The sequence below is a fragment of the Pistacia vera genome, unplaced genomic scaffold, assembly GCF_008641045.1.
Source record: "Pistacia vera cultivar Batoury unplaced genomic scaffold, PisVer_v2 Contig744, whole genome shotgun sequence".
NCBI lineage: Eukaryota > Viridiplantae > Streptophyta > Magnoliopsida > Sapindales > Anacardiaceae > Pistacia > Pistacia vera.
Window position 1 is genome coordinate 150,121 of NW_022196606.1, and position 72,089 is coordinate 222,209.

Genomic DNA, 72,089 nt, shown 5'->3' on the forward strand with positions numbered 1-72,089 from the left:
CCGGAGTATTACGAGATTGGCCGATACATAGGCAGGAGGGAGAGTCTTGAGGGGGGAATGGAGTTCATCAACCTTCAGGGCATCTCATCATCTATTTCCGAAACAACATGTGGTCTGTGACGATTCAGGTTGATTGGGTCATCAGTTGGGGATAAAACATGAGGATGTTTGATTCTAGAATATCCTGTCCGAGTCTAAATTCACTTTCAAATGATTCATCAGGTGAAGGTTAACAGTGGCTTCTTCAGATGCTGATTCTGCTTCTGATTGCGATTTGGAAGGTTGATATAGAATCCTCAGAAAGCGACGCGCTAAGCGGCAAGACGTTTCCTTCTTCTGCATGGTCTCGCAAAAAAGATGTTCAATAAAATTGGAGGGAGACGGGGTTTTTTTCGAAAGAGTCAGGTTTTGCAGAAGGTTGGGGCGGTCTTCGCATCATCATTATTTGGCATTGGAGCCTTATCTCTAGATAAAGACGGCTAAGAAGGCTTAGGAATGGAGGAATCTAAAAAAAAAAAAAGTAAAACAATAGTGACTGGAAGAGAAATAATCAGGAATATGCAGGGGGCGGATGGGATCCTTGGTTTAGCAGAATCACTATTTCTCGTCTCTTTTTGTTGCTCGTGTTCCAGCTTGATGCTCTTTCATCAGCGTTCTTTACGGAGGGCTTGGGCATCTAATTGTTCAGTGTTGCCGAAAAAAGCTGAACAGCACCAGAAGGTATATGAGGTGAGACTAACGGTTGGCCTAATTTTGGAAAGGAAAAAGAGGTGGGGTGGTCAACCCCCCCATGCTGTTGTGGAATCAAAAGCGGTTTGGTACAATTGACATTTCAGGGAAAGTCTGTGTTGTCTATTTTTGTTCTTAAGATATTCCTGGCGGAAGGTGTCGCATTTGGGTTTTTAATGACTTCATTTCTGGCTTTCCGGTGTCTTTGAAAAACTGATTTGAATAGCCTACTGAGTAGGTTCTACTGAACGCAATGGCATTAAGGAAGCGCTCCTGATGGGAGCTGCTCACTTGCCGGTTTATGGAGGAGATGATCAATTTGCTTTTGTAGGCCAAGGGAATATCACAGGTTTTGTTCTGGGTGACTGAGAGTCCCCTGATGAGCTACTAGAAAAATCGCATTTTTTTGTTTTTGTGGTCAAGTCTAGTCATGGTTTTGTTTTGGGGGCCGCTAAAGCATTATTCAGTTTGCGCATTGCGAACTGCTTACCTCCGCTTGGAGAGTATTGGTAGCTGTGGCCATCATGCAGGTGATGTATAAGTTGGAAGGAAACCACTTTTGGTTGTTGGATGGGGGTGGCATTTATTTTCTGAAATGGAAGGACACTCTATGTCAAAATTGGAATGTTGTCGCTGTCTTTGTGGGGCTCAGGGATTGGATCATCATGTACGGACTGTAACAGTGGATATATGAGGCCAAGTAGGTGGAATGGGTTAGTTTACGTGTCTTTGCAATCTCACCGCAAGACTCGGTTGATAACATGGTAAAGGTTGTTTGAAGAACGGTGATTTGTAAGTTTTAGATATTTTTAAGGATGATTTAGGTTGGGTTTCGTAGGGATGTCCCATGAGGGATACTGAATGGTAATCTTTTCTGCTGTGTGGAGAATATTTGACATAATATGTCAAATTACCAGATTGTTGACCAAGAAGACCAACTTCCGGATCATGTTCTTCAAAGCAGTGGAATGAAGATTGTCTGACGCTTGCAGGGGCGACCTTATTCTTCTTTTGCTATGTTGTGGAAATCGTTTCGTTTGAAGATAATGCTCATGCGATTTCCGGCAAATAGTGATGCAATCAACGGCATTGTTGAGCTATTGGGTCAGTGCATGATCAAATGGAGTGTGAGCTGCAGTGACTGATGCATTTGATGGTTATAGTCAGAGGAAGGGCACCAAGATTGTTTTTGAAAAAGGAATGAATCGAAAGTCACAGGTTCCGGGGCGTATTGTGGTTAGTGGGTCTGACTAGGAGTAATATGAATTGAGCTTTTTTCGAAAACTCAAAGGTGGAGCACTGGTGAGTTGCTGGAGACGTACCATGCTGATATTTGTTGGTTCCGCGTGCACCTGTTGTCATTCCTGGTAGATTCTGTAAAACACCTCGAAGAGTCTGCTTTTTGTGATTAAGAGACTCTAGTAACTTAGTCAGCTCGGGACGCTAGAGTCAGGTAATCATTTAATCAATCAATCAGTCTGGATAATTGGCCTGTTGCAATATTGATGGCTATTGGGCTCAGTATTCTCGAGAGTCAAGCAGTGAGAATAATGCATCATGTATTCGTATAGAGATAGGCGAGATCAAGAGTTCTTGGTGCAAAAAGAAAAAAAAAACCCCCCCTCTTTGGATTCGCGGGAAAAAAAAGCGAGCAACTATTGCTAATGCGAAAGTAGCTTGGGCATACTTCCATGGATTTAACTCTATCCCTGCTACTGGCACCATTACTGAATCTGTTAATTGAACTTTAAGAGGCCTTTAGAGGGCACTGAAGCATGCAGAGTGATACATATTGAAATTGGAAACAGTAGTCGAGATGAGCTGTCCCAAAGTCAGGCATTCAAAGTTGTCTGTGCTTTGTCCCTTGCGTATACAAGCATGTTGATATTGGACGAAATCTGGCTGTCCAATAGGGCAATTCGACTGAGGTACTGCGGAAGTCTTTTCTGCGCATGATAAGAGAGAGTGCGAGGCCGGTATAGCTGCCAAAGTGGCCTATGAGGAGTATCCTATCACGGATCCATTGAGTACTGGCTGTTCATTAGAGGGATTTCAAAGTAACATATTTGTTTCTCTTCGGATGTGGCCTGGAATTTGACAGCTTGTCAAATGGTCCTAGTTTGGCACATACTCTTTGACTGGCTTTCCTGGTATAGGACCGTACTAAGTAGTTTTAAAGGTTTAGACCAGAAGAAACGTAGATTCGGGGCTAAGGCGGTGTAAGGTTTAGCAAGGGGGGAATAGTGTCTGATTTTTGATTTTCTGGATATTAAGATAGCTATGCATTACAAGACTGTCTCTTTAGAAGTAAGATCTAGGCATCAACTATATTTATGGGAGCAGTAAATGTAGATAAAGCTGAAGAGGATTCCATGGACGTAAGTTCAACCTCTTGGATGTGTAATATCACCTCAAACGGTAAAGATAGCACAAGACCCGAAAATTACATAAAAACACAAGTGAATAAACAGTGAAACAAAACATAACATATGAAATAGAGAAAGTTAACATAACCAAAACTTAAAGGAGCCAATATCCGAGGGGAGGTAATCCTCCGCACACGCAGAAATTGGAACCAATAAGTAACTTAAAGAAACCAATGTCCGAGGGGAGGTAATCCTCCGCACCTTTAGATTTTAAAAAAATAAGAAATATTATACATAGACTCATAAAAAACTTGCTATTAATATATATATTTCACACATATATATCATATTAAAAGTTTAAAACTCTCTCCATTATTTTCTACGTGCATTTGTATTTATCTGTATTTTATGATTTTATCCTTAAAATTCTTTAGTTTCTCATTTTCTCTTCCACATTCTCTATGTTATTCATTTTTTAAACTTTTGAAGACTGAAATTGTTGAAGCTTTCACTCATTAAGGTGCCACAATTAGCTTCGTTTTCTGTTTTCTCATTTTATGTATGTATATTGCTCATTTCATTTTAGTTTATTTTAGAGTTGAATCATGCTTATTTTTTTTTTTTTTGAGGATTTTTATTCCGATTTGATGGGAAAATGCATGGATCTTGTGAATTTGTTTTGTGTTTAATTTCCCAAATTAAACCTTAACTATATTTTTCTGAACGTTATTCTTTACCCTTCACCCACTACTTTCCTACATTTCAAATATCACTGTTTAGTTGATCAAAATTATTAAAGAAGTTTGAGTTATTATCTATGTTTATACTAATAAAATTTCCCTTTTTTTTGTTAATTTACATTAAAAGTCAAGACAACATTGATTTAATTTAAGTTTTGATTGTCTTTCGGTTAGACTATGTCTAATCAAAGTCATGAAAATTTATATTATAATATTTGAAAGCAAAAACAAAAAAAAAAAAAAAATTAAAAGACAAAAAAATAGGAGAAATGAGAAATTTGTGTAAAACATTTTTGGTAGATTGTGATTGTTATAAACTCTTTTAATTATATTGGATTTAAGTGGATCGTTAGATTCCCTTAATCTTTTGCTTTCTTTAATTAAAGAGGTTTTTCCATGTAANAATAAGTTCAATTAAAAACTTCTACAAGAAAAGAAAATTGAAAAGTTGCAGTAAAAAAAAGACACTACCATGAATACATTGTTTCTAAAGACACTCCAAAAATCTTGGTAATGAGAAATCAATATTCCAAAAAACTGCATTAAGAATTTAGGAACAAGTGTCTACTTAGTGTGTCCGTCTTTCTAAAGCCATACTTAAAGTAATTCACAAAAAAAGGACCTCCTACCCTGTTCAGTAGGGCTCACTCCCACAGGACAATGACAATGGCTGAAGCAGGGGCGGTCACATTTAAAAAAAAAAAAAAAAATTCTTTATATAGGTTTATAAAAAATTTTATATATATATAGAGCCTATCTTTAGATTTTAAAAAAATAAGAAATATTATACATAGACTCATAAAAAACTTGCTATTAATATATATATTTCACACATATATCATATTAAAAGTTTAAAACTCTCTCCACTATTTTCTACGTGTTATTGTATTTATCTGTATTTTATGATTTTATCCCTAAAATTCTTTATTTTCTCATTCTCTCTTTCACTTTCTCTATATTATTCGTTTTTAAAACTTTTAAAGACTGATGTTGAAGCTTTCACTCATTAAGGTGCCACAATTAGCTTCATTTTCTATTTTCTCATTTTAGGTATGTGTATTACTCATTTCATTTTAGTTTGTTTTAGGGTTGAATCATGCTTATTTTTATTTTTATTTTTTTGAGGATTTTTATTCTAATTTGATGGAAAAATGCATGGATCTTGTAAATTTGTTTTGTATTTAGTTTCCCAAATTAAACTTTAACTATATTTTTCTGAACGTTATTCTTCACCTACCACTTTCCTACATTTCAAATATCACCGTTTAACCGATCAAAATTATTAAAGAAGTTCGAGTTATTATCTATATTTATACTAATAAAATTTCCCTTTTTTTTATTAATTTATATTAAAAGTCAAGACAACATTGATTTAATTTAAGTTTTGATTGTCTTTCACTTAGATTATGTCTAATCAAAGTCATGAAAATTTATATTATAATCTTTGAAAGCAAAAACAAAAAAACAAAAAAAAAATTAAAAGACAAAAAAATAGGAGAAATGAGAAATTTGTGTAGAACATTTTTGGTAGATTGTGATTGTTGTAAACTCTTTTAATTATATTGGATTTAAGTGGATCGTTAGATTCCCTTAGTCTTTTGCTCTCTTTAATTGAAGAGGTTTTTCCATGTAAAATTTTTTTTGTGTTTCCTCGTGAATTGAATGTTATTTTCAACATAATTTGCTTAAGGTTTTGCCCTCATAGATTTATTCAAGTGGTAAAGTATTGTATTATTGCATTATTTTATTTTAGATTATTGATATTATATTATTATTTTTTACTTAAGGTTTGATGATTTTTTTTTAATTTTCAGTAGTTATTTGACAAATAATGGCGGAGCCACGGAGGCTCCCCCTAGACAAAAATCCTAAATCCACCACTGGGCTGAAGTATACTGTTAATTTCAAGCCAACTACTGAAGTTAATGCAAGAGTCATATATAAAACTATTGCAAAAAATTTCAAATTCGAGTTATGGGAGCTTCCTAAATTGTTACACGATGAACTTCATGGCAATCGACAACAGGAATAAGGCCAAGTCTGAATCAGAATAAGTAAAAAGATCAATTGCATCTTTGTAATGTAGCATATGAGAAAACTTGAGAGAGAAATACATTACATTAGGCATATATAATATGTCCCTCCCCTTACAAGAATGTTGCAAATATTACACAATCATCAGAGTTCAAAAGTATATATGTATATAACTGGAAAATGATACAAGCAAAATTTGCCTATCGAAACCAAAAATGGGAAANTAAACTAGGTCTAGCCCATTAGCCCACAGTAGTCCATAAATAGGAATCAAAATCCTATTCTGTTTCCTCTTCTACCAGGATCCTAAATCTTACTCAAAACGGTAAGCCTAATCCGATAAAGGCAAGAGATCATATTTCTTTCCTGATTGGGGTTATCTCCCAGAGTAAGACTCAGAGTCCTACTAGGGTTCCAACCCCTTGGATTCACTATATAAGTATAGGCAAATCCTCTCATTATTCATTCAGAAATCATCTGCAGCACCTAGCTCTCAAAGTTCTTGTTTCCAAGAACCACTACCCTCACTAAATACCCTTCAACCTCGCTAACTTGGACATTGGAGTGTTTACGGCAAAAACCACACTGGTGTTTATCTAGCCTTCATGTTCTCTTTGCTTCTCTGTGCAAGTTCATTAGGTTTTTAGTGCCTCTACTCTCATAGGATTTGTCCCTTCCAAATCGACAGTAGATTTTACCATCTACAATTGATCTATCTTGTCACCGCTAGATTAAAAAAGATGAATGATTTACAAAGAGTGTCAAAAAATTAAATTAAAATTTTAAATCATGGTATCCTAACCTTTAATGTTTATTTAAAGTATAAAATCATAATTATAATTTATTTATTTCAATTAATATATCTCCCATTCAAGTCTCTTATAATTAATTACTATATAAATATCATAATTATTGATATAAATAATGCAAATATTAAAATAAATTCAAAGGAAGAAAATGCTATAGAGTATTTTATAATTTAAAAATGAATGTTAAATTAGTTTTAAAGTTTTTAAATACTTTTTAAATATAAATATTTTTATTAAATAAATAAAAATGAATGTTAGTGTATCAGTATCCAAATTAGTATGAATAAAAATCTTGTCAACTACTATTTACTTATTTTTATTTATGAACGTAATAACAATAAAATTATAAGTAAATAAAAAACAGTCCCTAAGGTTCTCATTGTGAAATCCTTCTAAGAACGTTTTGTTTTCTGAGCTTCCTTGTTTAACTGTTTTTTGTCAGGTTAACAATCCAATTATATAATAATGTCAGTATGATACATATCATTTTTATTTGATTGTCTTATTTCATCTCAATTTTGATATTCAAAAACCAAAAAACTAACAAGCCATAATTCAAGTAGCCTAATATAACTCCAATGAATTATTGGGCTTGGATTCTTTTTTACGGCCATAAACCTTCGTCCTAGAGAAAGAAAATAAAGGACATAATAGACGACTCTTCTTCTTCTTAAACCCTAAACAAACATCACAAAACAAATCTAACCTCTTCTTTAACCACCGTCCTCATCTTAGAAGTCATTTACCACCCAAAATCTCTTTAAATAATTTGCAAGTTATTTAACTTTAATTAGATTACAACTCTTTGAATCTTCTATAACGAATCTAGCCTCTCTTTCTGCGTTGATTTATTTTTTGGGTTTGAAAGATTGCATCTTTCTACTAGGTTCATCGGAAAGATAGTATAAATTGTCTTAATTACATAAATCAAATTCTAACTAATGTTTATCATTTTAATAGATCAAATTCTTTATGTGTGGTATTATATAGTCTGTCTTAATTTACATCAATCAAATCTAACAACTTATCATTTGAATGGATCAAATTCTTATAACACACCACACACACACACACACCAGAGTAAAATCTCTCTCATAGTGGTACTCTATATAGGAATAACTTCCATATAGTCATAAAAATTCTATATCGACTTGAGATAGTTATAAATAGATAAAACTCCACATTGTAACAAGTTATAATTTTCTAATTCTGTCTTAAAAGAGTTGCCTCGTTATAGTAATAATCTTCTGTATATTGCAAATATTATATAATATATATATATATAATATATATATTACATTAAAGGTTTAAAATAAAATAAAATTATTATCTAAAGTTGTTTAGACATTTTTTAGCTTGTGGGCACGTAATACTAGAGGTGGGAAAGGCCCGGGCCTAGTTGGTCCTGGTTTCTGTCCTGGGCCTAGGCCCTCAAGATCAGGCCCAAATAATCCGGACGGTCCAGGGCCCATGAGATTTCTAGGGTGCAGATCGGTCCCTAGGACTAGTCATGGGCCCATAGGATTGGTCTTATGGGCCTAGACAATTTTTTGTAAAAAAAATATTTAACCACCCCATATTTATTGTTTATTCATATTAAATAGGGGTTTTGGATATTTATAAGGGTTAAAAGGAAATGGGGAGGGGGTTTGAGCCTGGGCTTGGGAATGTTGGGCATGGTTCAATCCTAGGACAGTTTTTGGGTCAGGGCCTAATTCCCACCTCTAGTAATAACTTGTTAGCATAGCGCTTTCTTGTTGAAGTCAAAATATTTCTAAATTCTTAAGCATGTTTAGAGCTTCTAGCTTGAAACTTTTTGTATTATGTATTATCATCCTCAAGATTATTTCATTTCTTTCTTGTCTATTTAGCAATGATTTTTCCTTCAGTTAAAGTATACATGACTTTTGCTCATTCGGATGGTTGGGAAGACATAAATACCCATCGATTAGTGTAATGAAGTTGTCGAATTCAATCACTTAGTTTGTTAATGACTCTTTGAATCTTTTCATCCATTTCGTTTGTAACTTGCAATTCATCGACATCGAGGAACCTCATTTTGCAATGCTTAAAACAATTAGCAATGTTTGTGACCTCACATCAATTTACCATGCAACAACTGCCTTATAATTCCATCAATGAGACTTATCTATAGGTTCTAGACAAGATCTTCTATCTGTTTCAAAAGAGGACAATTGAAGTGCTGAATTGAAATTATAATATACTACATAAACATGAATTGAAATCCTAATATTGTATTATTAAAACAAGAATATAAAATAAGAAATCAAACGATAATTTTCGTAACTACACCCTATTAAGTTATAACCTCCTCATAATAAAAAAATTAGTTGATCTCACCATATGACTATAGAGAGGTTTTACTGTATATGAAAAATAAAATAAAAAGTTAGTAGAGACATTAGTTAAATAAAAAAAAAAAAGAGTTTCCAATAATTTGTAGAAGATAAAGGACGAGACTTAAATGAAATTTTTTATTTATTAAAATAACTAACAATTATATTTGTCTATAACACGTACAAAATAAATAAATAAAGCCTATTTTAGACTTTCATTTAAAGCCCCAAATTCTGAGTAGCCGGCACGGCACCGATGGAAAATCATTATTTTACACTTTAAATCAAATCTCTCTTCATTGGTCTATGATTCTAAAATTTATTACAATTTCAAAACATTTGTAATAGAAAATTAGAAACTTATCAAACAACGGTCCAGCTTGTCAGGTCCATCCTGATATCTAGGAGGTGTTGGTTCCGGTATCCTACATTTTTTGAAAGAACCGAAACCGACGGTTTCTTGAAATTTGGAACCAGAACCGAAACCCGTAATAATGATTCCTGTTCCGTTCTGGGTACCCTGTAAAATTATTGGAACCCCCCAAAAGTTTTTAAAATGGAAAAAAAACCCTTAAAAACTTACAATACCCCCCCCCCTCCCCACCACCACCACCACCACCACCACCACCCCCACACCACCACCAGGAACTTGTTAACAAAATAAAATTACCAAATTATAAATTATAAATATAAATGTATCACATTACTTTTTTACAAAAGTTTTTTTAACCCCCTACTCTTTAATTTTATTTTATATTAGTCTCGGTTCCGGTTCCGGTTCCAGTTCCTAACTATAAGAATCAGAAACCGCATAGTAACAGTTTCAAAAATTTGGAATCGAAACCTACCTGTTGATGGTTGGTTTGTGTAAGAACCAGAACCAAACCCCAGATACCCATCGGTTCTGGTTCCAATCGATCTTTTGAACAGCCCTACTGATACCATGCTCGAAGGAACTTATAATCTTCGCTAAATGTAAGCTTGGATTTTTATAAGGTGCAGCAGTATGTACTTACAAGCCTGTCAATCTTCTCATTTGAGCAAGCTATTGCTTGCTCCATTTATTAGTTTTGCACCTTTCTTCTAAAAAAAATTTGAAAACCAAAATAAGTTCAATTAAAAACTTCTACAAGAAAAGAAAATTGAAAAGTTGCAGTAAAAAAAAAGACACTACCATGATACATTGTTTCTAAAGACACTCCAAAAATCTTGGTAATGAGAAATCAATATTCCAAAAAACTGCATTAAGAATTTAGGAACAAAGTGTCTACTTAGGGTGTCCGTCTTTTAAAGCCAATTAAAGTAATTCACAAAAAAAGGAACTCCTACCCGTTCAGTATAGCTTACTCCCACCAGGACAATGACAATGGCTGAAGCAGGAGCGGACGGGCTGGGCCTACCCTCACATTTAAAAAAAAAAAAAAAATTCCCACATGCATAAACTCCATGATTTTCTGACAACATCTCTAAGGTTTAGTAACCTTGTGGTATCAGAGCCATCCACTTATTGGTTCAATTTCGCATGTGCGGAGGATTACCTCCCTCGGACATTGGTTTCTTAAGTTATATTGGTTCCAATTTCTGCGTGTGCGGAGGATTACCTCCCCTCGGATATTGGCTCCTTTAAGTTTTGGTTATGTTAACTTTCTCATTTCATATGTTATGTTTTGTTTCACTGTTTATTAACTTGGTTTATATGTAATTTTCGGGTCTTGTGCTATTTACCGTTTGAGGTGATATTACACATCCAAGAGGTGAACTTACGTCCATGGAATCCTCTTCAGCTTTATCTACATTTACTGCTCCATAAATACTAGTTTACTAGATCTTTCTAAAGTAGACAGTCTGTATGAAATCTTATATCCAGAAAATCAAAAAAATCCAAGACACTATTCCCCCCATTGTAAATCCTACACCGCCTTTTCCAAGTCTACGTCTCTTCTTCTAAAACCTTAAAACTCTTGTACGTCCTTCCAGAAAGCCAGTCAAAGAGTATGTCCAGACTAGGACATTGACAAGTGTCAAATTCCAGCATCATCCCAAGAACAATATGTACTTTAGAAATCCCTCAAGAATCCATTACTCAATGGATCCGTGAAGGATACTCTCATGTGCACTTTGGCGCTATCCGGCTCGCTCTCTTTATCATGGCAGAAAAGGACTTCGGTCTCAGTTCGAATTGCTTTATGGACACCAGATTGTCCAATTCAACATGCTTGTATCGGGACAGCACAGACAACTTTGAATGCTGGGACAGTCATCATGACACGTTTCCCAATTTCAATATGTCTCTCTCTGATGTTCATTGCTCTAAGGCTCTTAAAGTTCAATACAAGATTGTTGGTGCAGATTTAAATCCAGGAAGTATTGCAGCTACTTTGCATTATCAAATGGTTTGGCGAATCCAAGACCATGCTCTTGATCTCGCTAACTACGACTACTGATGCACTACTTCCACTGTTGACTCTCAGAATCCTCTCACACATCAATATTCCCAAGCAAATTTCCAGAGTGATTTGATTAAATTGTACCCGACTCTTGGGTGCGAGTTACGAGTCTCTTAACAAAAAAAGAGACTCCGGTGGTTTCTACAGAATCTACCATGCATGACAACAGTGACGGAACAACAAACTATTAGATTTAGTCTCCAGCAAACTCCAGTGCTCCACCTTTGAGTTTTCGACAAATCTAATTCATGATTACTCCAGTCAGACCCACTACCACAGTACGGGAACCTGGACTTTCGATTCATCTTTTCAACAATCTGGTGCTCCTGTCTACCATCAATATGATCCAGTCACTGGTCACATCCATTTGATCTTGACTGCCAATGCTCAAAAGCGTGATGATCCTATTTGGGAAATCGATGAGCATTATCTTCCAAGACGAAACTATCAACAAGAAAAAAGAGAAAGCTCGCTGCAGTCAGACAGATCTTCATTCCCGCTGAAGAACATGATTCGGAAGTTGGTCTTCTTGGTCAACCATCTGGTAAATTTGACTATTATGTCAATATTCTCCACCAGCCAGAAAAGATTCACCATTCAGAATCCCACATGGAACATCTCCGAAACCTCAACCTAAATCACCTTTAAACTATCCAAACTTACAAAATCACCTTACTCAAAAGCCTTTTCCATGTTATCAACAGTCTCTGCGGTGGATTGCCAAAGAACATAAACCAACCCAGTCACCCTTGCTCATATTCCACCTGTTCAGTCCGTCATGATGATCCAATCCCTGAGCCCACAAGACAGGACAAACATCCAATTATGACATAGATTTCCTTCCCTTCAAGGAAACTGCATCAACAACCAAAAGTGGTCTTCCAAAGTTATACAACCTGATGGACCACGCCCCAACTCTCCCAAGCTGAAGCAGTTCTCAATTGGCAAACTGAAAATGCTTTAGCCCAAAACAAAACCATGACTAGACTTGAACAAAAACTGGATTTAGTGCTCATCAGGTGGACTCTCAGTCTCAGAACCAAACTCTGCTGATTTCTCGGCTACAAAAGCAAATTGATCATCTCCAAAACCGGATTGATCAGCTCCATCAGGAGTTAATGCATATTGTCAGTAGCTTCTCATGGCTATTCAGCTCAGTTTTTTCAGAAGGAAGCAGAAATGAAGTCATTAAAAACCCAAATGGCATCGCTTCAGCAGGAATAATCTTAAGCAAAAACTCAGACAACCACAGACTTTCCCTGAAATGTCATGGTACCAAACCCTTTTGATTCCACAACGCATGGCCACAAACCTCTTTTTCCCCTTCCCAAAAATTAGCAACATTTAGTCTCACCTCATATCCCTTCTGGTGCTGTTCAAGCTTTTGGCAACACTGAACAATTATATGCCAAGCTCCGTAAAGAACGTGATGAAAAGATCAAGCTGGAACGAGAACAAAAGAAGAGAGAAAAGTATTCTGCTAAACCACGGATCCATCCGCTGATATTCCTGACTCTTCTCTTCCAGTCACTCAGATCCTCCATCTCCTAAGCCTCAGCGTTCTTTATCTAAGGATAAGGCTCCAATTCACTAATGATGATGGAAGACCGCCACCTTCTACAAATCCTGACTCTTCCGAAAATCCCGTCTCCTCCAATTTTATGAGCTCTTTTTGCGAGACATGACAGAAGGCAACGTCTTGCCGCTTCGGGTCTTCTGAGGATTCTCTATCAACCTTCCAAACAGAATCAGAATCAGAAGCCATATCCTTCACCTAATGAATCATTTGAAAGTGAATTTGACTCTGACAGTGATACTTCTGATCAACATCCTCATGTTATCCCAATGATGACCCATCAAACTGAATCGTCCAGACCACCTGTTGTTTCTGAAATCGATGATGAGATGCCTGAAGGTGATGACTCCATTCCAGACTCTCGCCTATGTATCGACAATCTCGTAATCCGCTGAACGTGACTTATACACTTCAGCAAAGCTCCACACTTTACTGTCGATGATCTTCCTCCAAACAAATGGAGAGCTCGAATGTATGAATTTCAGGCCTGGTACAAGCTGAAATGCTAAAACCTAATGCCAAGTCTCTACTGTATTACGCAGTTTACAGCTACAGATTGGAGGCATTCTCCGTGATTGGGGGATAAGTCTTCAGGAGTATAGACAAAATTTGTTCATCCAAATGCCAGATATCAACCAAGCCCTGATCTCCTGTATGATGAGTTCTGTGGATATACCTCATCTTTATGAGAACCAAGTCAGAGAAGAAATATTTAAGATGCGATGCGTTCTCTCAAAAAGAAAGATCTTGACAGGCATTATAAAGAGATGGTAAAAAGGTATCATATACTTAGGGGTATGGATGATCCTAATATGAAGCAAGCCTTTTTGGCATCAATTCCTGAATCCCTAAGTCATGAAGCAACCAAGCTTATGCAGTCCCAGAACAAACACTTGGCTCTACTTCTCTTGGTGAAATTTACCAGTTTGTATTCTTGCTCGGAAAAGCTCTGCTCTCAAAAACAATTTTTTGATGATTATATGAAGCGTTCTAAACAGTTGACAAAGGTTTGTCAACGACCAGACTTGCAGATCAGTGCAAATCAGACCGCTCATGTCTTGTCCTACCAAGAAGAAGTTCATCTACACGCATCAAGTTTACTCCACCTAATGCTCCGGGTCGACGCAAGTTTCGACGTTTCAAGAACCGCAAGTTTCTTCGCAAAAGGAAACGCAAAGGCAAACGATCTAATCTGGTGTTATTTATGCAACGCGCCCGGGTCATTTTGCCAAAAATTGTCCAAACAAGTCTAAGCAGTCAGTCAAAATGATTGCAAACAACTTTCTTAGCTCACAGATATCGATTTTTCTGATGATGATGTTGAAAGTTGGTTTTCAATGGATGACGAACCCACCTGGATTTATGGAGATAGCAATCACGAGCCTGCTGAAGCTCTTCTTCCTGCACAGTATCTGGCTGTTGGTCGGGTACCACCATTCGGGATAAGATGAATTGTCAGGATTGAGCATTGATGGAACGTATGCATGTCTGTTTGGCTTGTGAGCAATTTCTCAGTGTAGTCTGGAGGAAAGAATTCCCACGGAGCATCACGTGAAAGGATGGCATAGTGCATTGGAATGATCGATTTTTTTCAAAAAGGATTTTTGAATGATTAGTCTCAATAGGATGATCAAACTATTATGGACAAGATCGTATGGATAAGACCGATGAAAAGTGGCTTGATGGTGAGAAAAATATATGCCATCAGATCGGATAGAGTGATGTCTGTGAAAAAACATTATAGACCATGCCATTTTGGTAGAACATAGGACCTTTGTATCGGGCAAGGTGTGAGCAAACATAGATTTCCATTTGTCGAGGGTTTTGAACCATCGGAGAAAAGTCATCAAAGAGTGCAATTCAGGGTTGAGGTTGACTGGTATTGGGAAATTATTTCAACATATGATGGATCGGGAATTGATAGCAATGGGTATTGATGAACAATATACCAAAAGAACCATATAATTCTGCTGGAAATATGATATCAAGACCTGGGGTAAACAAAAGATTTTTGAAAAAGGGTAATCTGGATGGACCCCTAACATATCATACATGGATTGACCACATTTTTCAATGCATTGAAGTTGGTAAGAAAACATAAGAGTGGTATCATTTTCATCAATGGTACGAGTTTCGAACAAGGTCATCAATTCAGGAGGTACATCGGGAGGACGGTTTGGTGAAGAGGATGATGAACAGGAACTAGACTGGGTTAATGGTTGGAACATAAAACATGGAAGAGGTTTGGATCTAGGGTTAGGAAACCAACTTGTTTAGTTTTAGGTCTGGATAAATAATCTGCAATGGTGTTGGTGTGACCTTGATATGCTGGACGGTGAAGGAATATTTACTGAACCATTTGCCAGCGAAGTAACTGTTGATGTGGAACCTTTTTCTGTGGAAACGTAGCATTTGATCAAAAGACTTCATAATCCGTTTCAACGAAGAAATGAGTCCAAACAAGGTGGAATTCAAACCTTTCAATGGCATTTTTGATGCTAATACTTCCTGAAAGTAGAATGATAATGCTGCTGGTGTGGTTTGAATTGTCCACTTTGGTATCCGCACCGATGTCGTACCTGTCGTCATCTTGTTCAAAAGTACTGCACCCCATGAGTGTCACTAGCATCCGTCTGAAGAATGCGTTTCCCCGAAGAAGGAATCTTCAATGGCTGTGTATGGAAGGATGAGCGCTTGAGACTCTTGACTGCATTTGTCTGCTTTTCGGACCATTCGGAGGATTCTTCTAAGCATTTGGGAAGTGGAGTAGTGAAACGAGAAATGTTGGGGATGAAACGCGAATGTAATTGGACACATTCCAAGAATTGTTGTATTTCTTTCTGGTTGTGAGAACATCTGGGAATTTTGCAATTCATTAGCAATATGAGTGTGAGATCATACTTGCGTCAGCAATCACCATACCGAGAAAATCAATCTTGTTTGCCCCAATTGCATTTCTTCTCAGAGGCATGATACCATAGGTGTGGATGATATCAGCAAAGTCACGAAGAAGACTATTGAGATTCCTCGTCTTTTGAAAAGAGAAGGATATCATCGATATAAATGAGACATGTATGCAGAAGGGGAGCAAAAATCTTCGTCCGGCTTTCTGGAACAGGGAAGGAGCGACTTTTAGTCCAAAAGGCATGATGTCCACTGGTAGTGGTGATTGGGTATACAGAAAACAGTCTATGAAGATCATAGGATGATTCCAAGTTGCCAAAGCCAGCTTTGAGATCAAATTTTGAAAACTCTTTGCATTATGGAGATTTGCAAAAAGAACTGTCTGGAAGGCAGAGGAAATTTATCATCACAAAGGAAGAAATTCAAGGGCTGATAATTGATGACCAGTCTGAGTTTTCCTGGCCTGTTCTGCCGTTTATGACATAAAAAGCTTCACATGCCCATTGAGAGTCTGTGGGTTCAAGCAATCCTTGAGATAAAAGCTGAGTACATTCTTGTTGGGCGAGACTGAGATGTTCTGGTGACATGCCGGAATGACTAGCTTTTGGGATTGATATCTTCGCTCTTGATGAATGGAAGCGGATAAAGAAATCTGAATTCTTCAATAGGATGAGCACATTTAGTGAGAAAATCAGCATGCGAATCTGCGCAGAACGAGAAATAAGCGGTTCTTGATCTGCTCAATAGGATTGCCTTCAATCTGGAAAAATTGGCTGTGTGGTCCAGGATTGGAAAAACATCTGTAACGAACACCATCAGGGAGGATTCTAAGTTTATTGAGTTTAGAATAAACATCAAAACCCTAGACCATGTCTTTGCCAGGTAGATCGGAACCAAGAACTTTATGAAAAGTGAAACATCCTGGGAAAATTTGGATTTTAATGGGTTTGCTAATCAGAGAGTAATGAAGGTCTCACTATGCAGTGTTGAATATTCCTGATGAGGTTTCCACGAGAGGCGTGGAAGGATCTTAGGGTGATAATGTACGAGTAGCATCAGTATCAAAGAATGCAATGACTGAAACAGGATTTGAGTATTTAGTAGGAGATCTGAACTTGTGTAGTATGTGACATGAGAAGGCTAATGATGGAAGGGATGTGGTGCTTGTTGGATATGGTAGAAATAGTGACAATCATCTGAATCAGAGTACTCAGTACAGTGGCTGCAAACTGGAAAATGGTGTCTGAGGTGGGTTCGTCATCCATTGAAAACCAACTTTCAACACATCATCAGAAAATTGATATTGTGAGCTGAGAAAGTTGTTGCATCATTTGACTGATGCTTAGGCTTGTTTGGACAATTTGGCAAAATGACTGGGCGGTTTGCATAAAATAACACGATTAGACCGTTTGCCTTAGTTTCCTTTTGCGAAGAAACTTGCGGTTCTTGAAACGTCGAAACTTGCGTCGACCCGGAGCATTAGGTGGAGAAAACTTGATGCGTCTAGAATGAAACTTCTTCTTGGTAGGACAAGAAATGAGCGATCTGATAGCACTTGATCTGCAAGTCTGGTCGTTGACAAACTTTGTCAACTTTAGAACGCTTATATAATCATCAAAAAATTGTTTTGAGAGCAGAGCTTTCCAGAGCAAGAATAACAAACTGGTAAATTTCACCAGAGAAGTAGAGCCAAGTGGTTGTTCTGGGACTGCAAGCTTGGTTGCTTCATGACTTAGGGATTAGGAATGATGCCAAAAAGGCTGCTTCATATTAGGATCATCCATACCCCTAAGTATAGATACCTTTTTACCATCTCTTTATAATGCCTGTCAAGATTTCTTTTTGACGAGAACAGCATCGCATCTTAAAATATTTCTCTGACTTGGTTCTCATAAAGATGAGGTATCCACAGAACTCATCATACAGGAGATACAGGGCTTGGTTGATATCTGGCATTTGGAGAGAACAAATTTTGTCTATAATCCTGAAGACTTATCCACCAATCACGGAGAATGCCCTCAAATCTAGCTGTAAAATGTGTAAGTACAGTAGAGACTTGGGCATTAGGTTTTAGCATTTCAGCTTGTAACCAGGCCTGAAATTTATACATTCGAGCTCTCCATTTGTGTGGAGGAAAGTCATCGACAGTAAACGTGTGGAGCTTGCTGAAGCTGTATAAGAGTCACGTTCAGCCGGAGTATGACGAGATGGCGATACAAGGCGGAGGGGAGTCTGGAATGGAGTCATCACCTCAGGCATCTCATCACGATTTCGAAACAACAGGTGGTCTGGACGATTCAGGTGATGGGTCATCAGTTGGGGATAAACATGAGGATGTGATCAGAAGTATCACTGTCAGAGTCAAATTCACTTTCAATGATTCATCAGGTGAAGGTATAGTGGCTTCTGATTCTGATTCTGATCTATTTGGAAGGTTGATATAGAATCCTCAGAAGACCCGAAGCGGCACAGACGTTGCCTTTCTGCCATGTCTCGCAAAAAAGAGCTCAACAAATGGAGGAGACGGGATTTTCGAAAGAGTCAGGTTTGCAGAAGGGTGGCGGTCTTCCATCATCATTATGTGCATTGGAGCCTTACTTAGATAAAGAACGCTAAGGCTTAGGAGATGGGGGATTGAGTGACTGGAAGAAAAGAGTCAGGAATATCAGCGGATGGGATCCGTGGTTTAGCAGAATACTTTTCTCTCTTCTTTGTTCTGTTCAGCTTGATCTTTTCATCACGTTCTTTACGGAGCTTGGCATATAATTGTTCAGTGTTGCACAAGCTTGACAGCACCAGAAGGGATATGAGGTGAGACTAACGGTTGGCTAATTTTTGGGAAAGGGGAAAAAGAGGGTTGTGGCCATGCTGTTGGAATCAAAAGGGTTTGGTACCAATGACATTTCAGGGAAAGTCTGTGGTTGTCTGAGTTTTTGCTAAGATATTCCTGTGACGATGCCATTTGGTGTTTTAATGACTTCATTTCTGCTTCCTTCTGAAGAAACTGAGTTGAATAGCCATGAGAGCTACTGACAATATGCATAACTCCTGATGGAGCTGATCAATCCGGTTTTGGAGATGATCAATTTGCTTTTGTAGCCGAGAAATCAGCCGGTTTGGTTCTGGGACTGAGTCACTGATGAGCTACTAAATCCAGTTTTTGTTCAAGTTAGTCATGGTTTGTTTTGGGCTAAAGCATTTTCAGTTTGCCAATTGAGAACTGCTTCAGCTTGGGAGAGTTTGGGCGTGGATCCATCAGGTTGTATAACTTTGGAAGGAACCACTTTTGGTTGTTGAGTGGCAGTTCTTGAAGGGAAGGAAAATCTATGTCCTAATTGGAATGTTGTCTGTCTTTGTGGGTGGGATTGGATCATCATGACGGACTGAACAGGTGGAATATGAGCAAGGGGTGAATGGGTTGGTTTGTTCTTTGGCAATCCACCGCAGAGACTGTTGATAACATGGTAAAGGTTGTTTGAAGTAAGGTGATTTGTAAGTTTGTAGTTTTAAAGGTGATTTAGGTTGAGGTTTCGGAGGGATGTCCCATGAGGGATTACTGGATGTGAATCTTTTCTGGTGGTGGAGAATATTTGACATAATAGTCAAATTTACCAGATGGTTGACCAAGAAGACCAACTTGGATCATGTTCTTCAAAGCGGGATGAAGATCGTCTGACTGCAGCGAGCTTTCTTCTTTTCTTGTTGAAATAGTTTCGTCTTGGAAGATAATGCTCATCGATTCCCAATAGGATCATCACGGCATTTTGAGCATGGCAGTCAAGATCAAATGGAGTGGACCAGTGACTGGATCAATTGATGGTAGACAGGAGCACCAGATTGTTGAAAAGAATGAATCGAAAGTCCAGGTTCCGTATTGTGGTAGGGGTCTGACGGAGTAATTATGAATTGAGTTTGTCGAAAACTCAAAGGTGGAGCACTGGGGGTGCTGGAGACTTAAATCTGATATTGTTGTTCCGTCACTGTGTCATGCATGGTAGATTCTGTAGAAACCACGGAGTCTCTTTTTTGTTAAGAGACTCGTAACTGCACCCAAGAGTCAGGTAACAATTTAATCAAATCATCTCTGGAAATTTGCCTGGGAATATGATGCAGTGAGGAGTATTCTGAGAGTCAACAGTGAGAAGTAATGCATCAGTAGTCGTAGGGATAGCGAGATCAAGAGCATGGTCTGGATTCGCAAACCATTTGATAATGCAAAGTAGCTGCAATACTTCCTGGATTTAAATCTGCACCAACAATTGTAATTGAACTTTAAGAGCCTTAGAGCAATGAACATCAGAGAGAGACATATGAAATTGGGAAACAGTGTCATGAGACTGTCCCAGCATTCAAAGTTGTCTGTGCTGTCCCGATACAAGGTTGATATTGGACAAATCTGGTGTCCAATAAAGCAATTCGAACTGAGACCGGAAGTCCTTTTCTGCCATGATAAGAGAGAGCGAGCCGGATAGCGCCAAAGTGCACATGAGAGTATCCTTCACGGATCCATTGAGTAATGGATTCTTGAGGGATTTCTAAAGTAACATATTGTTCTTCGGATGTGGCTGGAATTTGACACTTGTCAAATGTACTAGTTTGCACATACTCTTTGACTGGCTTTCTGGAGGACGTAGAGTTTTAAAGGTTTTAGACAAAGAAGACGTAGACTGGAAAAGGCGGTGTAAGGATTTAAATGGGGGGAATGTGTCTTGGATTTTTTGATTTTCTGGGATATAAGATATTTCATACAGAGTCTACTTTAGAAGAAGATCTAGATAAACTAGTATTTATGGGAGCAGTAAATGTAGATAAAGCTGAAGAGGATTCCATGGACGTAAGTTCAACCTTGGTGTGTAAATCACTCAAACGGTAAAGATGCACAAGACCGAAAATTACATAGAAAACACAAGTGAATAAACAGTGAAAACAAAACAACATATGAAATAGAGAAAGTTAACATAACAAAACTTAGAGGAGCCAATATCGAGGGGAGGTAATCCTCCGCACACGCAGAAATGGAACCAATAAGTCATTAAAGAAACCAATGTCCGAGGGGAGGTAATCCTCCGACCTTTAGATTTTAAAAAATAAGAAATATTATACATAGATCATAAAAAATTGCTATTAATATATATTTCACACATATAATCATATTAAAAGTTTAAAACTCTCTCCATTATTTCTACGTGCATTGTATTATCTGTATTTTATGATTTTATCCTTAAAATTCTTTAGTTCTCATTTTCTCTTCCACATTTTATGTTATTCATTTTTTAAACTTTTGAAGACTGAAATTGTTGAAGCTTTCACTCATTAAGGTGCCACAATTAGCTTCGTTTTCTGTTTTCTATTATGTATGTATATATCATTCATTTTAGTTTATTTTAGAGTTGAATCATGCTTATTTTTTTTTTTTTGAGGATTTTATCGATTGATGGGAATGCATGGATCTGTGAATTTGTTTGTGTTTATTTCCCAAATTAAACCTTAACTATATTTTTTGAACGTTATTCTTTACCCTTCACCCACTACTTTCCACATTTCAAATATCACTGTTTAGTTGTCAAAATATTTAAGAAGTTTGAGTTATTATCTATGTTTATACTAATAAAAATTTCCCTTTTTTTGTTAATTACATTAAAAGTCAAGACAACATTGATTTAATTAAGTTTGATTGTCTTTCGGGTAGACTATGTCTAATCAAAGTCATGAAAATATTATATTATAATATTTGAAAGCAAAAACAAAAAAAAAAAAAAAATTAAAAGACAAAAAAATAGGAGAAATGAGAAATGGTGTAAAACATTTTGGTAGATTGTGATTGTTATAAACTCTTTTAATTATATGGATTTAAGTGATCGTTAGATTCCCTTAACTTTTGCTTTCTTTAATTAAAGAGGTTTTTCCATGTAAAATTTTTTTTATGCTTTCTCGTGAATTGAATGTTATTTTCAACATAATTTGTTAAGGTTTTGCCGTCATAGATTTATCAAGTGGTAAAGTATTGTGTTATTGCATTTATTTAGATTATTGATATTATATTATTTTTTTTACTTAAGGTTTGATTTTTTTTTTTTTTAAATTTTCAATAGTTGTTGACAATAATGGCGGAGCCACGGAGGCTCCCCCTAGACAAAATCCTAAATCCACCACTGGGCTGAAGTATACTGTTAATTTCAAGCCAACTACTGAAGTTAATGCAAGAGTCATATATAAAACTATTGCAAAAAATTTCAAATTCGAGGTATGGGAGCTTCCTAAATTGTTACACGATGAACTTCATGGCAATCGACAACAGGAATAAGGCCAAGTTGAATCAGAATAAGTAAAAGATCAATTGCATCTTTGTAAGTAGCATATGAGAAAACTTGAGAGAGAAAACTCACATTAGGCATATATAATATCCCTCCCCTTACGAGAATGTTGCAAATATTACACATACATCAGAGTCCAAAGTATGTAGTATATAACTGGAAAATGATACAAGCAAAATTTGCCTATCGAAACCAAAAATGGGAAAGGATAAAAAAAAAAAACTAGAAAAAAAAAAAAAAGAGCGAGAAAATTCAATCTACATTGAATCATTGCTCTAAAACTAAAATACGGCAAGCCATAAAAACCCAATATTCAAGGACTGATAATCTTATGACACAAAACACCCTCTCTTGTGATATTCTCAAGTAAAACTGAAACCACAAAATGCTGGAACCATTTGCAGGTCCAGTGGCAAAGCAATATCCAGTCATCACCTAAAGTAGAACTTGTCTTGGGCTGCTTTGCAAATTAGATAACCCGCAGATTTATAATGTCAAGAAGTGAAGTCTTAATTCAAAAAAAAAAAAAAAAAAAAAAAAAAAAAAAAAAAAACTAATAGATTTGTAGATTTCATGATTAGGATGACAATTTTCTTCCCACCCCCTCCAGGAAAGAAAAAGAATGATATTAAGAAAAGTAGCCCTCTTGCAGAAAAGAACATAGGAACTCAACTAGCAAGGGTCAGACTTTTATCATGACATTATGAAATAAATGGAATTCTAATAGAATTTACACACATATAATCAGCAAGAATTGATGAAAGACAAGCACAAGGTAAAGAAATAAGGCAGCCGGTCAGATTTCTGTTAAAAAAACATAAAAGAAAAGTCAGAAAAAATTAAGAAGCCAAATGTCTTCAACCTGACAGAGCTATATAACTGATTTAGCATATATGTCTCCCTTTACAAATCACACAAGGTGTTATGCCGGGGAACATAGGGCTAACGTGGCGCCCGGTTAAGTGCGAAAGGTCAGACCTCAGGAAGAGTCTACTGCCATTCTGGCGCACCTGCGTCGTGTGATCATGGTTGCACCCCACAGCTTACTTCCGTCAGAATAATGGGTGCACGTCAGGCCAGCAAGGAGTTGTGATGATCCCGCATGTCCAATCCTTGCAGCAAATCACGTGAATTACTCTAAAAGAAGGATTTGCACGGATCATCCCACCAACTTGCAGATTCAGTGTTCATTACCTCAAGGCATCCCACTATAAAATGGGAGCTCCTCTCATTAAGGGGATTCGCACATTTTTACTCTTGACAAAACTCTCTCTCTCTCTCTAGAAAAGACAATCTTTGATACCTTGTATCATCAGTGTAAAGTTAGTCGTCTTAAGCGACCTGACCATTATCATTAATAAAAACATCAGTGGATGTAGGATTTGCTTCCTTAGCATCCGAACCACTTTAAAACTCCTTTCTCACTGCATTTAGTGTCATTTTCCTTTCCATTCACGTGTGTCTTTTGGGCCAACTTAACATTTCACACGTGCGTTTCGTTGGTGTCAAAATCACGCATCAACACAAGTTATTAAACTTTTTAATAAGAAGCCCAAGGTAAGCATCAAAAATTGCAAAATTGAATAATCAAGCTTATTGGGCACATTAGGCTTTCTCAGGACATCCATTGAAGTTCTTCTTCAGGATATGCAGATATTTGAGCCATCACATTGACAGCAAATTAAATGTTGAGCCAAACAACACGAACTCAAAAGGGATTCATCAGAAAGACTCCGCCGCAAGGAATGATCAAACAAAATCCTCAAAACATCCATTTACCTATACAAAATAAAATATAATATCAAGATATACACAAGATAATACAAAAGAACTATCACCTATAATATATTAAAATGGCAAACTAGCAAAGTGCTACTTATATCAAAATTATAAACTAAGCCAAGTATAGTCAAATTAGTGTTCAGGTTCTACCAGGATTTTTAACCATTTTCTCCTCCTTATAAACCAACACACTGTAAAAGTACTGCATAGGCTAGTGGGAGAACCAGTGCATAAGAACCTTTTATAACTCCGGCACTTGCTAGAACTTTTTGAAGGAATACAATTAGCAGTTGGAACTTCATTACGTAAACCTCCATAATCTTAGCCTCTTGTCTAAAGGCTGTGGTGGTTCTATCCCTGATGAAAGCATATATTGCTAAAATAAAACCACCTGCCGACAATAATAACAATAATGAGTATTAAGTAAAACAAAAAGAGACATGGATTTTCCTATATTGTATTGCTGCTGTGTAATGAAAACAACACAAACACTCAACATTTGGTAAGATAACTAAAATCTTGATTATGGTTAGTTAGTGTAGAATTATATATATAGAATAAGTATTTTAGTTCTGTAAGCGTTTGATTTATTATAACATTATGTAAATGATAAAACAAAAATCTTATGAAAAATGAATCACATCTTATTTATAAGATACGAAATTGAAATAAAAAATAACATACAAAATAAGTGTTTACTGTTAGTACTATTGGGGGTAATCACTTAAGTGATCATATACAAGATATAATCAATACGTGCACAGATGCACGATTGCTTCAGCGATTTACTTTCTCGCTTAAGCAATTTATGCTTTTACCCTTGGTTGCTTAAGCGATCAAGTCCGAGGCAGAATCAACATCTGCACTTTTACCCACGATCGCTTAAGCGATTTATGGTCTCGCTTAAGCGATTCTTCACTTTTACCCTTGGTCTCTTAAGCGATCAAGTCCAAGGCAGAATCAATATCTGCCCAGTTGCACGATCGCTTAAGCGAATTACAGTCTCGCTTAAGTGATTCTTCACTTTGACCCTTGGTCGCTTAAGTGATTATTCACTTTTACCCTTGGTCGCTTAAGTGATTCTAGATCGCTTAAGCGATTAAGTCTGATGCAGAATCAATATCTGCCCAAATGCACGATCGCTTAAACAATTTATGTTATCGCTTAAGCGATTCTTCACTTTTACCCTTGGTCGCTTAAGCGATCAAGTCCAGGGCAGAATCAAGATCTGCCCAGGTGCACGATCGCTTAAGCGATTTATGTTTGCTTAAGCGATTCTTCGCTTTTACCCTTGGTCGCTTAATCGATACAAAATCGCTTTAGCGATCAAGTCTATGACAGCATAAACATCTGTCCAGATGCACGCTTAAGCAATTAATTTTCTCACTTAAGCGATCCTTTATGAAAAACCCTTTGTTGCTTAAGCAATATATGTAGTCGCTTATATATCGCTTAAGCGATCATGGGCAATACATATTTTTTCCATTTTTTCTCCTGAATTTTGACAAACTAAAATCACCAACACATATTAATTCCATACTTTCTCCTAAATTTGACAACCTAATTGCATCAACACATCAAGGCCATGTAACAAGAATACTAAATATAAAGGATGATTTATTCAAGGTAACAATAGAGTTTAAAACATAAAAAATTGAAAACAACAACTCTTCAACAGTTGACCTTGGCAACTCTCTCGATTTCATCCTTCTTCGAACCTAATTTTCTGGATCTGCATGTGATTGATTCTGGCAATTGCTTCTCTTGTGGCCAGGTTGCTTGCAAATTGAGCACTTGTTCATCCTCCATGGAACCTCAGAGGCTAATGGAATACACTTAACTCTTTTTCTCCCATTTTCTTTCTTCTTGAATGGCAGATGGATGATAATGTCAGCCACCTCTGGTGGCACCACCCACTGCTCTTCTGGAGGAACTGGATATATCATTTCTGAATAAGCCAGCATGTAGTGATTTGCCATATAGAAAGGGGAGCAAAGTTCCATGTAAATTCTTGAACCATAATCTGGCTTCCGTTGGTGTTTCAGTGCTGCTAGTGCATGAGGACAAGGTAAACGTTGAATGTTAAGCACTTTACAGCTACAAGTTTTACTAACAAGGTTAACTAGGGCATCCGGACTATAGCCGTGTGAGGTGAACTCTTGAGCATTAAGAGAATAGGCAAACAGTGCATTTGACAATTCCATATGCTCTCGCAATAATTTTTCAGCTGACGGAACAAGGGTTGTAGTAAAATTATCTGATGTCGTACGACCCTCATGGAACCACCATAATAATGTCCTCTGGATTGCATCAAAAAGGGCAACTATTGGAAACTCTCTTTCTATTAACACCTTCAAATTTATGGACTCGACTATGTTTGTGGTTATGACATCAAACTTTTTTCTAGGAAAGTAAGCTCTACTCCATAGCTCGAAACCAACATCATGCTCAAGATACTTAGCAATTCTATCATCCTTGATTCGGATTTGCTGGAAGTGCTCCTCGAACTCATCAACTCGATAAGCTTTTGCTACCATGTAGAATGTCTGAAAGAGGCCAGGACGCTTAAACTTTTGTTTTATGTTCTCACCAAGGTGCCTCATACAGAATCTGTGATGTGCTTGAGGGTAAATAGTAAGAATCCCCTTCTTTATAGAGTTGTGCCTATCAGATATTAGGCACAACTCATACTGTCAGGCACTATCGCACGTAATTGCTGAAAAAACCAAGTCCACGACTTGTCATTCTCAAAGTCAACCACACACCATGCAACGGGATATGTGTGATTCTCATTGTCTTGTGCAGTGGCCACCAACAATGTACCTTCATACTTTCCCGTCAAAAAGCAACCATCAACAGCCAACACCTTTCTCATGTTTACAAAACCTCTTATAGCAGAACTGTAAGCAACAAAAAAATATTTAAACATCATATTCTTCTCCCACTTCAAAGTCGTCTTGCTACCTTGATTTGTCAACTCAAGCATATAACGGTACGCTTCTAATACTGCGTACCCGTGCTCCGGCGTGCCCTTTACAAAATCTTGTGCATGTTGTCTCCCTTTCCAGCATTTCCAGTAACTAACAGCACATCCTAACCCTGTGCGCACAAGTCTCTGAATGTCTTTAGGAGATAGACCTTTCACTTCAACAAACTGACTTTTGACAAATTGTCCAATAACATCAGCGGAGGCTTGTCGATGCTCACCTAAAATATGTCCCAAACCACATGTGTGCTCACAGGTATATGTGCTAAGAATAAATTTTTCGGACTCCGCCAACCTTCTACAATAAACCCGCCACTTGCACTTTCGGTCACGACATGCAACCGTCACAACTGATGAATTATACTTTTTGGTGATTAACTTAAAATTACCTCTCACGACAACAAGTTTTAGCTTCCTCACCACTTCCTCTTTGTTGTCAAATAAATACCCTATATGCAACTCTGATCCATCCGTAAAAATATGAGTTGATTCAGTACTACCTGCAATTGCCCCCTCTAAACCTGCATAAAGGACCATATTGTTCTCTTCCTCACAAACTACACCTTTTGCATAATCTGTATTTAAAGGAACCTCTATATTTGCGGGAACATGTACGGGGTCCTCCTTCCCAACCTTTTCATTCTGTCACACATGACCAACCTCTTCTACAATGTCCCCCTCACCACTTAAATCACTGCCTACTCTTGATTTTTCAACTAACAAATCAATGCCCTCATAGTTCAAATTAAAACCAGTCAAATCTCTGCCAACTTCCTCGTTATCCCTTTCCTTTGAACCAACTTCCAACTGCTTATCTACAAAAGAAACCCTTAAAATCAGCCTCGAACCATTATCGGCTACATCAATCATATATAACTTTACACCTTCATCCGACTTTCATATAGCAAGAGGTATCTTATAATGTTCAGGAACTCTGCTTAAAACATACTTAACAACTATATCACTATATGAGCAACTCAAAATCACCTCTTCTAATTATTTCATCAATCAACTCATCAAAACTAACCTTTGTGCTCACAGCAATTGGTATAACTTCTTTGCTTTTCCCAATCCACTTCCAACAACTTCATTCCTCCACCCACTCATCAAAATATTCAACACCCAAAACAACTTGTCCCATGTCTAATAATAGCCAAGTACCTATAATGTAAGAAAAAAAAAAAAGTATTATCAACTGATGTATTAAGGGTTGAAAGATTTTAAAAAGCATCTGCAGAGTCGCTTGAGCGATCTGGTGTATCGCTTAAGCAATCCGGTATAAATAAGTCTGATTGCTTAAGCGATCTTATGCTATTTATCTGATCGCTTATGTGACGCTTAAGCGATATACTGGATCGCTTAAGTGATCCGATATAAATAAGTCTGATCGCTTAAGCAATCTTATGCTATTTATCTGATCGCTTATGCGATATGTTGCCATACACTAGACTTAAAGCAGATCGCTTAAGCGATCTTCTGCCATATATCTGATCGCTTAAGCGATCTACGAACTGCTGCATTATACTAGACATACCAGATCACTTAAGCGATCCATCATATCCATAACACATTTTCAGTCATCTCCACTTGTAATCGGTGCTACCACCCCCAGCTACCCACAATGCAAGAAAATATTCAACAAATTTCACTCTTTTCAACTTCCATTACATCAAACACAACCCAACAACCTAAACAACTAAATCAAAATCATAACCCAAACCCAATTCACATTGATGTAAGACATGCCAATTTATTTTCTATTCTAGTATCATCACATCTAACAAATCCTAGTTTGTTTTCAACAGTTTGAATCCCTAACCACATGATTTTTGCCTCTGAATTTATCATTTTTCTCTGTCATAAAGAAAAACATCTTTATTCATTAGATATGATTGTGTGTCAAATACGACTACTTGTGAAAATAAAATGTGGGCAATTTGAGCCTTACTCGAGCCAGCTCGAGCTGGTGGTGCTCGGTCCAAGTCAAGTCACTGATCAAACTCGGTCCACATTAGCTGCTTGAGGCTCGGCTGGCTCGACTGTTTACGATAAAACGCAAGTCACAAAAACACTACACCCCAACATTTAATTCTAACTTAATAAGTTTGACTATGATCGCCATCACTTGACAGCGACTAGTGGGTACATAACCTGATCAAAATAACTCAATCTAGACATTGTAACATATCCGAATACCTTGACTCGTGTCGAGCCAACCTAAAAAAAGCATATAGTACAAACTCACGTGGGGACAATGTTGTATTTTTTTTTTATTTAATTCATATCAATTTATCAATACTACCATAAATATAGAATTCAAAATTTATGCGATTAACACCTTATCTGCGCCATAGAATCATGTCTAACTTTATCAATTGCTAAAAGATTTTAAAATAGAACATCACATAAATAAAAAATATACTATCCACTTAAAAATGATCGTATACAAAAACATATACTCAAATACTGACCCTATACCAATACAATTTACACGTGCCCAGTTAAAGGATAGCTCGAAAGTAAGAACCCTAGGACAATACCCCCAACAAAAAACACCCCTCAATATGGGTTACTACCTAGATAAAAACAAATAATTTCACTTCAGATTGCAGTTTCAGGCTGACATGGTAAGCTAGATGGATGTCTAGGGGCACATACGTATAATCAGGGGCAAGAACCTCGAGGGGGATAGAAACCCCACACTCGTCAAGCCATCTGCCTGTAGGCGGCAAGACATTCAGGCTCCGCCTCACGCGGCTCCCACCTATACTCTAACACAACCCCAACAACACAAGAATTACAAGCAACCAAAGTAGAGTGACCATCCACCCACCGGCGAAAAGGCCGGGGCAGCCCAAGGCAGACTCTCTACGGCTCCTAAGTACGCAGGCAGACGGACCAGCGTACAATAAGCCCTTACCTGGTTTCGCCCACCTACGACCATATAGAAATTAACACAGTTACCTGCATAACCAAAAACACAAAACACCCAAAATAATAACCTCAATACAGAGTCCGACTAACCCCAGTAAGACATAGAGCAGAGAAAAGAATAAAGCCTTAGGAAGAGAGAAGCATCTGGAAGGATACAATAGTACAAAATTGGTAGTACTAAATGTAACCATTCATGATATAGAAATATGTAGGAAATATGAATAAGACGATGAACTCCTCTTAATCCTATCACGTGTTCACAGTTTTTTCCCTTCTTCTCTGCCTCTTTCTCTCTTTTTGCCTCCCTTTGCCCCTTCCTCCTGTTTACCTCTCATTCTCTTGCCCGCTTTTGTTGTTCCCTTATTTTTTCTTCTCCTTTTTTTTTTAATATTCTTAATTTTTATTTTTTTCTCCCTTCTCTCTTTTTCCTATTCTTCCTCATTTTTTATCACTTGTCGTCCCTCTCCCTCTCTCCTCTTCTTTCCACTTTCCTTCTTTTCATTTATGTTCTCTTTTTTCTCTCTAATTCTTTTTCTTCTATCACTTTATTCAGGCCCACACGACTAGCATAATACTACGTCCACCTATTCCTCATATGTTACTTTTAACTAACATTTATAGGCTAACGATCTGAGAAAAGTGTGGCTCATGTATGAAGTGGGGGAGAGGACCGTTGTGAACTGGGTCACAAGTGTGACGTGAGTTTGACAAGGGGAGAGTGGAGAAAGCAATATTGTGTAGGTCAATGCAGTGGTGTATACCCGCAAGCCGAGACGAGAAACACAATGGGTTGACGGTGTATTGCAAGAGAGGCCGAAGATTGAAATCTATTTGTCTTACGATGCCCAATTCTCCAGCTCACAAAAGAAAAAAGACCAGACTTAGAAAACAGAGTAAAGCTCGGAGTTGCTGTGTACGCGCTGCATACGCGCCCGCGTAGTTAGTGTTGTTTTTGTCCTTTCTCATCTCGATTATTTTCTTATGTCTTCTAACTAGTTTCTTGTAATAACATCTATATTTGTTATCGTATGTCTTAGTTCATCTCACTTCTCCTATCATTTGATGTCAACTTCCGTAGGACCGCGCACCAGGCACACCCCCACCGATATCGAAAAACATCCTCTAGTAGTTGCATACTCTTAGGGACTTCCCAGATACTGAAAATTCTACTGATGTGGGGGAGGCGACGCTGCAATATACCTAGCACTAAAGGCCGCATGTTGAACACTTATATTTTTCGATGCTTTCTAAGGGCCTCCTAGTATCCTCGGCGTATTTGCCAAATATTATATATAATATTGATATAATCCATAGGGGTGCTAGTAGGTTACATAAAGTTTCACATAAATAAACTTAGTTGGAGCGGTAAAGTTGTTTAACAGTTTTTAGCTTGTGGCACTATATCCTAGAGTGGGAAAGGCCGCGTGGGGCTAGTTGTCCTGTCTATCCTTTGGCCTACCCTCAAGATTCACGCCCAATCGCTCATGCCCGCCAGGGCCCATGCTTTCTTATGTGCAGAGCGTCCCTATGACTAGTCAGTGGCCCCTATTATTGGTCGTTAATGGGCGCTAACCATTTGGATGTTTGTGCGAACGAGAAATATTTTTTGTTAACCCCCTATTTAGGTTATGGTCATAGTAAAGAGGGGTTGTTGGATCTGTTGATATATGGTTCAAAAGAAGATGGGGTGGGAGGTGGGTGGTTTGAGCCTGGCGTTGGTGGGTTTGTGGGCATGGGTTCAATCGCTAGGGACCAGTGGGTTTTTGGGTCGAGGGCGCTATTGGGCGCCCCTCAGTAATGGGGAACTGTGTTCGCAGGAGACGGCGGGCTTGTTGTGGAGGGCAAAGATTGGCGTAAATTCTTAAGCAGTTGTAGTAGCTTCGTTGCGGGCGGGAAAACAGAATTTTGGTATTGTCGGGTGGATTCGTCTCCGCAAGATTATTTCCTTTCGTTTCTTTGTCTAATTACAAGGGATGTGTTTTCCGGCATATAAGGGGTAGACATGACTGTTGGCTCTAGTGCGGGATTGGTTAAGTGAGAGACACGAAATGACCCAGGGCATTAGGTAAGAAGGTCGAATTCAAGCACTGATGTTGAAACTCTGGAGTTCGGTCATCATGGCGGGTGTAACTTGAAGGCAGCGCATCGAGGAACCGCATGTTGCAATGCTTCATAAAGCAAATTAGCAACTTGTTTGTTCTACCTCACATCAATTACCGATGCAAGCAACTCCGTGGGCGCTTTATAATTCCATGGCGATGGAACTTGTCTCGTTAATGTTTCTAAACAGATCTTCTATCTGTTTCAGAGACAAGTTGTAAGGATGTCTGAAGTGGATGGCATTATGGAATAGCTACTAAACCAGGGTGGAATGTTAAATCCGTAATATTGGTAGTATTAAAACAATAAGAATAGAAGAATAAGAAATCAAAACGAATTTTCGGACCTACACCTCGATTACAGAGTGAGGAGCAAGTAACGCGTCAAAAACAACATACACATACAAAAACAATTTGGATGTGGATTTTGATCTGCACCAGTATGACTGAATAGAAATGGTTGGGTGAGCGAGGTCATCGAAAAAACAGAGTTAGATGGAGACATATGGGTTAAATTGACTAAAAAAAAGAGTGTCCAATACATTGTAAAATAAAGAGACGTAGACTTAAATGAAATTTTTTATTTATTAAAAATACCAACATTAACTTTCGTATACACTACAAAAATAAATACATAAAGGCCTATTTTAGTACTTTCATTAAAGCCCCAAATCCTGGGCCGGCAGGGCCGATGGAAAATCATTATTTAACCTTTAATTCAATCTCTCTTCATTGAATCATGATTCAAATTTATTACATCAAAACATTTTGAATAAAATGAAAACTTATCAAACCAACGTCCACTGTCGTTCGATCCCTGATATCTAGGAGTGTTTGGTTCCGGTATCCTACATTTTGAAAGAACCGAACCGACGGTTCCTTGAAATTTAACCCGAACCGAAACCTGTATATGATTCCTGTCCGTTCTGGGTACCTGTAAAATATGAACCCCCCAAAGTTTTAAAATGGCAAAAAAACCCATAAAAACTTACAATACCCCCCCCCCCCTCCCACCACCACCACCACCACCACCACCACCACCACCACCCACCCCAGAACTGTGTACAAGAAATAAAATTACAATTATAAAATAAATATAATGTATTCCACTTACTTTTTCTACAAAGTTTTTTATTACCCCCTACTCTTTATTTTATTTTAATTAGTCTCGGTTCCCGGTTTCCGGTCCAGTTCTAACTATAAAATCAGAACCGCACTAGTAACAGTTTCAAAAATTGGAATCGAAACCTACCTTTTGATGGTTGGTTTTGTTTAAGAACGAGAACCAAACCCCAGAACCCATCGGTCTGGTTCCAATCGATTCTTGAACAGCCCACTGATACCATGCTCGAAGGGAACTTATATAACTTCGCTAAATGTAAGCTTGGATTTTTTAATAAGGTTGCAGCAGTATGTTACTTACAACCTTGTCAATCTTCTCATTTATTTTGAGCAAGCTATTGCTTGCTCCAGTTTATTGTTTTGCACCTTTCTTCTATAAAAAATTGAAAACCAAAATAATTTCAATTAAAAAAACTTCTACAAGAAAGAAAATTGAAAAGTTGCATTAAAAAAGACACTACCATGAATACATTGTTTCTAAAACACTACCAAAAATCTTGGTAATGAGAAATCAATCTTCCAAAAAACTATTAGAATTAGGAACAAGTCTCACTTAGTGTGTCCGTTCTTTCTAAGCCATACTTAAAGTTTTCACAAAAAAAAGGACCTCCTACCCTGTTCAGTATAGCTTACCTCCCACAGGACATTGACAAGGCTGAAGCAGGAGCGGACGGGGCTGGGCCTACCCTCACATTTAAAAAAAAAAAAAAAATTCCCCACTGCATAAACTCCTGATTTTCTGACAACATCTCTAGAGTTCAGTAACCCTTGTGGTATCAGAGCCATCCACTTATTGGTTCCAATTTCTGCTGTGCGAGGATTACCTCCCCTCGGACATGGTTTCTTAAGTTACTTATGGGTTACCAATTTTCTGCTGTGCGGGGATTACCTCCCCTCGTATATTGGCTCCTTTAAGTTTTGTTTATGTTAACTTCTCTATTTCATTGTTTGTTTGGTTTTCATGTTTATTACCTTGTGGTTTATATACTTTTTCCGGTCTTGTGCTATTCTTACGTTGAGGGAATATTCACATCCAAGAGGTGAACTTACGTCCATGGAATCCTCTTCAGCTTATCTACATTTACTGCTCCTAAATACTAGTTTATCTAGATCTTCTTCTAAGTAGACAGTCTGTATGAAATATATCTTATATCCCGAAAATCAAAAAATCCAAGCCACTATTCCCCCATGAAATCTTACACCGCCTGTTTCCAAGTCTCGCGTCTTCTCTTGTCTAAACTTTAAAACTCTTGTACGTCCTTCCAGAAAGCCAGTCAAGAGTATGTCCAGACTAGTACATTGTACAATTGTCAAATTCCACCAATCCCAAGAACAAGATGTTACTTTAGAATCCCTCAAGTCCTTACTCAATGGATCCTGAAGGATACTCTCATGTGCACTGGGTTTCGCTATCCGCTCGCTCTCTCTTATCATGGCAGAAAAGGACTTCCGTCTCAGTTCGAATTGCTTTATTGGACACCAATTTTTCAATAACACATGCTTGTATCGGGACAGCACAGACATACTTTGAATGCTGTGGACATTCATCAGACACGTTTTCCCAATTTCCATATGTCTCTCCTGATGTCATTGCTCTAAGGCTCTTAAAGTTCAATTACAGATTGTTGGGGTGCAGATTTAAATCCAGGAATTATTGCACTACTTTGCATTATCAATGGTGTTGGCGATCCAAGACCATGCTCTTGATCTCGCTATCCCTAGACGACTCGATGCCTCATCTCACTGTTGACTCTCAGAAATACCTCACTACATCAATATTCCCAAGCAAATTTCCAGAGATGATTTGATTAAATTGTTACCGCACTCTTGTGACGAGTTACGAGCTCTTAACAAAAAGAGACTCCGTGTGGTTTCTACAGAATCTACCATGCATATACAACAGTGACAACAACAACTATTAGATTTAAGTCTCCAGCAACTCCAGTGCGCCACCTTTGAGTTTTCCGACAAACTCAATTCATGATTATCCAGTCACCCCCTACCCCGTACGGAACCTGGGACGTTTCGATTCATTCTTTTCACAATCTGGTGCTCCTGTCTACCCATCAATATGATCCAGTCACTGGTCACACACCCATTGAATCTTGACTGCCAATGCTCAAAATGCCGTGGCAGTATCCTAGTTTGGGAAATCGAATGAGCATTAGACTTCCGAAGACGAACTACATTCAACAGAAAAAGAAGAAAGCTCGCTGCAGTCAACAGATCTTCATCCCGCTTTGAAGACATGATTCGGAAGTTGGTCTTCTTGGTCAACCATCTGGTAAATTTACTATTATGTCAAATATTCTCCACCAGCAAAGATTCACCATTCAGTAATCCCACATGGAACATCCCTCGCAACCTCAACCTAAATCACCTTTAAAACTATCCAAACTTACAAAATCACCTTACTTCAAACAGCCTTTACCATGTCTCACAGTCTCTCGGTGGATTGCCAAAGAACATAACCCCCAGTCAACCCCTTGCTCATATTCCACCTGTTCAGTCCGTCATGATGATCCAATCCCCTGAGCCCCACAAACAGGACAAAACCCTTCAATTATGACATAGATTTTCCTTCCCTTCAAGAACCGCCACTCAACACCAAAGTGGTTCCTTCCAAAGGTTATACCAACCTGATGGATCCACGCCCAAACTCTCCAAGCTGAGCAGTTCTAAATTGGCAAACTGAAATGCTTAGCCCCAACAAAAACCATGACTAGACTTGACAAAAAACTGGATTAGTAGCTCATCAGTGGACTCTCAGTCTCAGACCAAACTCTGCTGATTCTCGGCTACAAAAGCAAATTGATCATCTCCAAAACCGGATTGTCACTCCATCAGGAGTTAATGCATATTGTCAGTAGCTCTCATGCTATTCAGCTCAGTTTTTTTCAGAAGGAAGCAGAAATAGTCATTAAAAACCCAAATGGCATCGCTTCAGCAGGAATAATCTTAGCAAAAACTCAGACACACAGCTCTTTCCCTGAATGTCATTGGTACCAAACCCTTTTGATTCCACAACCGCATGGCCACAAACCCTCTTTTTCCCCTTTCCCAAAATTAGCCAACATTTTAGTCTCACCTCATATCCCTTGGTGCGTTCAGCTTTGGCAACACTGAACAATTATATGCCAAGCTCCGTAAGAACTGATGAATCTCAAGCTTGAACGAGAACAAAAGAGAGGAAAGTATTCTGCTAAACCACGGATCCCTCCGCGATATTCCTGACTCTTTCTCTTCCAGTCACTCAGATGCTCCACTCCTAAGTCCTCAGCGTTCTTTACTAAGGATAAGGCTCCATTCACATAATGATATGGAACGACCGCCAACCTCTACAAATCCGTGACTCTTCCGAAAATCCCGTCTCCTCCAATTTTTATGAGCTCTTTTTTGCGAGACATGCAGAAAGGCAACGTCTTGCCGCTTGGTCTTTCTGAGGATTCTCTATCAACCTTCCAAACAGAATCAGAATCAGATCCACTATACCTTCACCTAAGGAATCACTTTGAGTGATTTGACTCGAACAGTGATACTTCTGATCACATCCTCCATGTTATCCCCAACTATGACCCATCAACCTGAATCGTCCAGACCACCTGTTGTTTTCTGAAATCGATGATGAGTGCCTAAGGTGTGGACATCCATTCCAGACTCCCGCCTATGTCACGACAATCTCGTCATACTCCGCTGAACGTGACTCTTATACAACTTCAGCAAAAGCTCCACACTTTTTTTTACTGCTGTCGATTATCTTCCTCCACACAAATGGGAGCTCGAATGTATGAATTTCAGGCCTGGTTACAAGCTGAAATGCTAAAACCCTAATGCCCAAGTCTCCTACTGTACTTACGCATTTACACTAGATTTGGAGGCATTCTCCGGATTGGTGGATAAGTCTTCAGGATAGAGAACAAAATTTGTTCATCCAAATGCCAGATATCCCCAAGCCCGTATCTCCTGTATGATGAGTTCTGTGGATTACCTCATCTTTATGAGAACCAAGTCAGAGAAGAATATTTTAAGATGCGATGGTTCTCTCAAAAGAAAGATCTTGACGCATTATAAAAGTGGTAAAAAGGTATCATATACTTAGGGGTATGGATATCCTAATATGAAGCAAGCCTTTTTGTGCATCAATTTCCTGAACTCCCTAAGTCATGAAGCAACCAAGCTTATGCATCCCAAACAAACAACTTGGCTCTACTCTCTTGGTGAAATTTACCAGTTTGTTTTCTTGCTCTGGAAAAGCTCTGCTCTCAAAAACAATTTTTTGATGATTATATGAAGCGTTCTAAACGTTGACAAAGTTTTGTCAACGACCAACTTGCAGATCAATGCAAATCAGACCGCGTCATGTTCTTGTCCTACCAAGAAGAGTTTCATCTACACCATCATTTTACTCCACCTAATGCCCGGTCGACGCAATTTCGACGTTTCAAGAACCGCAAGTTTCTTCGCAAAGGAACGCAAAGGCAAACGATCTAATCGGTGTTATTTTATGCAACCGCCCGGTCATTTTGCCAAAATTGTCCAACAAGTCTAAGCATCAGTCAAAATGATGCAACAACTTTCTTAGCTCACAGATCTCGATTTTTCTGATGATGATGTTGAAAGTTGGTTTTCAATGGATGACGAACCCACCTGGATTTATGAGATAGCAATCACGAGCCTGCTGAAGCTCTTCTTCCTGCACAGTATCTGGCTGTGAGTCTGGGTACCACCATTCGGGATAGATGAATTGTCATCGATTGAGCATTGATGGAACGTATGCATGTCTGTTTGGCTTGGAGCAATTTCTCAGTGTAGTCTGGAGGAAAAATTCCCACGGAGCATCATCGTGAAGGTGGCCATAGTCATCTGGAATGATCTGTTTTTTTCAAAAAGGATTTTTGAATTGATCTAGTCTCACTAGGATGATCAAACATATATGGACAAGATCGTATGGATAAGACCGATGAAAAGTGGCTTGATGGGAGAAAAATATATGCCATCGATCGGATTAGTGATGTCTGTGAAAAACATTATAGACCAGCCATTTGGTAGACATAGACTTGTATCGGCAATTGGTGACAACATAGATTTCCATTTGTCGAGGTTTTTGAACCATCGAGAAAAGTCATCAAAGAGTGCAATTCAGGGTTGAGGTTGACTGGTATTGGGAATTATTTCAACATATGATGGATCGGAATTGAATGCATGTGGTGTTTGATTATATAACCAAAGAACCATTAATAATTCTGCTGGAAAATATGATATCAAGACCTGGAGGTAAACAAAGGATTTTTGAAAAGGGTAATCTGGATGGACCCCTAACATATCATACATGGATTGACCACATTTTTCAATGCATTGAAGTTGGTAAGAAAACATAAGATGGTATCATTTTCATCAATGGTACGAGTTCGAACAAGGTCATCAAATTCAGAGGTACATCGAGGACGGTTTGGTGAAGAGGATGATGAACGGAACTAGACTGGGTGTATGGTTGGAATAACAACATGGAAGAGGTTTGATCTAGGGTTTAGGAAACCAACTTGTTTAGTTTTAGTCTGGATAATAATCTGCAATGGTGTTGGTGTGACCCTTTGATATGCTGGACGGTGAAGAGATTTACTGAACCATTCTGGCCCAGCGAAGTAACTGTTGATTGTGGAACTTTTTTCTTGTGGAAACGTAGCTTTGATCAAAAGTCATTAATCCGTTTCATAACGAAAAATGATGTCCACAAGTGGAATTCAAACCTTTCAATGGCATTTTTGACTGCTAATACTTCCTTGAAAGTAGAAGATAATGCTGCTGGTGTGGTTGAATTGTCCACTTTGGTATCCGCACAGATGTCGTACCTTGTGTCCTCTTGTTCCAAAGTACTGCACCCCAATGAGTGTCACTAGCTCCTCTGAAGAATGCGTTTCCCGAGAAGAGGAATCTTCAATGCTGTGTATGGAAGGAGACGCTTGAGACTCTTGACTTGCTTTTGTCTGCTTTTTCGGACCATTCTGGAGGATTCTTCTTAAGCATTTGGGAAAGTGGAGTAGTGAAACGAGAATGTTGGGGTGAAACACGTAATGAATTGGCAATTCCCAAGAATTTTTGTATTTCTTTCTTGTTGTGAGAACATCTGGGAATTTTTGCAATTCATTAGCATATGAGGCTGGAGATCATACTTTGCCGTCAGCAATCCCATACCGAGTAAATCAATCTTTGTTTGCCCTGCCAATGCATTTTCTTCCTCAGAGAGCATGATAAACCATAGGTGTGGATGATATCAGCAAAGTCACGAGAAGACGTATATGAGATTCCTCTCTTTTGAAAAGAGAAGGATTCATCCGATATAAATGAAACATTTATGCAGAAGGGGATCAAAAATCTTCGTCCTGGCTTTCTGGAACAGGAAGGAGCGACTTTTTAGTCCAAAAGGCATGACTGTCCACTGTAGTGGGTTGATTGGGTATACAGAAAACAGTCTTATGACGATCATCAGATGAATTCCAAGTTGCCAAAAGCCACTTTGAGAGCAAATTTTGAAACACATCTTGTGCATTATGGAGATTTGCAAAAAGAACTTGTCTGGAGGCGAGAAATTTATCATCAAAAGGAAGAAATTCAAGGGCTGATAATGATGACCAGTCCTGGTTTCCTCTGCCTGTTTCTGCCCTTTTATTGACATAAAAAGCTTCACATGCCCATGAGAGTCTGTGGGTTCAAGCATCCTTGAGATAACTGAGTACATTCTTGTTGGGCGAGACTGAGATGTTCTGGTGACATGCCGGAATGCTACGTTTATGGGATTGATATCTTCCTCTTGATGAATGGAAGACGGATAAAGAATCTGAATTCTTCGCCATAATGGATGACACATTTGTGAGAAAATCAGCATGCGAAATCTGCGCAAGAACGAGAATAAGCTGGTTCTTGATCTGCTCAATCAGATTGGCCTTCAATCTGGAAAAATTAGCTGTGTGGTCCAGGATTGGAAAAACATCTGTAACGAACACCATCAGAGGATTCTAGTTTATTGATTTGAATAAACATCAAACCTAGAACCATGTCTTTGCCAGGGAGATCGGAACCACAGAACTTTATGAAAAGTGAAACATCCTGGAAAATTTGGATTTTAATGGGTTTGCTAATCAGATGATAATGAGGTCTCACTATTAGCAGTGTAGATATTTCTGATGAGGTTTCCACTGAGAGGCTGGAGGATCTTAGGTGAGAATAATAGTACGAGTAGCATCAGTATCAAAGAATTCAATGACTGAAACAGGATGTGAGTATTAGTAGGGAAGATCTGAACTTTTGCTGTAGATATGTGACATGAGAAGGCTAATGATGGAAGGGATGTTGTGGTGCTTGTTGGATTTGGTGAAATAGTGACAATCATCTGAATCAAGTACTCCGTATCAGTGGCTGCAAACTGAAAATGGTGTCTGAGTGGGTTCGTCGTCCATTGAAAACCAACTTCAACACATCATCAGAAAATTTGATATCTGTGGCTGAGAAAGTTTTGCATCATTTTGACTGACTGCTTAGCTTGTTTGGAACTTTTTGGCAAAATGACCTGGGCGGTTTTGCATAAATAACACCGATTAGAACCGTTTGCCTTTACGTTTCCTTTTGCGAAGAACTTGCTTTCTTGAAACGGTCGAAACTTCGTCGACCCGGAGCATTAGGTGGAAAACTGATGCGTCTAGATGAAACTTCTTCTTGGTAGGACAAGAAACTGACGATCTGATATGCACATTGATCTGCAGTCTGGTCGTTGACAAACCTTTGTCAACTGTTTAGAACGCTTCATATATCATCAAAAATTGTTTTTGAGAGCAGAGCTTTCCAGAGCAGAATAACAAACTGGTAAATTCACCAAGAGAAGTAGAGCCATTTGTTTTTTTCTGGGACTGCATAAGCTTGGTTGCTTCATGACTTATGGGATTCAGGAATTGATGCCAAAAGGGCTGCTTCATATTAGGATCATCCATACCCCAGTATATGAACCTTTTTCCACTCTTTATAATGCCTGTCAATCTTTCTTTTTGGAGAGACAGCATCGCATCTTAAATATTCTTCTCTGACTTGGTTCTCATAAGATTGAGGTAATCCACAAACTCATCCTACAGAGATACAGGGCTTGGTTGATATCTGGCATTTGGATGAACAAATTTTGGTCTATACTCCTGAGACTTATCCACCATCACGGAAATGCCCTCAAATCTAGCTGTAACTTGTGTACGTGAAGATTGGGCATTAGGTTTTAGCATTTCAGCTTGTAACCAGGCCGGAAATTTTCTATCGAGCTCTCTCATTTGTGTGGAGGAAGATCATCGACAGTAAACGTGTGGAGCTTTGCTGAAGCTGTATAAGAGTCACGTTCAGCCGAGTATGACGATTTGGCGATCATAGGCGAGATCTGGAATGGAGTCATCACCTTCAGGCATCTCATCATCGATTTCAAAACAACAGGTGTCTGGACGATTCAGGTTTGATTGGTCATCATTGGGGATAAACATGAGGATGTTGATCAGAAGTATCACTGTCAAGTCAAATTCACTTTCAATGATTCATCAGGTGAAGGTTAGTGGCTTCTGATTCTGATTCTGATTCTATTTGGAAGGTTGATATAGAATCCTCAGAAAGACCCGAAGCGGCAAAGACGTGCCTTTCTGCCATGTCTCGCAAAACAGACTCTAAAATTGGTAGGATGACGGGATTTTCGAAAGATTCAGGTTTTGCAGAGAGTTTGCGGTCTTCCATCATCATTATGTGCATTGGAGCCTTATCCTTAGATAAAGAACGCTAAGGCTTAGGAATGGAGGATCTGAGTGACTGGAAGAGAAAAGTCAGGAATATCAGCGGATGGGATCCGTGGTTTAGCAGAATACTTTCTCTCTTCTTTGTTCTCGTTCCAGCTTGATCTTTTCATCACGTTCGTTCCGAGCTTGGCATCTAATTGTGTCAGTGTTGCCAAAAGCTTGAACAGCACCAGAAGGACTATGAGTGAGACTAACGGTTGGCTAATTTTGGGAAGGGAAAAAGGGTTGTGGCCATGCGGTTTGTGGAATCCAAGGGTTTGGTACCAATGACTTTCAGGGAAAGTCTGTGGTTTGTCTGAGTTTTTGCTTAAGATATTCCTGCTGAAGCGATGCCATTTTGGGTTTTTAATGACTTCATTCTGCTTCCTTCTCAAGAAACTGAGTTGAATAGCCATGAAGGCTACTGACAATATGCATTAACTCCTGATGGAGCTGACTCAATCCGTTTTGAGATGAGTCACATTTGCTTTTGTAGCCGAGAAATCAGCAAGTTTTGGTTTCTGGGACTGAAGTCCACCTGTGAGCTACTAAATCCAGTTTTTGTTCAAGTCTAGTCAGGTTTTGTTTTGGGCTAAAGCATTTTCAGTTTGCCAATTGAGAACTGCTTCAGCTTGGGAGAGTTTTGTGGCGTGGACATCAGGTTGTATAACTTGGAAGGAACCACTTTTGTTGTTGAGTGGCAGTTTCTTAGGAAGGAAAATCTATGTCATAATGAAGTTGTCCTGTCTTTGTGGGCTCAGGGGATTGGTCATCATGACGACTGATACAGTGTGAATGGAGCAAGGGTGATATGTTGGTTTTATGTTCTTTGGCAATCCACCGCAACTGTTGATAACATGGTAAAGGTGTTTGAAGTAAGGTGATTTTGTAAGTTTGGATAGTTTTTAAGGTGATTTAGGTTGAGGTTTCGGAGGGATGTCCCATGGAGGATTACTGGATGGTAGCTTTTCTGGCTGGTGGAAATATTTGACATAATAGTCAAATTTACCAGATGGGTTGACCAAGAGACAACTTCCGGATCATGTTCTTCAAAGCGGGAATGAAGATCTGTCTGCTGCAGGCGAGCTTTCTTCTTTTTGCTGTTGTTTTGAAATAGTTTCGTCTTGGAAGATAATGCTCATCGTTTCCCAAATGGATCATCACGCATTTTTGAGCATTGGCAGTCAAGATCAAATGGATTTGACCAGTGACTGGATCATATTGATGTAGCAGAGCACCAAGATTGTTGAAAAGAATGAATCGAAGTCCGGTTCCCCGTATTGTGGTGTGGGGTCGACTGGATTAATTATGAATTGAGTTTGTCGAAACTCCAAAGGTGGAGCCTGGGAGTTGCGTGGAGACTTAAATCTGATAGTTGTTGTTCCGTCACTGTTGTCATGCATGGTAGAATTCTTAGAAACCACCGAGTCTCTTTTTTTGTTAAGAGACTCGTAACTTGTCACCCAGAGTCAGTAACAATTTAATCAAATCATCTCTGGAAATTTGCCTGGGAATATTGCTGTCATTGAGGTATTCGAGAGTCAACAGTGAGAAGTAATGCATCTAGTCGTAGGGATAGCGAGATCAAGGCATGGTCTTGGATTCGCCAAACCATTTGATATGCAACAGTAGCTGCAATACTTCCTGATTTAAATCTGCACCACAATCTGTAATTGAACTTTAAGAGCCTTAGAGCAATGAACATCAGAGAGAGACATATTGAAATTGGGAACAGTGTGCATGATGACTGTCCAGCATTCAAGTTTCTGTGCTGTTCCCGATACAAGCATTTTATATTGGACAAATCTGGTGTCCAATAAAGCAATTCGAACTGAGACCGAAGTCCTTTTCTGCCATGATAAGAGAGGCGAGCCGGTATGCGCCAAAGTGCACATGAGAGTATCCTTCCGGATCCATTGAGTAATGATTCTTGAGGTGTTCTAAAGTAACATATTGTCTTCGATGTGGCTGAATTTGACACTTGGTCAAATTGTACTAGTTGCACATACTCTTTGACTGGCTTCTGAAGGACGTACAAGTTTTAAAGGTTTTAGACAAAGAAGACGTAACACTTGGAAAAGCGGTGTAGGATTTACAATGGGGGGAATAGTGTCTTGGATTTTTTGATTTTCTGGGATATAAGATATTTCATACAGACCTGTCTACTTTAGAAGAGATCTAGATAAACTAGTATTATGGGAGCAGTAAATGTAGATAAAGTGAAGAGGATTCCATTGACGAGTTCAACCTCTTGGATGTGTAATATCCACTCAAACGGTAAGATAGCACAGACCCGAAAATTACATCGAAACACAAGTGAATAAACATGAAACAAACATAACATATGAAATAGAGCAAGTTAACATCAACCAAAACTTAGAGGAGCCAATATCCGAGGGAGTAATCCACCGCACCGCTACATTGGAACCAATAAGTACTTAAAGAAACCATGTCCGAGGTGAGTAATCCTCCGCACCTTTAGATTTATAAAAAATAAGAAATATTATACATAGACTCATAAAAAACTTGCTATTAATATATTATTTCACCACATAGTATATCAATAAAGTTAAAACTCTCTCCATTATTTCTACTGCTTTGTTTTATCTGTATTTTATGATTTTATCCTTAAAATTCTTTAGTTTTCTCATTTTTCCTTCTTCCACATTCTCTATGTTATTCTTTTTTAAACTTTTGAAGACTGAAATTGTTGAAGCTTTCACTCATTAAGGTGCCACAATTAGCTTCGTTTTCTGTTTTCTCATTTTATTATGTTATTGCTCATTTCATTTAGTTTTTTAGAGTTTGAATCATGCTTATTTTTTTTTTTTTTGAGGATTTTATTCCGATTTGATGGAAAATGCATGGAATCTTGTGATTTGTTTTGGTGTTTAATTTCCCAATAAACCTTAACTATATTTTCTGAACGTTATTCTTTACCTCTCACCCACTCTTTCCTACTTTCAAATATCACTGTTTATTTGATCAAATTATTAAAGAAGTTTGAGTTATTACTATGTTTTATATAAAATTTTTCCCTTTTTTTTTGTTAATTTACATTAAAGTCAAGACAACTATTTTAATTTAAGTTTTGATTTCTTTCGGTTAGACTAATGTCGAATCAAGTCACTGAAAATTTATATTATAATATTTGAAAGCAAAACCAAAAAAAAAAATTAAAAGACAAAAAAATAGGAGAAATGAAAATTTGTGTGTAAACATTTTTGGTAGATTGTGATTGTTATAACTCTTTTAATTATATTTGGATTTAAGGGGATCGTTAGATTCCCTTAATCTTTTTGCTTTCTTTAATTAAAGAGGTTTTTTTCCATGTAAATTTTTTTTATGCTTTCTCGTGAATTGAAGTTATTTTCAACATAGTTGCTTAAGGTTTTGCCGTCATAGATTTATTCAAGTGGTAAAGTATTGTGTATTGCATTATTTTATTTTAGATTATTGAATATATTATTTTTTTTACTTAAGGTTTTGATTTTTTTTTTTTTTAAAATTTTCAATAGTTGTTTTGACAATAATGGCGGAGCCACGGAGGCTCCCCCTAGACAAAATCCTAAATCCCCACTGGGCTGAAGTATACGTGTTAATTTCAAGCACTACTGAGTTATGCAGAGTCATATATAAATATTGCAAAAAATTTCAAATTCGGTTATGGAGCTTCCTAAATTGTTACACGATAACTTCATGCATCGACAACAGAATAAGGCCAAGTTTTGAATCAATAATAGTAAAAAGATCTTGCATCTTTGTAATGTAGCATATGGAAAACTTGAGAGAGAAATACATCACATTAGGCATATATAAATTTCCCTCCCCTTACTAGAATGTTGCAAATTTACACAATCATCAGAGTCCAAAAGTATGTATTATTAACTGGAAATGCTACACGCAAAATTTGCCTATCGAAACCAAAAATGGGAAGGAATAAAAAAAAACAGAAAAAAAAAAAAAAGAGCGAGAAAAATTCATCTACATTGAATTCATTGCTCTAAAACTAAACTACGGCAAGCCTAAAAACCCAATATGTCAAGGACTGATAATCTTATGTCACAAAAACACCTCTCTGTGATATTCTCAGTAAACTGAAACCAACAAAATGCTGGAACCATTTGCAGGTCCAGTGGCAAGCAAATATCCAGCATCACCTAAAGTAGAACTTGTTCTTGGGCTGCTGTTGCAAATTAATACCCGCAGATTATAATGTCCAAGAAGTAGAGTCTTAATTCAAAAAAAAAAAAAAAAAAAAAAAAAAAAAAAAAAACTAATGATTTGTAGATTTCATGATTAGGAGACAATTTTCTTCCACCCCCTCCAGGAAAGAAAAAGAATGATATTAAAGAAACAGTAGCCCTCTTGCAGAAAAGAACATAGAAACTCAACTAGCAGGGTCAGACTTTTATCATGACTTATTGAAATAAATGGAATTCTAATAGAATTTACACACATATATCAGCAAGAATTGATGAAGACAAGCACAAGGTAAGAAAATACGCACCGGTCGATTTCTGTTAAAAAAACATAAAGAAAGTCAGAAAAAATTAAGAACCAATGTCTTCACCTGACAGAGCTATATAACTGATTTAGCATATATGTGCTCCCTTTACAAATCACACAAGGTGTTATGCCGGGGAACATAGGGCTCACTGGCGCCCGGTTAAGTGCGAAGGTCAACCTCAGGAAGAGTCTACTGCCATTCTGGCGCACCTGCGTCGTGTGATCATGGTTGCACCCCACAGCTTACTTCCGTCAGAATAATGGGTGCACGTCATGCCAGCAAGGAGTTGTGATGATCCCGCATGTCCAATCCTTGCCGCAACACGTGATTACCGTCAAAAAAGGATTTGCACGGATCATCCCACCAACTATGCAGATTCAGTGTTCATTACCTCAAGGCATCCCACTATAATGGAGCTCCTCTCATTAAGGGGATTCGCACATTTTTACTCTTGACAAACTCTCCTCTCTCTCTCTCTAGAAAAGACAATCTTTGATACCTTTATCATCAGTGTAAAGTTAGTCGTCTTAAGCGACCTGACCATTACATTAATAAAACATCAGTGGAATGTAGATTTGCTTCCTTAGCATCCGACCACTTTAAAACTCCTTTCTCACTGCATTTATGTCATTTTCCTTTCCATTCCAGTGGTGTTGTTTGGGCCAACTTAACATTTCCACACGTGCGTTTCGTTGTGTCAAAATCAATCCACCACAAGTTATTAAACTTTTTAATAGAAGGCCCAAGGTCATCAAAATTGCAAAATTGATAATCAAGCTTATTGGCACTTAGGCTTTCTCGGACATCCATGAAGTTCTTCTTCAGAATATGCAATATTTGAGCCATCACATTGACAGCAATTAAATGTTGAGCCAAACAACACGAACTCAAAGGGATTCATCAGTAAGACTCCGCCGCAAGGAATGATCAAACAAATCCTCAAACATCCATTTACCTATACAAAAGAAAATATAATTCAAGATATAACACAAGATATATACACAAAAGAACTATCACCTAATATATTAACATGGCAACAGCAAAGTGCTACTTATATCAAAATTATAAACTAACCAAGTATAGTCAAATTAGTGTTCAGGTTCTACCAGGATTTTTTAACCATTTTCTCCTCCTATAACCAACACACTGTAAAGTACTGCATAGCTAGTGGGAGAACCATGCAAGAACCTTTTATAACCCCGGCACTTGCTAGAACTTTTTGCAGGAATACAATTAGCAGTTGGAACTTCATTACGTAAACCTCCATAATCTTGAGCCTCTTGTCTAAAGGCTGTGTGGTTTCTATCCTGATAAGCATATATGCTAAAATAAAACCACCTGCCGACAATAATACAATAATGAGTATTAAGTAAAACAAAAGAGACATGGATTTTCCTATATTGTATTGCTGCTGTGTAATGAAAACAAACACAACACTCAACATTTGGTAAGATAACTAAAATCTTGTTATGTTTAGTTAGTGTTAATTATATATATAGAATAAGTATTTTAGTTTGTAAGCGTTTGATTTATTATAACATTATGTAAATGATAAACAAAAATCTTATGAAAAATGAATCACATCTTATTTTAAATAGAATACGAATTGAATAAAAAATAACATACACATAATGTTTAACTGTTAGTACTATTGGGGGTAATCACTTAAGTGATCATATACAAGATATAATCAATACGTGCACAGATGCACGTATGCTTCAGCGATTTACTTTCTCGCTTAAGCAATTTTATGCTTTTACCCTTGGTTGCTTAAGCGATCAAGTCCGAGGCAGAATCAACATCTGCACTTTTACCCAGCTCGCTTAAGCGATTTATGGTCTCGCTTAAGCGATTCTTCACTTTTACCCTTGGTCTCTTAAGCGATCAATTCCAAGGCAGAATCAATATCTGCCCATTGCACGATCGCTTAAGCGAATTACAGTCTCGCTTAAGTGATTCTTCACTTGACCCTGGTCGCTTAAGTGATATTTCCTTTTACCCTTGGTCGCTTAGTGATTCTAGATCGCTTAAGCGATTAAGTCTGTGCAGAATCAATATCTCCCAAATGCACGATCGCTAAACATTTATGTATCGCTTAAGCGATTCTTCACTTTTACCCTTGGTCGCTTAAGCGATCAAGTCCAGGGCAGAATCAGATCTGCCCAGGGCACGATCGCTTAAGCGATTTATGTTTGCTTAAAGCGATTTCTCGTTTTACCCTTGGTCGCTTATCGATACAAAATCGCTTTAGCGATCAGTCTATGACAGCATAAACATCTGTCCAGAGCACGCTTAAGCATTAATTTTCTCACTTAAGCGTCCTTATTGAAAAACCCTTTGTTGCTTAAGCAATATATGTATCGCTTATATATCTCTTAAGCGATCATGGCAATACATATTTTTTCCATTTTTTCTCCTGAATTTTGACAAACTAAAATCACAACAATATAATTCCATACTTTCTCCTAAATTTGACAACCTAATTGCAATCAACACATCAAGGCCATGTAAACAAAATACTAATATAAAGGATGATTTATTCAAGGTAACAATAGAGTTTAAAACATAAAAAATTGAAAACAACACTCTTCAACAGTTGACCTTGGCAACTCTCTCATTCTCTTCTTCAACCTAATTTTCTGGATCTGCAGTGTGGATTGATTCTGGCAATTGCTTCTTTGTGGCCAGGTTGCTTGCAAATTGAGCACTTGTTCATCCCCTGGAACCACCTCAAGGCTAATGGAATACACTTAACTCTTTTTCTCCCTTTTCTTTCTTCTTGAATGGCAGATGGATGATAATGTCAGCCACCTCTGTTGGCACCACCCCTGCTCTTCTGGAGGAACTGGATTATCATTTCTGAATAAGCCAGCATGTAGTGATTTGCCATATAGAAAGGGGAGCAAAGTTCCATGTAATTCTTGAACCATATCTGGCTTCCGTTGGTGTTTCAGTGCTGCTAGTGCATGAGGCCAAGGTAAACGTTAATGTTAAGCACTTTACAGCTACAATTTTTACTAACAAGGTTAACTAGCATCCGGACTATAGCCGTGTGAGGTGAACTCTTTGAGCATTAAGGAATGGCAACAGTGCATTTGACAATTCCATATGCTCATCGCAATAATTTTTCAGCTTGACGGAACAAGGGTTTGTTTTCAGCTAATGATGGACCCAGTGCAACCTAAAAGACTGAAGAGTTCATAAGTTGATGTGTGGTAATAATTTTTATGCAACAATTAAACAATTAAACAAAGAGAAATATATCAAAAATTTATTAACATAGGGATAAAAATAGAGAAAACCAACAATGGGTTATCTGAGTGGTAAAGACTTGGGGCCAAGGGGTTTGCTCCCCCTGTGGTCTCAGGTTCGAATCACAAGAATGATTGCTAATACTATTGGCCATGGACTGCAGGGCTTTCCTTGTTTTGGAAGCCTTGTTCAGGGTCGCGGGACTAGTTGAGATGTACGTAAATTGGCCCGGACACCCCCAGTAACAAAAAAAAAAAAAAATAGAGAAATTAATTTATTTATTTTTAAATTAAAGTAAATCAGATTAAGAATCATCCTTTTTTAATGAAAAATTTCATCAACAGAGAAATTAAATGCATAAAATTCACAAATACGTTTGGGAAGTGGGATAAAGCATGAGGTTGAACTAATTGGGAAGTAAGGTAAATCAGATTAGTCCAATCTTTTGTTTGTTGCTAGTTTTTGACAAGGGCAATATTACACTTACAACCCAATCTTACAAATTTTCTCTCGCAACCTCGACATGACACCCCGCAATAGGTCTCATCTGCCCAATTACGAACTGATCAATTATGAACTATCATGTCAGGGTTATGAAAGAAAGTTTGTAACATTGAGTTGTGAGCCAATCTTTATTGTTTTGAGATTTGGAATTGTATAAAATTTATCCCATGCCCCACCTATAATCCTAAAAGATAGGGATAAGGAATCTCATGGAGAGGCGTGGGACTAGTTTTGTCAGCTGAGCTGAGCCGGCGCATGAAATACTCACAGTAATGGTCGAGCCAAGTTTAAGTGTACCCCTGCTCGGCTCGACTAGGATTACGAGTATTTAGTGGCTTGATTAGGCTTTTTTGCGTTGTATATAGGTAATGGGTGTGTTTTGTGAATTTACATGTTAAAGGTTTCAAAAATCACAAATTACCCCCAATTCCCAATTAACCCAAATTGTAAAAAACAATTCCCAAATTACATAAACCCTATTTTCAATTGAACAAAATAACAAGCCCTAAACTAAAGTACTCAGCATTGTCAGTTAACCACCATTGATTCTTAGCTCAATTCTCCGTCGGTCGCTGCTTTGTCCCACCTTGTCAATCGCCGACAACAACAGATTTTACGAAGAAGTAATGGGTGTGTTAGTTTCCTTGGATTATTGCTTGTTGTGTTGGTTAGGAGATGTTGCCCATTGGTTGCGATTTTATGTTGAAGTTGATGTTAAGAGAAGTTGTGGTTATCGATTTTGCATGTCAAGAACTTAAGAGAAGTTGTTGTTTTGTATATTTTTAATTGGAAATGTTGAAATTGATTGCTGCCCACCACCTATTTGATAAANACTGATGTCTTAGCAAACCTGAAATAATAGTGAAATTGAGAAGAAAATTTCAAAAGATCTACATTACAGATTTTCTGGGGTGGTTGCCAAATGATTTTAACTAAAAGGAAGGGAAAGGAGAACTGGTTTTCTTAGAAAATTCTATCCAGATGTAGTATGACATGTTTTGGATCCATTTTTCTATCATTAGTTTCTGGAGAGAAGATTGGTCTGCCTACTATGTGGAATGTGTATGAATAACATCTAAAATAGAGTTAAACATAGTACAGATATCTCAAGATTTATCGATGTGTTTATTAATCATATTGTTTATATTCCAGGCTTCAGATGCAGTGTTAAGGGCCATTGGGAGCCGGTGGACTGTACCATGGACAGCAGAAACTATATTACAAGTAAGTGTTTCAACTTAATTGCATCAAGTTAACTGTATTATGATGCTATTTTGTTGGGAAAACTGCATGTAGCCCTAACCCCTGAGCTTTCTGCCTGTCATTTGCTATTGAGGATGAGTTGTTATCACTGAAAATACAAAATGTGCTTCTTAAACATGAAGAAGACAATGATAATTGCATTCATTTGCTAGTTATCCTCTTTAAGGATATGTATATAACTAAAAAACTAGTTTTGTGTAATGGATATCTGCACCTGGACGAATACATTTCCATTTGTTTATCAGCCTCCTGGTATTCTGATATAATGATATCATCCAAAAGTAGGAAGAAAGCTACCAACAACAGCAATTTCCCTCTAATCTTAGTTTTGAACTGTTCAAATTAGCTCCAGTAGACACTCTCATCTAATAAATTATACTGTTCTATTAGAAAATGGAATTAATTAAGGTGGCAATGACACTGTATCTGGCCTGCAGGTAATGCTTTTATGGGTTGCGGCATTTTGGTTCATAGGGTCTTGGGTGATTCCATTTGCAGCCCATATAGCAGGTTTCAGCAAGGATTCTCTGACGTTTAGAGGACAGGCCTTATTCAGCCTAGTGACTGATGTAACTGAAGGGCTTGCTGGCATTGCTATCCTCCATCGCTGCCTGTCTCGGTTTCATCCCCTTCCATCTGATTGGTTTAGATTTAGCTTGAGGGGCACCTGGCAATTTGATGTTGCACTGGGATGTCTCATGTTTCCTCTGGTGAATCGGCTCTCACAATTCAACCTGAACTTGTTGCCCCTTATGCCCTCTGCACCTGTCACCATCTCAAGTGTTGAGCAGTCAATAATGGCACGGGATCCGGTTGCAATGGCATTATATGCAATAGTAGTGTCCATATGTGCTCCTGTCTGGGAAGAGATTGTCTTTCGGGGTTTCCTCCTCCCTTCGTTGACCAAATACATGCCTGTATGGTGTGCAATACTGGTGAGTTCAGTTGCCTTTGCTCTAGCGCATTTCAATGTACAGAGAATGCTACCGCTTATATTTCTTGGTGTGGTTATGGGTCTTGTATTTGCACGATCAAGGAATCTGTTGCCATCTATGCTCTTGCATAGCCTCTGGAATGGCTTTGTGTTCTTAGATTTAATGAGATAGCCTCTAGTTTTGTACTTCACATGTAGTTCAGTGCTGGGTCAAACCAATTTCGATGATGTGTGGATTCAGGCCAATGAGTGGGCTATGCGCCTTCCAAGAGAAATAACCATATGCTCCTTCAAGAACAGCTGCTTGTTTTGTATGGGAAATGTTGATTGGTTTACATCCCCAACATTTGTATAGGTCCACCTAATTAATGCAAGGTCAGTTGATACTGATCGATAGTTCTGTAATGTTAAAAGAATTGGCCCTTTTCATTGTTGATGTCATTGATTATATGAGCAGTAAGCAAAAAATTACATGAACATTTAACCTTATTTTCAGCCTTCAGGAGATCTTCTATGCCAACATTTTAAGACTTTGTTTCAAATTGGTGGACAAACTGCTTGGTTAAAAAAGAAAAAGGGAAAAATTTATGGCTTGCCAATTGCTAGGAAAGATTCCCAAGCTAATTAAGAGAAGAGAAAACATTTCCCCGACTGTATCTGAGGAAAGTATTTTGGATAGTTTTTGTTCATGTATCGTTTATCAGCATCAATTTTTTGTGAATTTGGTTACTCTTTATACTTCCGAAGCTGTCTGTCCTAAGTTTTCTGCTTCGCTCCATAGTTTGCTTCAAAGTAATTACAGAAAACCTTTTTATAGCGATATTCTCTATAGGAATAAATTTTATATAGGTATTAAAAACTTTATTCTCAATTTAGGGTAATTATAAATAAGAATAAACTCTATTAAAATTTTCAAATTCTTGTTGGAAAGTTATCCCTACATAGTAATAATTATATGCATATTATAAAAAAATATATATATATATATATTACATTAAAGGTTTAAGATGAAATAAAATTATTTATCTAAAGTTGTTTGAGACATTTTTTAGCTTATGGGCACGTAATAACTAGAGGTGGGAAAGGCCCAGGCCTAGTTGGTCTTGGTCCTGGTCCTGGTCCTGGGCCTAGGCCCTCAAGGTTCGGGCCCAAATAATCAAGTACTGGTACAGGGCCTATGAGATTTCTTAGGGTGCAGATCGGTCCCTAGGACTAGTCATGGGCCCATAGGATCGGTCTTATGGGCCTAGACAATTTTTTGTAAAAAAATTTATTTTAACCACCCCTATATTTATTGTCAATTTCATATTAAATAGAGGGTTTTGGATATTTTATAAGGGTTAAAAGGAAATTGGGGAGGGGGTTTGGGCCTGGGCTTGGGAACGTTGGGCTTGGTTCAATCCTAGGACCAGTTTTTTGGGTCAGGGCCTAATTCTCAGCTCTAATAATAACTCGTTAGTATGGACACCTTCTTGTTGAAGTCAAAATATTTCTAAATTCTTAAGCATGTTTAGAGCTTCTTGGCTTGAAACTTTTTGTATTTATGTATTATGATCCTCAAGATTATTTCATTTCTCTTCTTGTCTAATTATAGCAATGATTTCTCCTTCAGTTAAAGTATACATGACTTTTTGTTCATTCGGATGATTGAGGAAGACATAAATACCCATTCGATTAGTGTAGTGAAGTTGTTGAATTCAATCACTTAGTTTTGTAATGACTCTTTGATTCTTCTCATCCATTTCGTTTGTAACTTGCAATTCATCGACATCGAGGGACCTTATTTTGCAATGCTACAAACAATTGGCAATTGTTTGTGGCTTCACATCAATTTACCATGCAACAACTGCATTTATAATTCCATCAATAAGACTTATCTTTACTAGTTCTAAGACACGATCTTTTATCTGTTTCAAGAGAGGACAATTGAAGCGCTGAATTGAAATTATAATACTACTAAAACATGAATTGAAATCCTAATATTGTATTACTAAAACATGAATTATAAAATAAGAAATCAAAACGATAATTTTCGTAACTACACCTCTATTAAGTTATAACCTCCTCATAATAAAAAAATTAGTTGATCTCACCATTATGACTATAGAGATTTTACTGTATATGAAAAATAAAATAAAAAGTTAGATAGAGACATTAGTTAAATTAAAAAAAAAAAAAAGAGTTTCCAATAAATTTGTAAGAAGATAAAGAGACGTAGACTTAAATGAAATTTTTTATTTATTAAAAATAACTAACAATTATATTTCGTATAACACGTACAAAAGAAATAAATAAAGCCTATTTTAGACTTTTCATTTAAAGCCCCAAATTTCCTAGAGCTGGCACTGATGGAAAATCATTATTTTACAGCTTTAAACCAAATCTCTCTTCATTGGTCTATTGATTCTAAAATTTATTACAATTTCAAAGCATTTTGTAATAGAAAATTAGAAACTTATCCAACAATAGGTCCAGCTTGTCAGGTCCATCCCTGATATCTAGGGCTGTTCGGTTCTGGGTACCCTACATTTTTTGAAAGAACCGAAACCAATGGTTCCTTGAAATTTGGAACCGGAATCGGAACCTGTAACAATGATTCCGGTTCCAGTTCTGGGTACCCTATAAAATTCCAAGGACCCCCCAAAAGTTTTTAAAATGGTAAAAAACCCTTAAAAACTTACAAATACCCCCCCCCCCTTCACCTGGAACTTGTTAACAAAAATAAAATTACAAATTATAAATTCAAAATTACAAACTCCATTACTTTGTAAAGATAGATTCTCAAAAGTCAAACCAACTTACTTTAAATGTTATGAAATATAAATATAAATATATTCACATTACTTTTTCTACAAAAGTTTTTATTAACCCCCTACTCTTTAATTTTATTTTATATTAGTCTCGGTTCCCGGTTCCGATTCCAGTTCCTAACTATAAGAACCAGAACCGGAACTGGACAGTAACAGTTCCAAAAATTTAGAATCGGAACCTATCTGTTGATGGCTGATTCTGTGTGGGAACCGGAACCAAACCCAGGGTACCCGCCGGTTCTGGTTCCAATCGGTTCTTTTGAACACCCCTACTGATACCATGCTCGAAGGAACTTATATAATCTTCGCTAAATGTAAGCTTGGATTTTTTAATAAGGTTGCAGCAGTATGTTACTTACAAGCCTTGTCAATCTTCTCATTTTGAGCAAGCTATTGCTTGCTCCATTTATTAGTTTTGCACCTTTCTTCTATAAAAAAATTTGAAAACCAAAATAAGTTCAATTAAAAACTTCTACAAGAAAAGAAAATTGAAAAGTTGCAGTAAAAAAAAGACACTACCATGAATACATTGTTTCTAAAGACACTCCAAAAATCTTGGTAATGAGAAATCAATATTCCAAAAAACTGCATTAAGAATTTAGGAACAAGTGTCTACTTAGTGTGTCCGTCTTTCTAAAGCCATACTTAAAGTAATTCACAAAAAAAGGACCTCCTACCCTGTTCAGTATAGCTTACTCCCACAGGACAATGACAATGGCTGAAGCAGGAGCGGACGGGGCTGGGCCTACCCTCACATTTAAAAAAAAAAAAAAAAAAAAAATTCCCACATGCATAAACTCCATGATTTTCTGACAACATCTCTAAGGTCTAGTAACCCTTGTGTATCAGAGCCATCCACTTATTGGTTCCAATTTCTGCAGTGCGGAGGATTACCTCCCCTCGGACATTGGTTTCTTTAAGTTACTTATTGGTTCCAATTTTCGCGTGTGCGGAGGATTACCTCCTCGGATAGGGTCCTTTAAGTTTTGGTTATGTTAACTTTCTCTATTATATGTTATGTTTGTTTCACGTTTATTAACTGTGTTTATATGAATTTCGGGTCTTGTGCTATCTTTACGTTTGAGGTGGAATTACACATCCAAGAGGTTGAACTTACGTCCATGGAATCTCTTCAGCTTTATCTACATTTACTGCTCCCATAAATACTAGTTTATCTAGATCTTCTTCTAAAGTAGACAGTCTGTATGAAATATCTATATCCCAGAAAATCAAAAAATCCAAGAAACTATTCCCCCCATTGTAAATCCTTACACCGCCTTTCCAAGTCTACGTCTTCTTTGTCTAAAACCTTTAAAACTCTGTACGTCCTTCCAGAAAGCCAGTCAAAGAGTATGTCCAGACTAGTACATTTGACAAGTGTCAAATTGCCAGACATCCCAAGAACAATATGTTACTTTAGAAATCCCTCAAGAATCCATTACTAATGGATCCGTGAAGGATACTCCATGTGCACTTTGGCGCTATCCGGCTCGCTCTCTCTTATCATGGCAGAAAAGGACTTCCGGTCTCAGTCGAATGCTTTATGGACACACAGATTGTCCAATACAACATGCTTGTATCGGGACAGCACAGACAACTTTGAATGCTGGGACAGTCATCATGACACTGTTTCCCAATTCAATAGTCTCTCTCTGATGTCATTGCTCTAAGGCTATTAAGTTCAATTACAGATTGTGGTGCAGATTTAAATCCAGAAGTATGCAGTACTTTGATTATCAAATGGTTTGGCGAATCCAAGACCATGCTCTTGATCTCGCTATCCCTACGACTACGATGCACTACTTCTCAGTTGACTCTCAGAATACTCCTACTACATCAATTTCCCAAGCAAATTTCCAGAGATGATTTGATTAAAGTTACCGACTCTTGGGTGGACGAGTTACGAGTCTTTAACAAAAAAGAGACTCCGGTGGTTTCTAGAATCTACCATGCATGACAACAGTGACAGGAACAACAACTATTAGATTTAAGTCTCCGCAACCCCAGTGCTCCACCTTTGAGTTTTCGACAAACTCAATTCATGATTACTCCAGTCAGACCATACCACAGTACGGGAACCTGGACTTTCGATTCATTCTTTTCAACAATCTGGTGCCCTGTCTACCTCAATATGATCCATACTGGTCACACTCCATTTGATCTTGACTGCCAATGCTCAAATAGCCGTGATGATCCTATTTGGGAAATCGATGAGCATTATCTCCAAGACGAAACTATTTCAACAAGAAAAAGAAGAAAGCTCGCTGCAGTCAGACAGATCTCATTCCCGCTTTGAAGAACATGATTCGGAAGGTGGTCCTTGGTGCAACCATCTGGTAAATTTGACTATTATGTCAAATATTCTCCACCAGCCAGAAAAGATTCACCATTCAGTAATCCACATGGAACATCCCTCCGAAACCTCAACCTAATCACCTTTAAAATATCCAAACTTACAAAATCACCTTACTTCAAACAGCCTTACATGTCTACAACAGTCTCTGCGGTGGATTGCCAAAGAACAATAAACCAACCCAGTCACCCTTGCTCATATTCCACCTGTTCAGTCGTCATGATGATCCAATCCCCTGAGCCCACAAAGACAGGACAACATTCCAATTATGACATAGATTTTCCTTCCTTCAGAAACTGCCACTCAACAACCAAAAGTGGTTCCTTCCAAAGTTATACAACCTGATGGATCCACGCCCAAACCTCCCAAGCTGAAGCAGTTCTCAATGGCAAACTGAAAATGCTTTAGCCCAAAACAAAACCAGACTGACTTGAACAAAAACTGGATTTAGTAGCTCATCAGGTGGACTCTCAGTCTCAGAACCAAACTCTGCTGATTTCTCGGCTACAAAAGCAAATTGATCATCTCCAAAAACGGATTGATCAGCTCCATCAGGAGTTAATGCATATTTTCAGTAGCTCTCATGGCTATTCAGCTCAGTTTTCAGAGAGGAAGCAGAAATGAAGTCATTAAAAACCCAAATGGCATCGCTTCAGCAGGAAGATATTAAGCAAAAACTCAGACAACCACAGCTTTCCCTGAATGTCATTGGTACCAAAACCTTTTGATTCCACAACAGCATGGCCACAACCCTCTTTTTCCCCTTTCCAAAAATTAGCCAACATTTAGTACCCTCATATCCTTCTGGTGCTGTTCAAGCTTTGGCAACACTGAACAATTATATCCAAGCTCCGTAAAGAACGTGATGAAAAGATCAAGCTGGAACGAGAACAAAAGAAGAGAGAAAAGTATTCTGCAAACCACGGATCCTCCGCTGATATTCCTGACTCTTTCTTCCAGCACTCAGATCCTCCATCTCTAAGCCTCAGCGTTCTTATATAAGGATAAGGTCCCAATTCACAATAATGATGATGGAAGACCGCCAACCTTCTACAAATCCTGACTCTTCCGAAAATCCGTTCCTCCAATTTTATGAGTCTTTTTTGCGAGACATGACAGAAAGGCACACGTCTTGCGCTTCGGGTCTTTCTGAGGATTCTCTATCAACCTTCCAACAGAATCAGAATCAGAAGCCACTATACCTTCACCTAATGAATCATTTGAAAGTGAATTTGACTCTGACATGGATACTTCTGATCAACATCCTCATGTTTATCCCCAACTGATGACCCATCAACCTGAATGTCCAGAACACCTGTTGTTTCTGAAACGAGATGAGATGCCTGAAGGTTGATGACTCCATTCCAGACTCTCCGCCTATGTATCGACAATCGTCATACCGGCTGAACGTGACCTTATACAAACTTCAGCAAAGCTCCACACTTTTACTGTCGATGATCTTCCTCCACACAAATGGAGAGCTCGAAGTATGAATTTCAGGCCTGGTTACAAGCTGAAAGCTAAAACCTAATGCCCAAGTCTCTACTGTACTTACGCAGTTTACAGCTAGATTTGGAGGCATTCTCCGTGATTGGTGGATAAGTCTTCAGGAGTATAGACAAAATTTGTCATCAAATGCCAGATATCAACCAAAGCCTGTATCTCCTGTATGATGAGTTCTGTGGATTACCTCATCTTTATGAGAACCAAGTCAGAGAAGAATATTTTAAGATGCGATGCTGTTCTTCAAAAAGAAAGATCTGACAGGCATTATAAAGAGATGGTAAAAAGGTATCATATACTTAGGGGTATGGATGATCCTAATGAAGCAAGCTTTGGCATCAATTCCGAGATCCCTAAGTCATGAAGCAACCAAGCTTATGCAGTCCCAGAACACAAACAACTTGGCTCTACTCTCTTGGTGAAATTTACCAGTTTGTTATTCTTGCTCTGGAAAAGCTCTGCTCTCAAAAACAATTTTTGATGATTATATGAAGCGTTCTAAACAGTGACAAAGGTTTGTCAACGACCAGACTTGCAGATCAAGTGCAAATCAGACGTCATGTTCTTGTCCTACCAAGAAGAGTTTCATTCTACACGCATCAAGTTTACTCCACCTAATGCTCCGGGTCGAAGCAAGTTTCGACGTTTCAAGAACGCAAGTTTCTTCGCAAAAGGAAACGCAAAGGCAACGATCTAATCGGTGTATTTATGCAAACCCGCGGGTCATTTTGCCAAAAATTGTCCAAACAAGTCTAAGCAGTCAGTCAAATGATGATGCAACAACTTTCTTAGCTCACCAGATATCGATTTTTCTGATGATGATGTTTGAAAGTTGGTTTTACTGGATGACGAACCACCTGGATTTATGGAGATAGCAATCACGAGCCTGCTGAAGCTCTTCTTCCTGCACAGTATCTGGCTGTGAGTCTGGTACCACCATTCGGGATAAGATGAATTGTCATCGGATTGAGCATTGATGGAACGTATGCATGTCTGTTTGGCTTGGAGCAATTTCAGTGTAGTCTGGAGGAAAGAATTCCCACGGAGCATCACGTGAAAGGATGGCCATAGTGCATCTGGATATCTGATTTTTTTACAAAGGATTTTTTTAATTGATCTAGTCTCAATAGGATGATCAAACATATTATGGACAAGATCGTATGGATAAGACCGATGAAAAGTGGCTTGATGGTGAGAAAATATATGCCATCAGATGGATAGAGTGATGTTGTGAAAAAACATTATAGACCATGCCATTTGGTAGACATAGGACCTTTGTATCGGGCAAGTTTGTGAGCAAACATAGATTTCCATTTGTCGAGGGTTTTGAACCATCGGAGGAAAGTCATCAAAGAGTGCAATTCAGGGGTTGAGGTTGATGGTATTGGGAAATTATTTTCAACATATGATGGATCGGGAATTGATAGCAATGTGGTATTGATGTAAACATATACCAAAGAACCATAATAATCTGCTGGAAATATGATATCAAGACCTGGAGGTAAACAAAAAGATTTTTGAAAAAGGGTAATCTGGATGGACCCCTAACAACATACATGGATTGACCACATTTTTCAATGCATTGAAGTGGTAAGAAAACATAAGAGTGGTATCATTTTCATAATGGTACGAGTTCGAACAAGGTCATCAAATTCAGGAGGTACATCGGGAGGAGGGTTTGGTGAAGAGGATGATGAAAAGGAACTAGACTGGGTAATGGTGGAACATAAAACATGGAAGAGGTTTGGTCTAGGGTTTAGGAAACAACTGTGTTAGTTTTAGGTCTGGATAATAATCTGCAATGGTGTTGGTGTGACCTTTGATTATGCTGGACGGTGGGAAGGAATATTTACTGAACCATTGCCCAGCGAAGTAACTGTTGATGTGGAACTTTTTTCTTGTGGAAACGTAGCATTTGATCAAAAGACTTCATATCCGTTTCAACGAAGAAATGATGTCCAACAAGGTGAATTCAAACCTTTCAATGGCATTTTGACTGCTAATACTTCCTTGAAAGTAGAATGATAATGCTGCTGGTGTGGTTTGAATTGTCCACTTTGGTATCCGCACAGAGATGTCGTACTTTGCGTCATCTGTTCCAAAAGTCTCGACCCAATGAGTGTCACTAGCATCCGTCTGAAGAATGCGTTTCCCCGAAGAGGAATCTCAATGGTGTGTAGGAGGATGAGCGCTTGGACTCTTGACTGCATTTGTCTGCTTTTCGGACCATTCTGGAGGATTCTTCTTAAGCATTTGGGAAGTGGAGTGTGAAACGAGAAATGTTGGGGATGAAACAGCGAATGTAATTGGCAATTCCAAGAATTGGTGTATTTCTTTCTTGGTGTGAGAACATTGGGAATTTTTGCAATTCATTAGCAATATGAGGCTGAAGATCATACTTGCGTCAGCAATCACCATACCGAGGAAAATCAATCTTTGTTTGCCCCAATTGACATTTTCTCAGAGAGCATGATACCATAGGTGTGGATGATATCAGCAAAAGTCACGAAGAAGACGTATATGAGATTCCTCGTCTTTTGAAAAGAGAAGGATTCATCGATATAAAGAGACATGTATGCAGAAGGGAGCAAAATCTTCGTCATGGCTTTGGAACAGGGAAGGAGCGACTTTTAGTCCAAAAGGGCATGACTGTCCACTGGTAGTGGTGATTGGGGATACAGAAAACATCTTATGACGATCATCAGGATGAATTCAAGTTGCCAAAAGCCAGCTTTGAGATAAATTTGGAAAACATCTTTGCATTATGGAGATTTGCAAAAAGAACTTGTCTGGAAGGCAGAGAAATTTATCATCACAAAGGAAGAAATTCAAGGGCTGATAATTGATGACCAGTCGAGTTTTCCTCTGGCCTGTTCTGCCCGTTATTGACATAAAAAGCTTCACATGCCATATGAGAGTCTGTGGGTTCAAGCAATCCTTGAGATAAAGCTGAGTACATTCTTGTTGGGCGAGACTGAGATGTTCTGGTGACATGCCGGAATGACTAGCTTTAGTGGGATTGATATCTTCGCTCTTGATGCATGGAAGACGCGAGATAAAGAATCATGAATTCTTCCATAAATGGATGAGCACATTTAGTGAGAAAATCAGCATGCGAATCTGCGCAAGAACGAGAAATAAGCGTGGTCTTGATCTGCTCAATAGGATTGCCTTCAATCTGGAATAAATTAGGCTGTGGGTTCCAGGATTGGAAAAACATCTTGTAACGAACCCCTCAGGAGGATATCTAAGTTTATTGAGTGTTAGAATAAACATCAAAACCTAGAACCATGTCTTTGCCAGGTAGATCGGAACCAAGAACTTTATGAAAAGTGAAACATCCTGGGAAAATTTGGATTTTAATGGGTTTGATAATCGATGGTAATGAAGGTCTCACTATAGCAGTGTGAGATATTTCTGATGAGGTTTCCACTGAGAGTGGAAGGATCTTAGGGTTGATAATAGTACGAGTAGCACAGTATCAAAGAATGCAATGACTGAAAACGGATTGAGTATTTAGTAGGGAAGATCTGAACTTTTGCTGTAGATATGTGACATGAGAAGGCTAATGTGGAAGGGATTGGTGCTTGTTGGATGGTAGAAATAGTGACAATCATCGAATCAGGTACTCAGTATCAGTGGCTGCAAACTGGAAAATGTGTCTGAGTGGGTTCGTCATCCATTGAAAACCAACTTTCAACATCATCACGAAAAATTGATATCTGTGAGCTGAGAAAGTTGTTGCATCATTTTGACTGATGCTTAGGCTTGTTGGACAATTTTTGGCAAAATGACCTGGCGGTTGCATAAATAACACCGATTAGACACGTTTGCCTTTACGTTTCCTTTTGCGAAGACTTGCGGTTCTGAAACGTCGAAACTTGCGTCGACCCGGAGCATTAGTGGAGGAAAAATTGATGCGTCTAGAATGAAACTTCTTCTTGGTAGGACAAGAACATGAGCGATCTGATATGCACTTGATCTGCAAGTCTGGTCGTTGACAACCTTTGTCAACTGTGTAGAACGCTTCATTAATCATCAAAAAATTGTTTTTGAGAGCAGAGCTTTCCAGAGCAAGAATAACAAACGGTAAATTTCACCAAGAGAAGTAGAGCCAAGTTGTTTGTTCTGGGACTGCATAAGCTTGGTTGCTTCATGACTTAGGGATTCAGGAATTGATGAAAAAGGCTTGCTTCATATTAGGATTCATCCATACCCCTAAGTATATGATACCTTTTACCATCTCTTTATAATGCCTGTCAAGATCTTTCTTTTTGAGAGAACAGCATCGCATCTTAAATATTCTTCTCTGACTTGGTTCTATAAAGATGAGGTAATCCACAGAACTCATCATACAGGAGGATACAGGGCTGGTTGATATCTGGCATTTGGATGAACACAATTTTGTCTATATCCTGAAGACTTATCCACCAATCACGGAGAATGCCTCCAAATCTAGCTGTAAAAATGTGTAGTACAGTAGAGAATTGGGCATTAGGTTTTTAGCATTTCAGCTGTAACCAGGGCCTGAAATTTATACATTCGAGCTCTCCATTTGGTGGAGGAAGATCATCGACAGTAAACGTGTGGGCTTGCTGAAGCTGTATACGAGTCACGTTCAGCCGGAGTATGACGAGATTGGCGATACATAGGGGAGAGTTGGAATGGAGTCATCACCTTCAGCATCTCATCATCGATTTCAGAAACAACAGGTGGTCTGGAGCATTCAGGTGAGGGGTCACAGTGTGGATAAACATGAGGATGTTGATCAGAAGTATCACTGTCAGAGTCAAATCACTTTCAAATGATTCATCAGGTGAAGGTATAGTGGCTTCGATTCTGATTCTGATTCTTTTGGAAGGTTGATATAGAATCTCAGAAAGACCCGAAGCGGCAAGACGTTGCCTTTGCCATGTCTCGCAAAAAAAAGAGCTCAAAATTGGAGGAGACGGGATTTTCGAAAGAGTCAGGTTTTGCAGAAGGTTGGCGGTCTTCCATCATCATTATGTGCATTGGAGCCTACCTTAGATAAAGAACGCTAAGGCTTAGGAGATGGAGGATCTGAGTGACTGGAAGAGAAAGAGTCAGGATATCAGCGGATGGGATCCGTGGTTAGCAGAATACTTTTCTCTTCTTGTTTCTCGTTCCAGCTTGATTTCATTCACGTTCTTTACGGAGTTGGCATATAATTGTTCAGTGTTGCCAAAAGCTTGAACAGCACCAGAAGGGATTGAGGTGAGACTAACGGTTGGCTAATTTTTGGGAAAGGGGGAAAAAGAGGGTTGTGGCCATGCTGTTGTGGAATCAAAAGGGTTTGGTACCAATGACATTTCAGGGAAAGTCTGGGTTGTCTGAGTTTTGCTTAGATATTCCTGCTGAAGCGATGCATTTGGGTTTTTAATGACTTCATTTCTGCTTCCTTCTGAGAGAAACTGAGTTGAATAGCCATGAGAGCTACTGAAATATGCAATAACTCCTGATGGAGCTGATCAATCCGGTTTTGGAGATGATCAATTTGCTTTTGTAGCCGAGGAAATCAGCAGAGTTTGGTTCTGGGACAGGAGTCACACTGATGAGCTACTAAATCCAGTTTTTGTTCAAGTCTAGTCATGGTTTGTTTTGGGCTAAAGCATTTTCAGTTTGCCAATTGAGAACTGTTCAGCTTGGGAGAGTTTTGGGCGTGGATCCATCAGGGGTATAACTTTGGAAGGAACCACTTTTGGTTGTTGAGTGGCAGTTTCTGAGAGGGAAGGAAAATCTATGTCATAATTGGAATGTTGTCCTGTCTTTGTGGTCAGGGAGGGATTGGATCATCATGACGGACTGAACAGGTGGAATATGAGCAAGGGGTGAATGGGTTGGTTTATGTTCTTGGCAATCCACCGCAGAGACTGTTGATAACATGGTAAAGGTTGTTGAAGATAGGTGATTTTGTAAGTTTGGATAGTTTAAAGGTGATTAGGTTGAGGTTTCGGAGGGATGTCCCATGAGGGATTACTGGATGGTGAATCTTTTCTGGCTGTGGAGAATATTTGACATAATAGTCAATTACCAGATGGGACCAAGAAGACCAACTTCCGGATCATGTTCTTCAAAGCGGGAATGAAGATCTGTCGACTGCAGCGAGCTTTCTTCTTTTTTTTGTTGAAATAGTTTCGTCTTGGAGATAATGCTCACTCGATTTCCAAATAGGATCCTCACGGCATTTGAGCATTGGCAGTCAAGATCAAATGGAGTGTGACCAGTGATGGATCATATTGATGGTAGACAGGAGCACCAAGTGTTGAAAAGAATGAATCGAAAGTCCAGGTTCCCGTATTGTGGTAGTGGGTTCTGACTGGAGTAATATGATTGAGGTGTCGAAAACTCAAAGGTGGAGCACTGGGAGTTGCTGGAGACTTAAATCTGATAGTTGTTGTTCCGTCACTGTTGCATGCATGGTAGATTCTGTAGAAAACACGGAGTCTCTTTTTGTTAAGAGACTCGTAACTTGTCACCCAAGAGTCAGGTACAATTTAAAAAATCATCTCTGGAAATTTGCCTGGGAATATTGATGCAGTGAGGAGTATTCTGAGAGTCAACAGTGAGAAGTAATGCATCAGTAGTCGTAGGGATAGCGAGATCAAGAGCATGGTCTTGGATTCGCCAAACATTTGATAAGCAAAGTAGTGCAATAATTCCTGGATTTAAATCTGCACCAACAATCTGTAATTGAACTTAGAGCCTTAGAGCAATGAACATCAGAGAGAGACATATTGAAATTGGGAACAGTGTCATGATGACTGTCCCAGCATTCAAAGTGTCTGTGCTGTCCGATACAAGCATGTGATATTGGACAATCTGGTGTCCAATAAAGCAATCGAACTGAGACCGGAAGTCCTTTTCTGCCATGATAGAGAGAGCGAGCCGGATAGCGCCAAAGTGCACATGAGAGTATCCTTCACGGATCCATTGAGTAATGGATTCTTGAGGGATTCTAAAGTAACATATTGTTCTTCGGATGTGGCTGGAATTTGACACTTGTCAAATGTACTAGTTTGCACATACTCTTTGATGGCTTTCGGAAGGACTACAAGAGTTTTAAAGGTTTTAGACAAAGAAGACGTAGACTTGGAAAAGGCGGTGTAAGGATTTACAATGGGGGAATAGGTCTTGGATTTTTTGATTTTTGGGATATAAGATATTTCATACAGACTGTCTACTTTAGAAAGAAGATCTAGATAAACTAGTATTTATGGGAGCAGTAAATGTAGATAAAGCTGAAGAGGATTCCATGGACGTAAGTTCAACCTCTTGGATGTGTAATATCACCTCAAACGGTAAAGATAGCACAAGACCCGAAAATTACATAGAAACACAAGTGAATAAACAGTGAAAAAAACAAAACAGATAAATAAATAGAGAATTAACAAACCAAAACTTGGGAGCCAATATCCGAGGGGAGGTAATCTCCGCACACGCAGAAGAAATGGAACCAATAGAACTTAAAGAAACCATGTCCGAGGGGAGGGAATCCTCCGCACTTAGATTTTAAAAAAATAAGAAATATTATACATAGACTCTATAAAAACTTGCTATTAATATATATATTCACACATATTATCATATTAAAAGTTTAAAACCTCTCCATATTTTCTACTGTGTTGTTTTATCGTATTTTGATTTTATCCTTAAAATCTTAGTTTCTCATTCTTCCACATTCTCTATGTTATTCATTTTTTAAACTTTTGAAGACTGAAATTGTTGAAGCTTTCACTCATTAAGTGCCACAATTAGCTTCTTTTGTTTTCTCATTTTGTATGTATATTGCTCATTTCATTTGTGTATTTTGTAGTTGAATCATGCTTATTTTTTTTTTTTTTGAGGATTTTTATTCGATTTGATGGGAAAATGCATGGATCTGTGAATTTGTTTTGTGTTTAATTTCCCAAATTAACCTAACTATATTTTTCTGAACGTTATTCTTTACCCTTCACCCATACTTCTACATTTCAAATATCCTGTTAGTTGATCAAAATATTAAAGAAGTTTGAGTTATTATCTATGTTTATACTAATAAAATTTCCCTTTTTTTTTTTAATTTTACATTAAAAGTCAAGACAACATTGATTTAATTTAAGTTTTGATTGTCTTTCGGTTGACTATGTCTAATCAAAGTCATGAAAATTTATATTTATATATTTGAAAGCAAAAACAAAAAAAAAAAAAAAAAATTAAAAGACAAAAAATAGGAGAAATGAGAAATTTGTGTAAAAATTTTGGTAGATTGTGATTGTTAAAACTCTTTTAATTAATTGGATTTAAGTGGATCGTTATATCCCTTATCTTTTGCTTTCTATATTAAAGAGGTTTTTCCATGTAAAATTTTTTTATGCTTCTCGTGAGAATGTTTTTTCAACATAATTTGCTTAAGGTTTTGCCGTCATAGATTTATTCAAGTGGTAAAGTATTGTGTATTGCATTATTTTATTTTAGATTATTGATTATATATTATTTTTTACTTAAGGTTTGATTTTTTTTTTTTTTAAAATTTTCAATAGTGTTTTTGACAAATAATGGCGGAGCCACGGAGGCTCCCCTAGACAAAAATCCTAAATCCACCACTGGGTGAAGTATACTGTTATTTAAGCCAACTACTGAAGTTAATGAAGAGTCATATATAAACTATTGCAAAAAATTTCAAATTCGAGTATGGGAGCTTCCTATTGTTACACGATGAACTTCATGGCAATCGACAACAGGAATAAGGCCAAGTTTGAATCAGAATAAGTAAAAAGATCAATTGCATCTTTGTAATGTAGCATATGAGAAAACTTTGAGAGAAATACATCACATAGGCATATAATATTTCCTCCCCTTACGAGAATGTTGCAAATATTACAATCATCACAGTCCAAAAGTATGTATGTAATAACTGGAAAATGATACAAGCAAAATTTGCCTATCGAAACCAAAAATGGGAAGGAATAAAAAAAAAAACTAGAAAAAAAAAAAAAAGAGCGAGAAAAATTTCAATCTACATTGAATTCATTGCTCTAAACTAACTACGGCAACCATAAAAACCCAATATTCAAGGACTGATAATCTTATGTACACAAAACACCTCTCTTGTGATATTCTCAAGTAAACTGAAACACAAAATGCTGGAACCATTTGCAGGTCCAGTGGCAAAGCAATATCCAGTCATCACCTAAAGTAGAACTGTTTGGCTGCTTTGCAAATTAGATAACCCGCAGATTTATAATGTCAAGAAGTGAAGTCTTAATTCAAAAAAAAAAAAAAAAAAAAAAAAAAAAAAAAAAAAAAAAAAAAAAAAAAAAAAAAAAAAAAAAAAAAAAAAAAAAATAAAAAAAAAAAAAAAAAAAAAAAAAAAAACAAAAAAAAAAAAAAAAAAAAAAAAAAAAAAAAAAAAAAAAAAAAAAAAAAAAAAAAAACAAATAAAAAAAAAAAACCAACCCCCCCCAAAAAAAAAAAAAAAAAAGAAAAAAAAAAAAAAAAAAAAACAAAAAAAAAAAAAAAAACAAAAAAAAAAAAAAAAAAAAAAAAAAATAAAAAAAAAAAAAAAAAAAAAAAAAAAAAAAAAAAAAAAAAAAAAAAAAAAAAAAAAAAAAAACTAATAGATTTGTAGATTTCATGATTAGGATGACAATTTTCTTCCCACCCCCTCCAGGAAAGAAAAAGAATGATATTAAGAAAAGTAGCCCTCTTGCAGAAAAGAACATAGGAACTCAACTAGCAAGGGTCAGACTTTTATCATGACATTATGAAATAAATGGAATTCTAATAGAATTTACACACATATAATCAGCAAGAATTGATGAAAGACAAGCACAAGGTAAAGAAATAAGGCAGCCGGTCAGATTTCTGTTAAAAAAACATAAAAGAAAAGTCAGAAAAAATTAAGAAGCCAAATGTCTTCAACCTGACAGAGCTATATAACTGATTTAGCATATATGTCTCCCTTTACAAATCACACAAGGTGTTATGCCGGGGAACATAGGGCTAACGTGGCGCCCGGTTAAGTGCGAAAGGTCAGACCTCAGGAAGAGTCTACTGCCATTCTGGCGCACCTGCGTCGTGTGATCATGGTTGCACCCCACAGCTTACTTCCGTCAGAATAATGGGTGCACGTCAGGCCAGCAAGGAGTTGTGATGATCCCGCATGTCCAATCCTTGCAGCAAATCACGTGAATTACTCTAAAAGAAGGATTTGCACGGATCATCCCACCAACTTGCAGATTCAGTGTTCATTACCTCAAGGCATCCCACTATAAAATGGGAGCTCCTCTCATTAAGGGGATTCGCACATTTTTACTCTTGACAAAACTCTCTCTCTCTCTCTAGAAAAGACAATCTTTGATACCTTGTATCATCAGTGTAAAGTTAGTCGTCTTAAGCGACCTGACCATTATCATTAATAAAAACATCAGTGGATGTAGGATTTGCTTCCTTAGCATCCGAACCACTTTAAAACTCCTTTCTCACTGCATTTAGTGTCATTTTCCTTTCCATTCACGTGTGTCTTTTGGGCCAACTTAACATTTCACACGTGCGTTTCGTTGGTGTCAAAATCACGCATCAACACAAGTTATTAAACTTTTTAATAAGAAGCCCAAGGTAAGCATCAAAAATTGCAAAATTGAATAATCAAGCTTATTGGGCACATTAGGCTTTCTCAGGACATCCATTGAAGTTCTTCTTCAGGATATGCAGATATTTGAGCCATCACATTGACAGCAAATTAAATGTTGAGCCAAACAACACGAACTCAAAAGGGATTCATCAGAAAGACTCCGCCGCAAGGAATGATCAAACAAAATCCTCAAAACATCCATTTACCTATACAAAATAAAATATAATATCAAGATATATACAAGATAATACAAAAGAACTATCACCTATAATATATTAAAATGGCAAACTAGCAAAGTGCTACTTATATTCAAAATTATAAACTAAGCCAAGTATAGTCAAATTAGTGTTCAGGTTCTACCAGGATTTTTAACCATTTTCTCCTTCTTATAAACCAACACACTGTAAAAGTACTGCATAGGCTAGTGGGAGAACCAGTGCATAAGAACCTTTATAACTTCGACACTTGCTAGAACTTTTTGAAGGAATACAATTAGCAATTGTGTCATGCCCGTGGCCCCACACAGGAGTTCCTCGCGGTGCCCACACAGGTACGTGACTCACAAAGTACTGTCCCCCCCTTTAAGGGATTTCTTTCGCTTCCCCCACCACTCGAACCCAAGACCAAGGGGCTATAGTCTGGAGCCTGATGGTACTCACCATGCTTCCCAATTGACTATAGCCCCTTGGTCTTGGGTTCGAGTGGTGGGGGAGGCGAAAGAATCCCTTAAAGGCGCCTTTTTATTGTCACGCTCGCGGCCCCACACAAGAGTTCCTCGCGGTGCCCACACAGGTACGTGACTCACAAAGTACTGTCCCCCCCTTAAGGGATTTCTTTCGCCTCTCCCATCACTCGAACCCAAGACCAAAGGGCTATAGTCATTTGGGAAGCATGGTGAGTACCATCTTAGCCTCTTGTCTAAAGGCTGTGGTGGTTCTATCCCTGATGAAAGCATATATTGTTAAAATAAAACCACCTGCCGACAATAATAACAATAGTGAGTATTGAGTAAAACAAAAAGAGACAAGGATTTTCCTATATTGTATTGTTGTTGTGTAATGAAAACAACACAAACACTCAACATTTGGTAAGATAACTAAAATCTTGATTATGGTTAGTTAGTGTAGAATTATATATATAGAATAAGTATTTTAGTTCTGTAAGCGTTTGATTTATTGTAACATTATGTAAATGATAAAACAAAAATCATATGAAAAATGAATCACATCTTATTTATAAGATACGAAATTAAAATAAAAAATAACATATTGAATAAGTGTTTACTGTTGGTAATATTGGGGGTAATCACTTAAGCGATCATGTACAAGACATAATCAATACGTGCACAGATGCATGATCGCTTAAGCGATTTACTTTCTCGCTTAAGCAATTTATGCTTTTACCCTTGGTTGCTTAAGCGATCAAGTCCGAGGCAGAATCAAGATCTGCACTTTTACCCACGATCGCTTAAGCGATTTATGGTCTCGCTTAAGCGATTCTTTGCTTTTACCTTTGGTCTCTTAAGCAATCAAGTCCGAGGCAGAATCAAGATCTACCCAGTTGCACGATCGCTTAAGCGATTTACGGTCTCGCTTAAGTGATTCTTCACTTTTACCCTTGGTCGCTTAAGTGATTCTGGATCGCTTAAGCGATTAAGTCCGATGCAGAATCAATATCTGCCCAAATGCACGATCGCTTAAGCGATTTATGTTATCACTTAAGCGATTCTTCGCTTTTACCCTTGGTCGCTTAAGCGATCAAGTCCAAGGCAGAATCAAGATCTGCCCAAGTGCACGATCGCTTAAGTGATTTATGTTTGCTTAAGCGATTCTTCGCTTTTACCCTTGGTCGCTTAATCGATACAAAATCGTTTTAGAGATCGAGTCTATGACAGCATAAACATCTGTCCAGATGCACGCTTAAGTGATTTATTTTCTCACTTAAGCGATCCTTTATGAAAACCCCTTTGTCGCTTGAGCAATATATGTAGTCGCTTATATATCGCTTAAGCGATCATGGGCAATACATATTTTTTCCAATTTTTCTCCTGAATTTTGACAAACTAAAATTACCAACACATATTAATTCCATACTTTCTCCTAAATTTGACAACCTAATTGCATCAACACATCAAGGCCATGTAACAAGAATACTAAATATAAAGGATGATTTATTCAAGGTAACAATAAAGTTTAAAACATAAAAAATTGAAAACAACAACTCTTCAACGGTTGGCCTTGGCAACTCTCTCGATTTCATCCTTCTTCAAACCTAATTTTCTGGATTTGCATGTGATTGATTCTGGCAATTGCTTCTCTTGTGGCTAGGTTGCTTGC

The 72,089-nt window shown here is 37.8% G+C and overlaps 1 protein-coding gene across 1 annotated transcript; it reads left to right on the forward strand.

Moving 5' to 3' along the window:
• Nucleotides 1-49,808: 49,808 nt before the first annotated feature.
• On the forward strand, nucleotides 49,809-52,645 carry LOC116115505. The gene is made up of 3 exons (XM_031401654.1): nucleotides 49,809-49,868; nucleotides 51,410-51,481; nucleotides 51,958-52,645. Exons 1-3 carry the CDS (start codon nucleotides 49,809-49,811, stop codon nucleotides 52,624-52,626), a joined length of 801 nt encoding a protein of 266 aa, XP_031257514.1. The 3' UTR covers nucleotides 52,627-52,645.
• Nucleotides 52,646-72,089: the final 19,444 nt, after the last annotated feature.

Excerpts from the sequence above, each read along its gene's own strand:
- LOC116115505 (XM_031401654.1), top strand. The coding sequence starts at position 49,809 with ATGGGTTATCTGAGTGGTAAAGACTTGGGGCCAAGGGGTTTGCTCCCC. Across the intron at positions 49,869-51,409 it reads TGCTCCCCCTGTGGTCTCAG|GCTTCAGATGCAGTGTTAAG; the intron begins GTTCGAATCACA and ends TTTATATTCCAG. Across the intron at positions 51,482-51,957 it reads CAGCAGAAACTATATTACAA|GTAATGCTTTTATGGGTTGC; the intron begins GTAAGTGTTTCA and ends TCTGGCCTGCAG.